Genomic DNA, 72,089 nt, shown 5'->3' on the forward strand with positions numbered 1-72,089 from the left:
TTTGCTAGAGAACTTGGAAATCAACACTATCAGAAATTATTATCAGAGAATTCCATGTTCCCTAAATTGCTTCTTTGTTAAACAAAATTTTTGGTATAGTCTGTAGCTAGTACTCTTGCTGATATGCTTCAATGTCATATCAGTAGTTATTTCTTTGTAATATCCATTAAGGACATAAATGAACAAGTAATTTATGCCATCTTTCAATATGGCAGGTACTGCTCTATAGTACATGCATATACAAATGCATGTACTACAGTGGATATGCATATACAAAATATAGACAGTCCCTGCCTTTAAGGAACTTTCAAGTAATATGAAAGGGGAAGAAAACAGAATAGTGAAATGGTGGCTGGGAAATGTTATTTTGCTTTAGGAACTGACAAAGATGGTGAGTGGATTCATTAGATAGCAAATTAGTATTTTAAGATGTAAAATGCCAAGCAAGCTTGAATCAGTTTCAATTTTTGAGAAGTTGTTATTATTTCTTATCACTTATAAAATAGAATTTAAAGTCAGTCTAGCATTGAAGATTCTCCAACATTTTGTCCTTTCTGTATGTGTAAAGTATACTCTTCTATAAAGCTCTTTTGATATAGTGCTTTTTAGTGCTCAAAATGGGAGAAAAAAATCATTTTATATAAGGGAAAATATTTATTTTAATAAATAATGGATAATAATTCCACTGTTACAAATGAACATTTGATACATAAAAGGAATATGAAAAAAACATTTTAATAATAGAAAAAACAAATTCCAGAATGAATTTTAGCCATTTTAAATGGAAACTTAACTATGATATATATACATATATATATATATATATATATATATATAACACTCAAATAACTTTGTGAATAATGTATAATAGCTATTGATTGTGAAAGCTTTGATATAAAAGGAGAAAGAACTTTTATTTAGTAAATATTGCATAAATGAGCATAATTAAATTGTTTTATGAACCCAAAGAAAGTGTACATCATGCTAAAGATTATATAGCTGCAGGGCATTATAGTACCTTGGATTATTTGCAAACAACAGTTTAATCACTTAAGAAAGTAAAAATAATCAAAAAAATGAAAAAACACAAAAGTATTTGGAGAATGAGACATGATTTAAAAAACTATCTGATATAGAGATTTGGGGAAATTGTGACTTTTTAAATGAAAATTGAGTCACTGAGACTCAAGTGTCTCATTTGAGCCAATAAAATAGAAATTTAGGTATGGAAATTTGAGAGAAGAATCTGAATTGAAAGGTTCCTATGTCAAGTTTCTCTGTCAAGAATTGAAAACTCAACAGAGCAGCTAAGCTGCTCTGTTGAGGGTGTGACCATTGAAAACATCTAGTTTCAGCTAAGACTGTGAAGGAGAATGGCTTTCATTGGTCAAGAGCTTCTGTAAAAGCTATTTCTTTAGATCACTACCTAGTAATGAAGAGAGATGAAATTTCTCATATGAGCATTTTATTCTCTGTTGCCACCTCTGACTTGAGAAGGAAAAGAAGAGGGTTTTTCAGGAATTACTTTGGAGTTCTGGTAAGCTAAGTAGATTCATTGCTGTTGTTCAGTAATTTCAGTCATGTCTAATTCTTTGTGTACTTATTTGGGGCTTTCTTGGCAAAGCTACTGGAATGGTTTGTCATTCATTTCCTTCTCCATCTCAATTTATAGATGAGAAATCTGAGACAAACAGTTAAGTAACTTGCTCAAGGTCACACAGCTAGAAAGAGTCTAAGGTCAGATTTGAACTCAGTTCTTCCTGACTCCAGGCCCAGTGCTTTATCTACAGAGTCACCTAGCTACCAAGATTTGTTTCCCTAGTTTAAAATGTCAAATTGAGATAAGAGAGCTCCATTCTGACTGAGCAATGCAACTTACAGGTGAATAAAGAAAGGAAAGAAAGAAAGAAGAAAGTAATGAATAAGCACCTATAAGTACCTATTAGTGCTTTACAAATATTAATCTATTTTATCTTTACAATAGTGAAAGCAAGGAAATAAGATTATATTATTTTACAATTGAGAAAACTGAGTCAGAGAAGTTATGTGACTTGTCCAGGGTCATACAACTAGTATCTGAGAATGAATTTAAATTAAGGTTTTTCCCTACTCTAGGCCCAGTGTTCTATCTATGTTCCACCTAACTACCTCTAAAATTTCAGGGGGCAATCTAAGATTGAGAGCTTAGATATTTCTCTGGTTCACAGTATCACATGACTTGAGAAAGCAATGATCTAAGGGACAGAAAATTGATCCTTAGATCAAAAGTCTAGTCCTGGTCCTTGACATTGATCATATAGCCTTCCTTTATCAGCTCATGCTAATACACTGGAAAGGGGATAAAACCTAAACTATAATGTTGAATGTTGTCAAGATATTAGATATGGGGGGCAGCTAAGTGGCACAGTGGATAGAGCACCGGCCCTGGAGTCAGGAGTACCTGAGTCCAAATCTGGCCTCAGACACTTAATAATTACCTAGCCATGTGGCCTTGGGCAAGCCACTTAACCCCACTGCCTTGAAAAATCTAAAAAAAGAAAAGATATTAGATATGTTTTCCTGAGTTAAGACCCAGCAAGCAGTTTGTCCTCTGAGCTTGTCATAGCAACAATCCTTTGTGCTCATCCTCTGGCAAATGCTGACATGACATTTGATTTTCATATTTAACAATATGAAATGTGTAACAATATAGATTTGTTGGAACCTCCCTTTTTCCCAGGAGACACTGACCCAAGAGCTGGAACTGCAATCAACATGCTGCAACAAAAAGTAATAAATCACATCTTCTAACATACTAATAATCCTGCACTTGTAACCACTCAGTTAATAGATATTCCTATCATGCTAATTCTGGTTATGTACTCTGCTAAATGATCACAAGGCTCAACTATCCTTAGGACCTAAAACAATGACAAGACTCAATTCTAATAACCTGGACACTGTACCCAAGAATGTTTATATTTTCCAAAAAATGCCCACATGCATAGACCTGCTACAGGAATTCCATACTCAAGACATAAAAATAACTATATTGTCATCCAGCCTCTTGAGGTTTTCATGCTTTAAAAACCCTACCCCGGCCTACCTTTTTCTCAGGAAGACTTTGATTGTAAGTCTGTTTTTCTCAATCTGAAATTAAACTATTTGATTTCTGATTCACCTGCCTCTGGTCTGCTTTGTTTGGTTCTGGCCATTCACACATTGAAACCAGTCCAGTCCAGACTACATTTAAAATTCTTTTGTCAGTATATGAGAAAACAAAAATACATACACAAACACACAAATATGTGACATCAACAATTATTTTTAAATATATAATCCTATAACCATAATAAGATAATATTTGTAAAATATTTAGCCAACCTTAAGTAACTGGAAAATGCTAGTGTTTTTTTTTAATGATGACATTTTCAGCCCAGAAATGTTCCCATGGACTCAAATATTTCCCCAATTATGTTTTTTCTTGTATGAAGTTCATTTAAAAAAATAGCAATATTTTCACCTACCTGGGAATCTACAAAACTCTTTCTAGGGGCTTATTTAATTTTAAACTTGATCATGCCTTTAATGCTAAGTTTCCAGGTTCTATAAGAAGGTACTTCTGTCTTTCAGGAGATTAAGGGTACTGTATCACAAGCATTCCCAGTCCCTGCCAGCCTGGGGTTGAAGTAGCTTATTAAAAATTCCTAAGAGACTTGTATTAGTATAAATTAGTGGGTAGAGGACATAATCCAGCACAAAGTGCAAATTTTTATTCAAATAATTCTATTAGCATAATTATCTTTTTGAGGAAATTAAATGTACATTATTACACTTGATGTGCCACAAATTATAAAAGCAAAATTTTCACTTGTAAGGTTCCACAGTTCTCAAGTAATTAGCCATGTTGCACCCTGCAAACCAAAATTAAACACATAAATTAAACCAGTGGGAAAGATAATAACAATATAGGGACTCAACTTTAGTATTGTATGTAGATCTTTATGTCTCAGATTTCAAAGTCATGACAAGTCAAACAAATGTTTAATGGGGTGTCCCTGTCTGTCTTGCTCTATGACTAGGAATACTTATATTAATAATTATTTACTGCAAATTTTTAATTTTTATGATCTACAACTTGCTCAGGCATCCCTTTCATCTCTCATTCCACTTACAGATCAACAGCAAAAGCACTTGTAAATTTACCTCATCTCATTGAAGAAGAATTTTTTTGGGTGATTTTTTAAATCTTCTATCAGGTCCACTTAGTACTATAATTCTTGCACAATTTATAAGCCTAAATGCCTATATATTGGAGCATCTAGATGGTAGAATGGTTGGAGCACTGGCCCTGGAATCAGGAGGGTTCAACTCTAACACCAGACACTTACTAGCTAAGTGATTAAAGGTAAGTCACTTGACCCAGATTACATCAGAAAAAAGAGGAAGATGGGGAGAGAGACTGAAATGTTTGGTTTTTTAATGTCTTAGTTTTAGAAAATAAAGGGACAATAAAAGTTGGATTTTGAACCTCTTTATAATAATTTCATTTTCTACATGTAATCACTTTTAGTTATATGAAATTTGAGTGACAAAATAACCCCTATGTTTTAAGCATTAGTTATTTTATGAATATTTTCAGTTGCATATCCCTGAGAAGGGAGATACTTAGATAAGAGCCATTTATTCCTATCTCACCTTGACCATGCAGTCATTAAATTTCTGAAGGTACGAATTTTATTTTTTTTGTCTAAATATATGACTTCAATTGTGTAATTACTCTCTTGTATAGGACTCCCTCTCTCTGCATATTATCAACTTTTCTGAAAATCCTAATTTCACTTACTTGAATTACTGAGAGTTTAGGAAACTTGTCCAGTTCCACAGTTCATATGTGTCAGGAAAAGTATTTGAACCTAAATGTTCATGATTCTTCATACTATGTGTAAAGAGTATACTATGTATACTCTTCTGAACTTTGAGAAATACAATTCTTGTACTCAATGATCCTTAGGGTTTCATGTTAATAGCTGTTCAAATTTTCCTAGAGATGAATGCAAGTGTAAAGGAAGAAAAATCAATAGTTGCATCAGTAACAGACAAACTGAAACAGCAGCACTGGATTAGAAACCATATCCTATTAACACTAACGTTAAAGAACAGAGATGTCTCAGAGTTCTGATACGTCTGTTGCTCTAGTGACTCATGTCCGCTATTCAAATATTGCCCCTAAAATAAATCCTTCCAGAGCATCTCTGAAAAAAATAATTTCTACAACTTTTACAATCCTTAGAATGAAAGTAAATTCTTCAGTCTCTGAAGTTGAAGCCACAACATAACCCTATATTAAGGGCTTTTCAAAAGAGATTCATCATAATGGTAGATTCAGATCTTTTGGATTCTCAGGGTATCAAGATTTGGGGGGGATTATTTTGGAGTTTTTAAATCATAAGATCATATTAAAACTACCACAGAACATATAATCTGATGCCTCATCATGTAATGGAAATAAGTCATCAAGAAAATAGAGTGAAAATTACTATTCCTTTTTAAAAGAGGAGAAAATTGAGACAATGAGTAGTAATGTGACTTGCACAAGATAACATAGAGAAGTTCAACCTTAGGTCTTCTGGCTCTAGAATTAGAATAGAACAACATCCTATCACCTGCTCCAGAATTCTTCTAAATGATAATATCTCCTTGAATGTAGCTGAGGAAATGCAAATTATTATGTAGAAAATAAGGTATAGATACTCATGTCATTCTCCCTTTAGCTTAACTTGATATGTGTCTAGGATAAGGTGAAACAAGATTTATAAAAGTACTTTTTAAATTTTCAAGGGCTTTACAAATGTTGTTGTTTTTCCAGTTTTATTAGTTTCAGAGTTTTTGGTTAGTTAGCAAGCCTCTTTTTTTTTATAAGGTCCGCATACACTCACCTTTCCAAGTCAAAACTGTACTTTCAGAAGCTATCTGAAACCAGTTAATTATTTGATCATGCCTACCTACCCCTTGCCTATAACAGTATGTATTACAAATTTCTTTGTACAATCTCTTCTTTCACTGTCTAAATTTCATCGTTTTTCCATTTGCCCAATTCTATTTAAAGAGTTGCCTTCTTTGTCTCTTTGTCCAATTCTATTTTTGAAGGAGTTGTTTTCTTCAATCAATTTTCCTGTTACCTTTCCTAAGCTTTTGACTCTCTTTCTTGCATACCTTTCATTTCTTTCTCCAATTTTTCTCCTTGAATTTTCAAGTCAATTTTTATCTCTTCCAAAAATGAATTTTTCAGTTTCATACAGATTTATATTCTTTTCTATGGATTCATAAAAGGCATTTTCCCTATGTTTTCCTCTAAGATGGTGTTTTGATCTTCCTTATCACCATAGTAGCTTTCTATAGTTAATGCTTTCCTCTGTTTCTTAATCATGTTTACCCTAATTTGTGTTTTCTAAAGTGGAATTCTGCTCCTGGGCCACAAGAGGAACTTCCCAAGCATCTTGTACTGGAGATCAGAGACTTGTTCACTAACCTGAGGTTGGAGACTCAGATGTTAATGGCTTCCACACTGTGCTGTGTGGTTTCTAGGGCTAGTCCTACCATCTGTGCTGGGGTTCTGGGGCTTGCAATTTGTTTTCAACACTGAACCTGGAGGTCTCTCAGTTGTACTGCTGTGCTACTGGCAAAATGAACTGGGACCTAATGGCCTTGGTTGGCAAACTGGGCTGTGATTGAGAGTCTGCCACTGCATCCCCTACCCCCACTCATGCTGGGTCATACTTCCCCTTCTTTCTTTATATTTTATCAGATCAACTAAAGGTTTGTCTTTTTTATTGGCTTTTTCATAAAATCAACTCTCAGTTTTAGATCAATATTTTTTCTTTCAGTTTTATTAATTTCTTCCTTGATTTTCAGAATTTCTAATTTGGTATTTAATTTGTTCTTTTTCTAGTTTTTTCAGTTGCATACCCAATTCATTGATCTTTTCTTTCTCTATTTTATGCATATAGGCATTTAAAGATATGAAGTCACCCCTCAAAACTACTTTAGTTGCATTCCATAAAATTTGGTATGATGTCTCCTTATTATCATTGTCTTGAATATAATTATTATTTCTACATTTGTTTGATCCATCCATGATTTAAGATCAATTAATCTAATTTTCAATTAGTTCTTGGTTTATCTTTCCCTGACCTTTTATTGCATGTAATTTTTATTGCATCATGGTCTGAGAAGAATTTATTTATTATTCTGCTTTTCTGCATTTTATTATAAAGTTTTTGTGCCCTAGTGCATGCTCAATTTTGGTGAAGGTGCCATGTACTGTAGAGAAAAAAGGCATATTCTTTTTTATATCCATTAAGTTTTTTCCAGAAGTCTATCAATCTAAGTTTTCCAATATTTAATTAATCTTCCACCTTGTTTATTTTGTTGTTAGATTTATCTAGTTCTGAGAAAGGGAGATTGAGGTCTCCCATTATTAAAGTTTCACTGTCTATGTCTCCTTGTAATTCAATCAGCTTTTCATCTAGGATTCTGCATGCTATGTCTCTAGGTGGATGCATGTTTAGTAATGATATAGCTTTGTTACCAATGGTGCCTTTTAAGAAGTAATTTCCTTCCTTATCCCTTTTAATGAGATTGATTTTTTTTTGCTTTTACTTTGTCTAAAAATAGGATCACTATGCCAGATGTTTTTTTTTGCTTAAACTGAGGCATAATATAATTTGCTCCAACCTTTTACCTTTACCCTATATGTATCTCTCTGCTTCAAATGTGTTTCTTCTAAACAACATACTGTAGGATTCTGGTTTTTTTATCTATTCTGCTATCTGCTTCCATTTTATGGGATGGTTCTTCCCATTCACATTTACAGTTAAGATTACTAATTCTGTATTTCCCTCCATGCTATCTTTCTCCATTTATTTTTATCTCTTTCATTTTCTCTTATTCCTCCTCACCCAAAATTTTACTACCTTTCCCCCCTTTGACTTTTCTTTTAAAAATTTAACTTTTAGTTTATTTTCATGTATACCTTCCATTCCTTTTATCAGTTCCTTCTTCCTTTATCTTTATCTTTCTTTTTCCTACCCCCCACCCCCTTCTCTGTAGATTAAGTTAGATTTTTAAACCCAAGTGGGAATGTATCTTATTCCCTCACTGGGCTAAATCTATTTTTTATTTTTATTTCTGCTTTTTTGCAAAGCACTGGGGTTAAGTGAATTGCCCAAGGTCACACAACTAGGCAATTATTAAGTGTCTGAGGTTGCATTTGAAGTCAGGTTCTCCTGACTCCAGGGTCAATATTCTGTCCATTGCACTACCTAGCTGCCCCAGGCTATATTATTGAATAGAATTTATTCAACATTCACATTCTCCCTTCTTTCCCTCTAAAATTATGAATCTTTGCACCTCTTCCCTTGGTGTTATTTATAGCTCTAATATAGGTATCATCAATCATAGTTTGATCATTTGATTGCTTGATAAGCTCCTATTGTTATCAAGATATCACCATAGATTGCTTACTTGATTGTTTGATAAGCAGCATTGACTTAAATTGTATCAAATTAGAATTATGATCATTTTTTACCATATCCCATGTTTCAAGTATCTTTCAAGTATACATAATCCTCCTCATGAGCCAAAGTATCATCCAAAGCCATATAATTTCTTGAACTATTTGTGCCCCTCCCCCAGACCTATTTTCTTTTACACTTTACATCCCCCCTCCCCACTCAGGGTACTTAACACCTTGTTAAGTGAAACAAGTCCTATTTTCTCTCCCACTTTATCTTCCCCTCCCACTTTACTCCCCTCTCACTTTACCTCTCCCTCACACTTTACCCCTTGTTAAGTGAAGCAAATCTTAATTAATTGTAAACATCTTAAAGATCTCTAAGTACTTTTAGGTTTTTGGAGGTCTCACCTGAGAGTTTTACACATGAGTGTAAATTACAGAGACACTGAGTCAGGTCCTCCCAGTTTATGATGCCCTCATTAGACAAGGTGCTAAGCACAATGTGATTAAAGTGAGTCAAAAGATAATGAGATACTTAAGTTTAAAGTTAACATCCCCTGTTTTCTTCAGGGCTTTTTGTCTCAAACATAGTGATGTGATCTTGGACTTATACCATGAAGAGATAATATCCAATTATACCCATTTTATTTAGGTTAATTATATTCAACCCTCTAATTATCCTTAGAGAAGTAAACTTTTAAAGAATTAGAAATGTTATAACTTCCCTTTTAGGGTTGTATGCAATTTGATAGCCTTGACCAACAGTTGCTTTGTTTTGTTTTTTCCTTCCCCTTTGCATTTATCTTTTTTTTTTTTATGGAACTCTTGAGTTGTATACTTGGTGATTGAATTCGCTATTTAGTTCTGGTCTTTGTGTCAGGAAATTCTGGAAGTCCTCTATTTTGTTGAACATCCATCCTTTTCCCTGACAAATATGCTGAATTTTGCAGGGTACTGAATTCTGGGTTATAATCTCAGGTCTTTTGCTCTCCTGAATAGGTCATGTGTGAGTCTGATTCTGTTTCCTTTATATTTGAATTGTTTTCTTTTTGCTTCTTGCAATATTCTGTTTCGGCTATTATAGCCCTCAGAGTTTTTATCCTGGGGTCTCTTTCAGGAGGGGTCCTACAGATTTTTTCAATGATTATATTATCTTATTCTAGTAGATTTGGAGAGTTTTCCCTTCTAATTTCCTGCATGAAGCTTCTCAGGTTCTTTTCTTGATCCAGGCTTTCTAGTAGTCCGATGATTCATAGATTGTCTCTCCTGGATGTATTTTCCAGATCATTCATTTTCCCTAAAAGGAACTTTACATTTTCTTCAATTTTTTTCAGCCTTTTTGTTTGGTTTGATGAAATCTTATACTCCTGTAGATTCATTGGCCTTTATTTGTTCAATTCTTATTTTTAGAGTTTTATTTTCTTCAACTTGCTTCTTGTTTTCTTTGCCAGTTGGTTATTTTTACTTTTAACAGTATTCATCCCTTTAGTCAATTTTTCAAAATTTTCCTACATTAATTTCATTTGTTTTTTTTCCATTTTTCTTTATCCTCTCGTCTTTGTTTTTAAATTCTTTTTAAGTTTTTCAATAAACTTTACTATTTGAGTCAAATTTACAGACTGTTTTGATACTTCACCATGAGTGATTTTCCACTTTTTTCTGGCATTGCTCTTACCTTTGCCTATAAAGTAGTTTTCTATGGTGAGCTCTCTTTTAGCTTTTTTGTTCATATTTACTTTTTGCATTCTGCTCCTAGAGAATAGTGTGTATAGATCCAAGTGTTTTTTGTATGTTTGTTTTTGGTTTTTGGCTTTTGGCTTTTTTACTGAGGCTGGCTTGCCATTATCCAAGATATTATCTATACAGTCCAGGCCTTGCCTTTGCATAGTTTATTTTTTCCCCCTTTATGTCCAGGTTCTGACTTAACAATGGTTTGTTCCCAACTCAGTCCTGTCTCTCTCAGTCCTGTTCTCAGAGCTCAGACTTTGTTTGGGGCTGGAGTCCTCCTTGCTGGCTTACTATATAGCTCCTAGGACCTCTGCTCTTGTTAAGTTGTCGGGACCTGGATTGCATTTGACTAAAAGCCCTCTGTTGGCTTTCCCACACTCCTGCCTCCTGAATTTTACTTTTACTTTTCCCCCAAAGAGACAGACTTTCACTGAAGATCCTCCATGATATCTACAGTTGAAAATATCTTTGAATCTTCTCTTTTTCTTGGTGGGATCTGTAGTTTGAGTGTCAGAGTAGAAGCTTCATTTATCTTTCATAGGGTAAAGCTCTGGGATATTAGCTTCCCACTGCCATCTCAGCTCTGCCCTGGATGTGTGTGTGTGTGGGGGGGGGGGGTGGGTCATGCTTCCCCAACACCTAAGTGGGACAGACATTTCCTGAAGTCTTTTCAAGTACTTTTAAGTTGGAATGTGCTCCACTTTCTCTTTTTGTCAATTCTGCCACTCCAAAATCTATTTAGAGGCTTGATTACTGGTTTTTCTGAGGGAAGCTGGGGAGACATCATGGAAGTTCCTGGCTTCTCTCTGTCTTCTTGGTTCTGCTCCCTAAAGATAATCAGGGTTTTTTTTAAACCGCCCTGACTCCTTCATCTTGGCTTAATTGAATCAGTGTTCCATCCATTCCCTCTATCTTTAACAGATTCTTTATCAGACAATAATCTCTTCCACTAGGCTCATCTTGCTTATCTTTTCATTGTCTTAAGTCTGTCATTCACCTTTTACCTCATCATAATATTGTATCCCTCATTCCATATTCCCATATAAATATCTTCAACAACTTTTTACATACAACAAAGATGGATAATATTTTAGATGTCCTTAAAGGTATCAAAGTCTCTTCATTATATAAGAAGCCAACGTGGAAACCTGTATAAGAAGTAGTGAAGGGAGTATTTGGCTTGGAAGTAGAAAGATCAATCCTGCCTCTGATACTAATAATGCTTGTCCTTCATTTTTGAAGAAGACCAGGGCATCAATAATGAGATGCCATGACAAGCATGTGAATTTAGATTTGAATGAAGGGATGTTTTCCTAAGTCACCAGCCTCACTTTCTTCTCTGGAACCATCTGGGTCCAATGAGCAGACAGGAGTCTGGAAGACTGGAGATGGCCCTGGATGCAAGGAAGGGTTAAAGGCATGGTTAAATTAATGAATTTGCCCAAGGTCATACAACTAGTAAGAGTCAAATGTCTGAGGTCAGATTTGAACTCTTGTCCTCCTGACTCCAAGATCAATGCTGTATGTAGCCACTGCGCCATCTAGCTGCCCAGCCTCTGATACTAGTTACATTACCCTCTACACCTTAGACTATTATCTATGACTAATATAGTAAATCATAGATGACTGTGGCCTGACATCTTCATTTTGAAGAGATAGAAACAATTTTCCCCAGTAGAGAGTTCCATCACTTGAAAAAGAAAACATGTCTTCCCTTCTCGTATATTTTTATTACTATACAGAATCTAGATTTTTAACAGAAAGGGAACTTAGGAGTCATCTACTCTAACATTTAAAAATTATTAATAAAGAAGCTCAATACCAAAGAAATCACTTTCTCAAGATCACACAATATTAAATGGTAGCACTGGTATTTGAATCTAGATAGCCTAACAAGAAATCTATTGCTTTTCCACCATAAGGTAAAATATTAGAACCCAAGAAAAAGATGTCATGTTTTTTAGCCTTCCCAAAGTACACTGGGATTCTTTATTTCAATCTTCATTTACCTAAACAATAAGCCAATTTGTATAACTGTATGTTCATAGTTCATTTGTCCCATTCTTTTTGCAGTTCTCATCTCTACAAATACTTCTTTTTTTTACCTTATGGGTTCATATGAAAACCTGAACCATATTGATTTATGTTATATACTTATTAACTCTAGTGGTATAAGGCATCATTAAAACAGTAACAAAGATGTAAATTCACCATCTTGATTTGGAATGGTTTCTAAAATGCCAGGCTTTGAGGGTTATTCAAATGTTGATCTCCCCTTTGAGTACAGTGGAGCTAAATTATGTGCAATTGTTTTGACTGGGTACTGTGTCACAGAGAAATCAGGAAATTCACCAAAATCATCACTTTAAAATTCAAAGTGTAAAACTTTTGATCATTTCTATATCATATTTGGTTTCAACCAGTGATTCACGCTTGGAAAATTTTTTATCCCATTACTGATTCAGTCATTCCAAAATAGCACCAATTTAATCCTTTTTTTAATCTGTTGTTTATAGCCATGTAAAAAATTATCATAAGAAAGTATTAAAGGCATAATTCATAGTTTAAAATACATCTGGGACTAAGAAGTCATCTTGCAATCAAATTTTCAGTGACAAAATGAGATGATATCAGAGATAATATTTAAAAGATATTTGGAGCAGAACCAAGCTGGTATAGAAAAGTCAAGGATTTGTCTGAACTCTCCCAAATTCTCCTCCAAAAAATGTGAAAATAAGACGTCATAATGAATTATGGAGCAACAAAACAACAAAAGAATGGGTGAAACACTTTTGCAGCCTAACACAACTTAGAAGGTCAACAAGAATGATCTATATTTCTGCTGTGAGAATGGAATGTAGTAAAGCACCAGACTAGGCTGTATAAAAACCAGTAAGTCAACAGCAAGCCTCCAGGGTGACTGAATTAGCAATGGTGGTTTCTGGACATCTGAGACTATAAATGATAAGGCCAGACAACTGATCAGAAGATGTTCCTAAGACTCCTAGAAAGAATACTCTCTGGTATTGCCATAATAGGATTCTGGTTGCATTTCCAGTAAGAGGAGGAATACTAGTAGGAATAAGGACCATGATCATAGTTCCAGGGTATAAAGGAGTTCTTGTAGTTATCCACAGGCAAAACTACAGGTCAGAGGATTAGTGACCACACCTCTTCTTAGGTTCTAACATCTCAGTAACTGAGACCCTCCCTCAGAGCTAGCTCTTTAAAAAATTGCATAAAAACACTGAAACTCAGGACAGTATCCCCTTACCCTTGGGTATGATGTTAACATAAAACTAAAAATCAAGGAATAGGATGGTATAATTAGCAAAAAAATAGCCAAACAAAAAAATCTGATCATATAAAATTACGATCATGCCAAGAAAGATCAAAGAACAAACTCAGTAAAAAAAAGCAACCAAATCAAAGTAGTTACATGCAAAGTCTCAAAGAAAAATGTGATTTGGTTTCAGTCCCTGGAAGAGCTCAAAAAAGATTTAATCATTCAAATGAGAGAGGTAGAAGAAATATTGGGTAAAGAAATGAGAGTGATGCAAGAAATTAATTTTGGAAAGAGTCAATAGTTTAATAAAGGAGATTTTAAAAATTACTGAAGAAAATAACACATTAAAAAACAAAATAGGCCAAATGGCAGAAAATATACAAAAATCTATTGAGACTCCTTAAAAAGAAAAATTGGACAAATGGAAAAGAAAATACAAAAGTTCCTTGAAGAAAATAATTCTTTAAAACTTAGAATCAGGGACAGTTAGGTAGCACACACCAGCCCTGGAGTCAGGAGGATCTGAGTTCAACCTCAGACACTTAATAATTACTTAGGATGTGTGACCTTGGGCAAGTCACTTAACCCCATTGTCTTGCAAAAAAAATAAACACAAAAAACAAAAAACTTAGAATCAGGCATTTTCTTCTAATGATACCATGAAACCTCAAAAAAATAATATAAGAAGAGAAAATACAAGAAAATGTGAAATACGTCATTGAACAAGCAACTTACCTGGAAAACAAATAAAGGAATAATACTTAAGAATTATTGGACAGGGGTGGTTAGGTGGCACAGTGGATAGAGCACCAGCCCTGGAGTCAGAAGTACCTAAATTCAAATCCAGCCTCAGACAATTAATAATTAACTAGTTTTGTGGCCTTGGTCAAGCCACTTAACCCCATTTGCCTTGAAAAAACCTAAAAGAAAAAAAAAGAATTACTGGACTACCTGAAAGCCATGATTAACCAAAAAAAAGAGCCTAGGCATTATCTGTTAAGAAATAATTTAAAAATTTCTTGATAATCTAGATAAAGAGCATAAAATAGAACCTAAAATAATCCATCTAGTATTTCTTGAAAGAGATCTCAAAATGAAAACTAATAAAAAATACCATAATAAAGATCTAAATCTCAAGTCAAGTAGAAAATATTGCAAAAATCTGGAAGAAAAAATCAAATTTGTAGACACAGTTGGGTATAACATAAGATTTAGTAGTCTCCGCTTTAAAGAATCAGAGGGTTGGGAATATGGTATTCTAGCAGGTAAAGGAGCTAAGATTACAGCCAGGAATCACACCTACCCAGCAAAACTTAGCATAATACTTCAAGGGCAAATGTACACTTAGTGAAATGAGATTCTTTCATACATTTCTGATTAAAAGATCAGAACACAATAGAATTTTTCACTTTCAGATATAACACTCAAGAAAAGCCTAAAGAAGCAAGCATAAAAAAGGAAGAATTAGATACTTTTTATGATTAAACTGTTTATATTCCTACATGGAAAGATGATACTTATGACTTCTGAGAACTTTATTATTACTGGGTCAGTTAGAAGGATTATACATAGGAAAAGGGACACAGGTGTGAGTTAATCATGATTAGATGATGTCCCAAAATTAACTAATTAATTAATGAGAAAGAGAGATGCACAGGAAGTGAGGCCAAAGGAGGGGGTGTGGGGTGAATTATCTCACATAATTTAGGGGCAAAAGTGTTTTTACAATAGAAGGGAATATAGAGGTTGGCAAATGATGCTTAAAATTACTCATAAAAAAGTGGGTAGAGAGTAACATTCTTACTCAACTATATATAAAAATCTAGCATACCCTATGGGGAAAAAGAAGGGGACAGGGTAAGAGAAGGAGTTAATGATAGAAAGGAAAATGGGTTAGGGAAACTGTGGTCAAAATGAGAATTCTTTTGAGAAGGGACACATGAGAGGATAGACAGAGACAGAGAAAGTCAGAGAGACACAGAGAGAGAGAGAGAGAGAGAGAGAGAGAGAGTCAGAGAGAGAGAGAGAGAGAGAAACAGACAAAAACAGAGACAGAGAGAAAGGGAAGGATGGAAATAAGACAGAGAGGCAGAGGGAAGGATAGAGAGAAGGCTAAATGAAGGGAGCAAAATGTAGAGAAATACACAGTTAATAACCATAAATGTGAATGTGAATGGGATGAATTCATCACCAATGAAGAAAAAATTAAAGTGACTATTATAATTTGTTTTGAGCAACTATATGCCAATAAATCTAACAATCTAAATTAAATGGATGAATATTTGTTAAAAAAAAAAAAAACATAAATTGCCCAGATTAACAGAAGACTAAAAACAATACTTGAAAAATCCATCTTAGAAAAATAAATTGAACTGACTATCAATGTGTTCCCTAAGAAGAAATCACCAGGACAAAATGTGTTCATAAAGGAATTTTGCTACATATATAAAAAATAGTTCTAAAACTACATAAATTAGTAGGAAAATAGACAAAATTGTCATTTTCGAGACAATTATAAAACTGATACTAAGCCAAAAGAGCAAAAACAAAGAAAATAATAGACCAATTTACCTCATGAATATTGATAACAATTAAACAAAATATTAGTAAAGAGTATATAGCAATTTGTCACAAAGATCATACACTATGATGTCATGGGATTTACAGTGGGAATGCATGACTAGTTTAGTACTAGGAAAACTAGTAACATAAGTGACCATTTCATTAATAAAACCAATAGTAATCACACTGTTATCTCAATAGATACAGAAAAAGGTTTTTGACAGAATACAGTAATATTCATAACAAAAAAGCTGAAAAGCATATGGATAAATACAGTTTTCCTTAAAATGAAAAATAGTATCTATCTGAAACTATCAGCAAGCATTTTATGAATTGTAGATAATCTAAAAGCTTATCTAATAACAGCAAAACTAAAACAAGGATGCCTATTATCACAATTATTATTCAACATTGTACTATAACAATAAGATAAGAATAAGAAATTGAAGGAATTTGAATAGGCTATGAAAAAACTATTACTCATTTGAGTTGATTTGATGAAATACTAGGAAAATCTTAAAAAATCTACTAAAATAGGGGCAGCTAGGAGGCACAGTGGATAAAGCAGCCGGCCCTGGAGTCAGGAGTACCTGGGTTCAAATCCGATCTCAGACACTTAATAATTACCTAGCTGTGTGGCCTTGGGCAAGCCACTTAACCCCATTTGCCTTGCAAAAACATAAAAAAAAAAAGAATCTACTAAAATAGTTCAAATAATTAACCATCAATTAAATAAATTCACATTAAATAATCAGTATTTCTAGGACCAACTGGGTTTCCTTAGTTTTTCTCCATAATACAATGATATATAAAACTAATATAAAATGATTTAAAAATGTTATCTACCTCCAGAGAAAGAAATGATGGAGTTGAAATGCAAATTGAAGAATATGTTTTTTTTATTTTTTCATTTTTTCTTGGGGTTTTTACTTTGTTCTATGTTTTTTTTCACATTCTGACTAATATAGAAATCTATTTTGCATGACTGCATATATATAATCTAGATCAAATTGTTTGCTTTCTCAATGAAGGAAGAAGGAAGGAAGAGGATACAATTTAAAATTTAAAAAATTTAAGGAATGCTGAAAAACATGAAATTTGGAAAAACTAAAATATTTTGGAAAAAAAATATATATACCTCATATTGAAGCAAATTTTAAGCAAAAAATAGCATCAAGTATTTGGATAGGAATTAGAAGTTATTATCTAGTCTATTGTGTTTTCTCAGTAAAACATTAGAACAAATAATCCTTGCTGAAGAAAAAAAGCACCAAATTTTATATAAGAACATTTGGATTCAGATCCTATCTCTAGCATTAACTTTATTTCTTTAAACTGATCATTTCACCTCTTTAAGTCTGTTCATTAAAAAAAAAAGGAGTCTAGACCCATTGGCATTTAAAGACTTTGATCTTTAAATCTATGGCCCTAAGCCTTGTTTCATTCTGTTCTCTTGAATACTTTAATAGAAGAATGATATGATGTCAACTTTGATCAATAATTCAAATTCAAATCCTTGTCATATAATCTTTGAAATTAAAATGAAACAACTACCAACAAGATAGTTATATAAGCTCAGGCTTAAACATTTTGCTAGAATAGAAAAGAAACATCATTTTACCTAGGAATTTCTTCACATCTCTAATTCCTGAAAGAGGTCTAAATGACTTCAGTAAATTATTTAAAATTTATAATGGATAATAAAATGCCATCCTAAACAAATAAGTGCTCCACTTCATAGCTAATATGTCAATACTTACTTAGCACTCTTAAACTCTTACTTGGTTTAAACCTGTAGTGTCAATGTACTCTAGAAAATAGATCAGCACCCATCACTCACAGGGAGAAATGGTTTCACCAAAAGGATTCCATGCAAAAAGTCCAGAGAAAGAAAATTCTCTCCAGCTCTTCTACTTCCCTTTCTCTAGCTACCTTATGATGCTGTTACTATCAAAATCTTCATTCTTAGATGTTTTGAATCTTCATTATGTCTTCTGTTTGCTCCAAGTCACCACTCAGGAATATTTCTCACCAATGCTTCTCCAATTCTTTAAAATTTCTTTTTCATTTCTCCATTAAATCAAAACTTTTATTCCCATAATCAGAATATATATATATAGTTGAAGTAACTCACATTAAAGTGAAATGGAATTCCTCTATCCAAAAGCATTAGAACTCTGTATTTGTTTTCATTTTCTAAACTTTAATGGTGTCTTTATTTTTTTCAACTATCATATCTCAGTGTATTCCACCCTCAAACTTTATGAATATATTGTGGTGATGAAAAAAGATAAATGATAAAAAAAATGAAAAACAAAATAATTGCATCTGAAAAGCAAGTAATATGCTATTTTGTAGTTCCTTCATTTCTCTATTTAGAGGAGAAAAATATTTTGCAAACTGTATTATTATGAATGTTAGTATATTTGGGACTTTTTTATTTTTTACTGCTTTGTGACAGATCAATGTAGCTTTAAAGGAGCTAGTCAACCAATCTGATTAGTACAATATTGGGAGAATTCTTTTTAAAAAATTAACAATTAACAATTAACAAAATTACTTTGCTAATTTTGATACCTACATAAATATTAGTTATGATTACTAATACTATAACTGAAAACCTTATTACCTACCTCAAGATGACACCCATCAGCCTTGTTCTGAAAAGGTAGGGATAGCCATGAGCATCTTACTTGTAAATGTAACATATATCATTTATACTGTTCACATTTTTTCATTTGAGAAAACTTGAATACTTGAAAATTTGAATAAGACAGCTCATAACAAATCAGTCTCTGAATCACAATGAATTTAAATGCTCATGACACTCAGATATTCCACTGGGGCATATTATTTCCCATAACAATGAGACTACCAATTAATTAGAGTAACAGTCTTAGGAAAGCACCCAAACCATTTAAATGAACAGTAAATATATTTGGCAAGTAAAAGGAAAAAAAATTAAAGAGAATAATATTGACTAAAATTATTTACTTTTTAGTATTCTTGAAATACTTCTGACATTAAAATAAATTTATAATTACTATTTTATATGTATACATATATATCTTAATGTTTGTATTTCATACACTATACACACATACAGACACATACAATACATAGACATACACACACAGACACATTAGGGCTTCTAACATTATACTATGCCTTATCACATCATATTAGCAACCTTGGATTATTTAAAACTATACTAGCAGATTCTCTGTTCATGCATGTTCAAGCATAATGGGAAGGTTTGGAGTAGAAGTCTAGTTACAAGGTCAGCTAGGTTGCGCAATGGTTAGAGCACCAATCCTGGAGTCAGGAAGACCTGAGTTCAAATGTGACCTCAGACACTTAATAATTGCCTAATTGTGTGATCTTGGGTATGTCACTTAACCCCATTGCCTTGCCAAAAAACAAGTCTAGGTAAAAATTATGATTTTTGTCAAAGTAACAGGATATTATGTGGCAAGGCTTATAGAGGAATGAGGACTACATGATGAAAAAAAAGAAAAATTGGCAACTGCAGCATCTAAAAATAATTTTTTAAATGACAGTCCTGTATTCAGACCTATCTTTCTTTAGCCTCCCTAGTAATTTTTAGCAGAATGATGAGAAAAGAGACATAGTTGCTAAAAACACAGATTTTTGACCATCTGCAAACCCCAACTATTGTTATTCTATGCAATCATTTTTCTATTAACAGCTACTGAAGGAATTGAAACACCATTACATTCAAGCAATAAATAAAGCTAAAAATAAAGAAAGAAGTAATCATTAATTGAAATTTGTTGCCATAATTCTCACAGTAAAATTAAAAACATTGAATGATGGATTATGTGGTCATTTCTTCTTATAGTGCTCAAGAAGAGCTTTAAGTTAAGAGATTAAGTAAATATATTCTAAGAAAGATATAAAGGATAAAGAAGAAGATGAGACAAATTCAAACTCCCAGAAATCTCTTGGAGGAGAAATTGATGAGTTGTGAACTGCCAATACAAGAAGAGATTTAGACAGTTTGAAATATAACCATAAAGAAAAACCACAATCAAAGGGGAAAGAGGCAGAAAGCAAGCAATAGAGAAAATTGCATGTGGGGTAGTGAGTAAAATTACCAAAGCTTTAAAGAAGAAAAAGTATTTAAGAGTAAGCAAATAAATCAATAAGGAAGTTTTTAATACCAGAAAGGAATACAGACTGCAAATCAACTAAAATAGTCAAGACGTCCATCCATAAATATTCCAAATCATGAGAAAATGAATCATCCACTGATGAGACAGAGGAATCTGTGGCTTCCTAAGAGTATGGAGACATAACACAATGTACCTGAATGATTTAAAAGAGAAATAAGAAAGAAGAATTTATGGCCTGGACAATAAAAATGATTGACAAAATATAAAAACTTGAATTCATGCTGGCAAGTATCTCAACAAGAAATAAAAGAGAATATCTGGTTGAAATAAAATACATAAAAATGAAGGATAATGTCAAATAGAAGCAAAAAGAGAGGAAGGGGAAGAAAATAAGAATTCATATTACCTATTATGTTCCAGGTATTTTGCTGAATAATTTAATATAGATTATCTTTTTATCCTTACCACAATCCTGAAAGAAAGATGTTATTATTACCCCCATTTTATAATTGAGGAAACTGAGGCAAATGTTAGGTGACTTGCCCAGAGTCCTACAATGTCTGAGACCAAATCTAAACCTAGTCTTCCTTAATCTAAATTCAGAGTTCTATCCATTGAACTAACAAACTAGCTCTAAAAACAGTAAAGAAAATAAATCAATAAAGCAAGGAAGGACAGCAATAGCTCCAGCAAAATAAAAACAAAAAATTAATAGTTTTCTTTCTAAAATTATATGATAAAATGGTGAAAGATGAAAGCTAAGAGAGGTGATTTTAGACAAACAGGACTGGTCTTCATGCAATAACATTGTAACATCCACAAATTTTACAGACAACTACAAAGGATGATGGAACATAAAAGAGTAAAGGACAGGAAGAAAACAGAGAAAAATTATGATCAAACCTTAATCAAACCAAAAGATTCCCTTTTTTATTCCAGTCCCAGAAAATCAAATATAACTAATTACAAAAAGATGACCAGAGGAGGGAAAACTTCATAGTCATGACGGAAAAAGAACCATCAGTACCAATAATACATATCATATTGAATATATTAAAATGAAAGCAATCTTCAAGATTTATTTTTATGTAATTAATGAATTCTTAATATCTCAGCCATTAAAGGATAAAACACCTAACATAAACTGATATGATTAACATCAGTTTAAATGTTTTTCTTTTAAATCTTGTGAAATAGATTTTTGAAAATCATTCACCAAACCATTCACCATGACCAAGTTGGATTTATACTAGGTGCTCAAAGTTGACTCAACATTAGAAAAAAATAAGCATAATTAATCTTAATAAAAACAAAAAACCCTAAACCACAAAATTGTTTCAAAACAAAAAAAATTTGACAAAGTTTAGCATGCATTTATGCAAAGCAATAATAAAATATAGACTAAAGAAATAATCTTTCATGTCATAAAAATGTATCCATTTAAACCAAAATCAAGCACTATATTAAATACTAATATACTACTTTCCCAATAAATACAGAAGTAAACAAGGGAGACCCACTGTCCCCACTATTATTTGGTATAATTCTGAAAATGGTAGCCATAGCAATAAGACAAGAAAAATAAATGAACATTGCATTGACAGGTAAGGAAGAGAAAAGTTATTCCTCTTTGATAGGTGATGTGATAGTTTACTAAGGAATTTGCAAGGATACTAGAAATAATAACCTGAGGAAAACTGCAGTTTATAAAATAGTCTTAAAAACCCATAACATTCCTATTTAATCATAGAATCCAAAAGATCTTCATGAAAAGGGAAAGTCCATCTCAAAAAATAACGAAAGGCATATAATGTTTATCAAAATACCATTGCATAAGAAAATGAGTAAATGAACAAAAGAATTGCACATTAAATGAAAAAATATTCAAAAAGCTGGCTAAAGGACTCATTCAGTAATCACTGCTGGGCAATATAATAAAGATAACAACATAACTAAAGTCAATTTATTGTTTGAATGTTATTCCCATCAAATTATTGAAGGTTAACTTTACAGAAGTCTCTGAAATATCAAAATCTATTTAGAAAAAATAAACTATTTAAAATTTTAAAAGAAATATTGAAAAGAAGGATTAGTGAAAGGAGATAAAATTTTCCAGGGCTCAAAAACTATTTTTGAATTAGTTTATAAAATAGCAGTAGTTCAATGAAATATGTGAGACAAAAAAGAATCAAAAATAGTGAAATGTCAAAACCCAGTTTTCAATAAACCAAAAACTAGTAATTACTTAGGAATTCTGCACTCAATAAAACTCTCTGGGAGAGCTGGAATACACTATAGAAAAACTAGTAATTACTGTATAACACATTATGCAATGCAATCTAAATGGATAATGCTGTTAAAAAAAATTAAAAAGAAAATCAGATCATAGACATCTCACAACTATTGATAGTAGATTATTCTTAAACAAAGGTTAAAAGCAATTGTAAATGATGAACTAGAAAAGTAATTGTGAGCAATTGAAAAACTTCTGTGCAAATAAACAGGTTCAAATAAATAGGAAATGAATCTTTGAATTCAATTTCAGATAAAGGCTTGCTATCTGAAATATAAAATTTAATTTTGTGTGTATATATATATATATATATATATATGCATGTCTATATGACAAAAAAATTCCTCAGTAAAAAAAAATACTTAGATATGTATTGTTTCCAAAGGAAGATTTTCAAGCTGTAAACATATATTGAAAAAAAGACTGTAGGGGTGGCTAGGTTGCACAGTGGATTAAGCACCAGCCCTGGAGTCAAGAGTACCTGAGTTCAACTCTGCTCTCAGACACTTAATAATTACCTAGCTGTGTGGCCTTGGGCAAGTCACTTAACCCCATTTGCCTTGCAAAAACCTAAAAGAAAAAGACTGTAAATTTCTAATAATAAGAAAATCAAAGCAAAAAAATTTTGATGTTTTATGTCTCTTTACAAATTGACAATAGATAGGAATAATAAATACTAGAGGGATAATAGAAAGATAAATATAATAGTACATTGCTGGTGAAGTCATGAATCATAATAAGTATTTTGTAAAGCAATTTGGAATTAAGAAAATAAAGTGACTAAAATATCTCTATCCTATGACCCAAAGATTATATTGCTAGCCTGAAATCCCATTCTAGTCACTGATAAGAAGAATATCATTATATATACCAAAATATTTAAATCAGAACTTTTTTGCAAATGGAAACATTAGAACATAGTAGGTAATCACTGATTTGTAGAAACATCTAAATAAAATATGATACATGAGTGCATTGAAGCATTGTACTGTAAGGAATGATAAATGTGATATATATAGGGAGAGAGAAATAGAAAGATATCCATGAACTGATGCTGAGGAAAGTAAACAGAGCCAAGAAATTAATACACACAATCACTACAATAATGTAAATAGAAAGAACAGATTCTCAAATTCAATGCAAATATTGCAAAACTTAAAAAAAAAGAAAGCTGATGTTGAAAGCAGGTACTTGAGAAGACATCCCTATGTTATTTTTTGGCAGAAGTGGGAGGTCCATAAATTTTGCATTTTGCATATATTTTCAAACTTTTTAAATATACAGACTAATTATGCTCATCTTTCCCATTTTATTTCTCTCCTTTGTCTTTAGAGTGATAGGCGATGACTCTGAGAAGGAGGGGAAAAATACTGGGAAATTATGACAATATAAAAAAGTTATTAATAACAAACATCTTCTAAACTTCAACACTAAGCAAATCAATAAATAGTTGACACAAGGTAGACAAGAATCTACCCAAAGTACTCAGTAATTTTATGAAAAATAACTTGCATCAAGGACAGAGAAATATTATTCTTTCTTTTTATTTAAGGCAATGAGGTTAAGTAACTTACCTAAGGCCACACAACTAGGCAATTATTAAGTGTCTGAGGCAGGAATTGAACCCAGATCCCCTGACTCCAGGGCCAGTGCTCTATCCACTGCACCATCTTGATGCCCCTATATTATTTTCTTTTAATGGAAAAGTTCTGCATTATTCTCAATGTACCAATCCCTATAACTTTTCAGAGTTTTTTTCTTTAAGGCATGAGGTCATTCAAAAGAAAAAAACAAATTTGATCACAAATGACTAAAAAAAGAAAGTTTTTAAAGAATGTAAGTTACCTAGAACATGATATTGAAAGAAAATTACATTGAGTTAGTCTATCAGTAAATGTATCTCAGACAAACATTTAACTTACCTATTATTGAATAAGGGGAGGTGATCAGGCTAAATCACATATTAGCAGAGTGTTTGATTTATTTCAAATTATGACAAAAATCCTTCTCTCCAATGCCATAATTCTCCCATGGTTGCTTTATGGATGTGGATCATGGAACACCATCATCTTAGAGAAAATTCAAATATCAGAGCAATGAAAATGTCCACGAGTAGTATAGGTGGTAACAAACTTCCAAGGCTGACTTGTACACAAGTAGAATGAAAGATCATCTGGGATGTGCATGACAAAATATAGTAAAAGGAGGGATAACAGATGGACATTTCTAGTGCTTCATGAAAGATTAAAAGAATATAATAATTGTCTCCAGAATAGGTGGTAGAACCTCCATGAATGATTTGCCCAGAGAAATGAGTAAGAATCATACATAATGAGAGGACCTAAATGCTGTTGCAATCTGCACTGGTGGAGACAGTACTTTCAAAACCTGAAGCTAAATAGAAAAGAGAGGAAGGGAAGGGGAGAGGCTATTATTACATAGCCATTCAGTTTTATTTGTTTTCCATATTCCACATAATAATGTTCCTGGAGAGCTGAAAACAATGCTTTCTTCTTCTTTTTTATAGTCCCACAGTGTGTTGGACAGGTTTGTACATGAAGTATGAACCAATAAATATTGTCTCTAATTCTTGATGGAGAGATGAATAACAACAAATTTCCTATTAATCTGGTACTATGACCATATGGCAGCCCTTAGAGGGCACTGTACCTTAGAATGTCTAGCTAGTCAGATAAATGCCTGATTTCATGCAGGGCATATTGGCTTCTTCCAGGAAGCAAAAAAATTTCTTACCAGTATTTTGCTTAGTGTATTTCTTTGGCATCCCTTTCACTGATATTTACATTCATAAAGTAGTTTAATATCTAAAAGTCTAAGTATTCTGTACTGTTGTCAATCAGTTCAACATTCGAATTCTGTCTTAATTTAAGCTAGCTATGTGAATAGAAAAGTCATTTAATTTCTCTCTTCATCAAGTCCATTATCTGTAAAATGGGAATAACAATTTCTTATAGAGTTGTTGTTCCTCTCCTACTGTTCTGATTTTCAAAGATTTCATCACAAAAATTCCAATGTCTTTTCACTGTGGAATTTCCTTCAGTCATTTGGGACTTCTCACTCTAGAGCTTTCCTTTAATATGGTAATCCTGCTTTTCCATTTTTGAGTCCTCATGTGGCCTCCATTTGGAGGATAGATTAAAGATACTTATGCTTCATACCCCTTCTAGGCTTCCAACTTTCCTAGATTTTTCTGTCATGCCCAATATGATTACATTTTCACTAGCTCTATTGCCACTAGTATGTTAAGTTTATATGTTTATATATATATATATATATGTATGTATGTATATATATACATACATATATGTGTATGTGTGTGTGTGTGTGTGTGTGCAGTAGTTTTCATTATTAGAATGTAAGCTTGTAAGCTCATGGGGAAACTATGTGGCACAGTGGACAGAGCACCAGCCCTAGAGTCAGGAATACCTGAGTTCAAATCTGCTCTCAGACACTTAATAATTACTTAGTTGTGTGTCCTTGGGCAAACCATTTAACCCCATTGCTTTGCAAAAACAAAAAAGAAAAGAAAAGAAAAAGAAAATAATGTTTTTTTAAGCTCATTAAAGACAAAGACTATCTTTTTTTTTTTGCTAGTGTTTGTATGCCCAACAATTATTAAAGTATCTTGGTACATAACAAACATTTACTAAAAGTATGACTTTCTATATGCCTAAATAAGATAGTACACATAAAACATTTTGCCATAAACCATTAACATGAAAGACATAATCTCCTCATGATCTTTTAAGACTAGAATGTCAATATATCATATTCTAAAATATTGAGTCTGCTCCATACTGGATCCTATCAGATTTCAAATCAGCAACAATACAAAGGTAAATTTCAAATGCCTCTATAAGTTTTTATCACAAAGTTTAGTAATTGAGATACATTGATTCAATTTCATTTGCATTGTTTCTGTGTTTTGAGTAAAAGAAGCAGGACAAAGGAGAACCATGCACACAGAATATTTCATTCTCTATTTTATTGAAAAATTTAAAACATTGAAAAAGAAAATTAGCAGAGTTGTGGAAAATGAGCAAAAGCAAAATAATTAACATAAGAAGTAAGGACAAGACATAAACTCAGGAGACAAAAATATCCAATGGCTGCTTCATGGGAATAAAAAAGTGAATTGGACACAAGCCCAACAAGAATTCCTAAATTAGTTTAAATAGGATATTTAAAAAATCAAATTAAAGAGGTGGAAGAAAAATGGAAAAAAGAAAATTGTGAAAAGAAGCTCAACATTCTGATAAAAGAGACAGAAAAATTATTAGAGAAAATAATGTCTTAACAACCAAATTTGGCCTAAAGATGAAAAAGGCATGAAGATTAAGGATAACTCCTTTAAAAAAAAAGCAAAATTGGTCAAATCTGTACCAATTGTACCAAAGAGTTACAAGATTAGAACTGGAAAAATAAAAGTATTGACTCTGCGAGACATCAAGATATAAAAAAAGTCCAAAAAAAGAAAAAAATAGAAGAAAATATGAAATATCTCATTGGAAATAAAAACTGACCAGGAAAATAGATTTAGCAGTGATAATTTAAGAATTATTGAATTTTCTGAAAGTCATGATAAAAAATAATAAAGCCTAGATACCATATTTCAAGAAATTATCAAGTAAAACTGCCTCCATATCCTAGGATTATAGTTTAAAATAGAAGTTGAAGGAATCAATTGTCTATCACCTGAAGGAGATCTCAAAATAAAAATTCTCAGGAGTCTTATAGCCAAATTTCCCCATGTCCACATCAAGGAGAAAATATTGTAACAATTCAAGTACCATGAAGCACAGTCAGGATCATACAAGGTTTATAAACTTTCACTTTGAAAGAAGGAAGGTCTTAGAATATGATATACCAAAAGGATTATAACAAAAAGTAAGCTGCCCATCAAAATGAAATGTGATCATTCAAGAAGAAATATATATTTTAAAGAAAATGAAAACAAGGATTCCTGTTTAAAAGACCAAAGATAAATAAAAATTTGACATTTAAATACAAGAATCAAGAGAAGCATAAAAAGAGAAACATGAAAGGAAAATCATAATGAATCTAAATTATTAAGTAGTTTTCACTCCAAAATGAGAGAATAATACTTGTAACTTCTTAGAACTTTGTCATTATGAAGGCAGTTAGGGAAAAGTATACAAAGACAGGAGAGGAGTTGACTAAGATGAGCTGATCTCAAAATATAATTAAGGGATGAATAAGAGTAATGCACTGAGAAAAGGAGGGGAATAGAAGAAATAACTTCAATGAAATTCATTCAGAGGGAATATAAAATACATAGTTAGTTGTGTATCTTACTCATGCAGAAAAGGATAAGAAAGGGATATGGGGAGTTAAAGAACAAAAGGTAAGCTAATGGTGTAGTGGTAAGGGGCAGCTAGGTGGCATAGTGGATAAAGCACTGGCCTTGGAGTCAGGAATACCTGGGTTCAAATCCGTCTCAGATACTCAATAATTACCTAGCTGTGTGGCCTTGGGCAAGCCACTTAACCCCATTTGCCTTGCAAAAACCTAAAAAAAAAAGTACTTTAAAGGAGAAACTGACCAAAAGCAAAAGACTTTTGAGAAAGGGAAAAAATAGAAAACAAGTAAAAATACACAGTTAAAAAAAATAAGATAGACAGAAATACATATAAGTATGAATAGGATGAACTTACACAAAAACAAAAGAGGGAAGCAGACTAGAATAGCAACTAGAATCCAATGATATGTTGCATAAATAAAATACATTTGAAAAAATACAAGCAATAATACTAAAGGGAAAGAGCAAAATATATTTTTAAAAAAGACAGGGGTTGCAATCATGAGCTTAGAAAATGGAAAACAAAAATAAATTAATCAAAAGAGACAAGCAGGAATGCTATATTATGATAAAATTTATGATAGTCTATGAAGTATTAGAAATATTTCATATGTGCATGAAGTTGCATAGCACCCAGATTCTTAATGGAAAAGTTAACTTAGTTACAAGAGAAAATAGATTTGTGCAGAAACAGATTATGCTTGTGTAGGACATCAACTTTCCCCTCTCAGTACTAGAAAAATCCAGTATAAAATAAATAAGAAAAAGTTAAGGAGAGAAATAGAATTTTGAAAAAGAGAGATTTGACAGACTCCTAAGGAATATTGAATAGAAATGAAAGAAAAGTAACTTTTTCTTAACTGTACATGGCACATCCAGAAAGAAAATCACATGTATTAGGGTATAAAAATCTCACAAACAAATGCAGAAAAGAAGAAACATGAAATGCATCCTTTTCAAACATTAATGCAATTAAAATTAAATTCAGTAAAAGGTCATGGAAACCTACATTCAAAATTAAACATAAACAAAGTAAACTAATTTTAAAGAATGATTAGGTAAAAAAAATTATAGGAGCAATCAATAATTTAATAATTAGAATAGGAAAAATAAGGAAACAAACTGAAATTTGTGGGTTATAAATGATACTGAGGGGAAATTTTATATCCCTAAATGCATACTTCAATAAAAAATATAATGAGAACAATGAAGTAGGCATGTAATTAAAAAAAGATAAAACAGAAGAAAATAAATATTCTACTAATTCATTAAATTGGAAATTCTGAAAATCAGAAGAAAGATCAATAAAAATTAAATTAAATTAAAATCAAATTAAATTAAAATTTTAAAAAACTTTGACATACTAAAACTAGGAGTTCATTTCATGAAAAATAATATAAAAAAACATTGGTTAAATGGTTAAAAAAAAGAAAGAAGAAAATTAAATTGCCTGTATCAAAACTCGAAAAGGTAAATAAACCTCACAATCTAAATAAAATAAATGAGTATTCTCAAAAATATAAACTACTCAAATTATTAGAAGAAATTTCTGTTACTGTTATTCAGTTCTTCCAATTCCTCATAAACCTAATTGTAGTTTTCTTGACAAAGATATTGCAATAGTGGCATTTCCTTCTTCAGTTCATTTTTCTGATGAGAGAATTGAGGCAAAGAGGGTTAAGTGATTTGCCCAAGATCACACATTACTAGACTAGTGTCTGGCACTGGGTTTGTCCTAAAGTTTTCCTTATTATGGGCCCAGTGCTCCACCCACTATGCTACCTGCCTACCTCAAAAATAATCCTATCTTAATAAACTGAATGTTATCAATGTTCTTCCTAAGGAAAAATAACCACGAGCAGATAGATTCACAAGTTTACAATTCTATCAAATATTCAAACAACAATTAATTCTAATACTACATAAACATTTTGGAAAAATAGACAGAGACCTACTATTGTTTTTTTATTTCACAAATATAGTTTTTTAATGCCTAGATCAGAAAGATCAAAAACAGAGAAATAAAAATAAAAAATAAATTTCTTCAATGAATATTGATGCCAAAATTTTAAATTAAAAAGGTAGCATAAACAAATTTGTCATTAAGTCAATATATTACAATGACTAAACACTATGATGAATTGGGATTTATAATAGGAAGGCAGGATTGGATCAATATTAGGAAAACTAAGTATAAGTGACTATCAATAACAAAAATGGAAGTTATATGGTAATATCAATTGATGTAGGAAAAGTTAGCAACAAAATATAATACTCATTTCTATTAAGAGCAGTAGAAAGCAAAAGAATACATGAATCTCCTTATTTAAATGATAAGTATTATCTATCCAAAAATCATCAGAAAGTCTTATCTGTAATGGAGACTTCCTAATAAGATAAAGAGAAATGCAAGTATCTCCATTATCATCACCACTATTGTTCAATAATGTACTAGAAATGCTAGTTATAGCAGTAAGACAAGAAAAAGAAACTGAATGCATTGGAGTAGGCAATGAGGAAATAAAACTGACATTCTCTGCTGAATATGATGCTATAGTTAGTGAATTATTCAACTAAAAAAACTATTGAAATAATGAATAATTTTAGAAACATTGCAGGATATAAAATAAATGCACTTTAATTATGAAAATTTCCTTATATTATCATTAAAATTCACGAGGAAGAGATAGAAAGATAAATTCCCATTCAAAAAACTATAGTGGTAAAGGACTGGTAAAATTGGAATCTTTCTCTCATCTGGGTTGAAGAATTTAAAAGTCCTCTGAACTTCTTTTTTACAAATTTTTGAAAGGCAATGGGATTAACTGACTTGGCCAAGGTCACACAGCTAAGTAAGTATTCAGTGTATGATTCAGAATTTGAACTCAGTTCCTCCTACTCAAAGATCAATGGTCTATCTTCTGTACTGCCTAGCTGCCTCCATTCCTCTGAACTTCTAAAGAAATTGAGGGATAGGATAAGTGGAGGGAGTTTTAGGAGTTATAGATTAGGAGGATGAAATGAATAGATAATGGGGAGATCTTTAGAGGAGTGGGTAAAATAAGAACCCAGATGATAAGGAGAGAAAATAAAGTAACAGGGATATGGTGAAAATACAATCTAAGAAGGAAAATAATGTGTAAAAGAAGAGAGAGAGAAATTCACAAATAGTCAATATAACTTTGAATGTGAATGCAATCAACTCACCCATAAAATAGAAATGGATAGCAGAATTGAATCGAAATAGAATCCAATAATATATTTTTTAAGAAACACTTTTAAAAATGAGAAATACACACAGACTTAAAAAGAAGGGTTGGAGTAGAATTTATTATGCTTCAATTGATGTAAAAAAGTCAGGAATTGCAATCATGATCTCAATCAAAGTTATAGCTAAAATTGATTTAATTAAAAAGAGATAATCAGAGTAAACATATTTTGAAAAAAGGTACCATAAACAAAGAAGCAATTTCAATGTTTAACATATATGCAACAAATATGATACCATCTAAATTTTTAAAAGAAAAATTAAATTAATTATAAGAGGAGATAAATAATAGTACTATAATAGGGCACTTTAATCTTCCCATCTCAGAACTAGATAAGCCTAAACTAATATAATTTTAGCTAAACTATATATGATAAATATCAGGAGAGATTTGAGCAAATATATAAAGAAGTATTTTTCAGTGATACATGGTACCTTTACAAAGAATGAACAAATATTAGTAAAAAATTATATAGTTCAAAACAGAAAAATTAAAATTTATCTTTTTCAGATTATAATTCAACCTACTTATCAGTTCTTTCTCTGGATTCAGATAAACTTCTTATTCATATGTTCTATATAGTTAATTTGGGTATTTATAATAGACAAAATATCTCACATTCTTTCTTAAAATAATATTGCTGCTATTGTACGCAATGTTCTTCTGGTTCTACTTACCTTGCTCTTCATTATTTTCTCCAAATTGATCCATATCTTTCTAAAATCATTTAACTAATCATTTCTTGCAGCACAGCAGCATCCATCACAATCACATGCTACAATATGTTCAGCCATTCCCCAACTGATGGGCATTCCTGCATTCTCCAGTCTTTACCACCACAAAGAGAACTGCTACAAGCATTCTACAACATATAAGTTAATTTTGTTTTTTTCTCATCTTCTCTGTAAATAAACCAAGTAGTGGTATTGTTGGATCAAAGGGCATATAGGTAGTTTAATAACTTTCCTTAATCAATGTATGGGCATTGTCTCAGTCAAATTGAAAACTGCTAAAGACTAAGTTTTAAAAGGCCAAGGGCTCCCACTGCATCCAAGACCATTTCCAGTTGTCCTCCATATCTATTCACCTGGACCCAGATGACTCTGAAGGAGGAAGTGAGATTGATGTCATTGCATAGTCCTACCTCTCTTAATTCCAATTCACTTACATCTCATAGCATCACCTTGCTAATGCTATAGTCCTCTTCAAGAATGAAGGACAAACAATAACCAATGTGGGTGAACTGCCCCACTGCTGGTCAATTAACCCACATATCTCCTCTCCTCTTTTCTCTTCTCTTTTTCTACCACATAGGGTATCACATTTTTTCCCTCCTAAAGGAATGTAAATTTTGATCATCCAAAGCTGACAAGTTATCTTCAGGTTTATAGACCTCAAATCACTCTAGCATTAATCATTTGACCCACAATAATTCTCTGGCAAAGCCCAATTTGGTCATTATTTGAGTTCTGATTGACTAAGAATGAATATGTGGTGCATATTAATAAATGAGCATGTTGATCTAATATTTGACAATCAAAGATCTAAGATTTTAGAACAAGAACTAACTATTTGACAAAAATTGATGATAAAACCAAAAAGCAATTTTGTAGATACTAGGTATAAATCAACATCTCAAGCCATATATTGAAATAAGTTCAAAATGAGTTCATGCTTTAGACATAAAGGGTGATATCATAAGCAAATTAGGAAAGAAAGGAAAATGTTATCTGGCTGATTTATGGAAGGGGAAAATGTATAGCCAAATAAGAGATATAAAGCATTTAAGTATATAAAATAAATAATTTTATTTCATTAAATTAAAAAAAGGTTTTGTATATGCACACACACACACAAATACATACATGTACATATACACAGAAACACGTACACTCAATGCAGCCAAGATTAGAAGGAAAGCAGGAAAGTGGGGAAATTTTAAAGCAAGCTTCTCTGATAATGGTCTCATTTATCAAATATGTAGAAAACTGAGTCCAATTTATAATAATACAAGTCATTCTTCAATTGATAAATGATCAAATGATGTAAAGAAACAATATTCAGAAGAAAAAACAAATCTATCTATAGGCATATGAAAAAAACTTATGTCACTATTGGAAAAATGTAAATTAGAACAACTCTATGGTACCACCTTATATCTATCAGATTAGCTAATATGACAAAAATAAAATGACAAATATTTAAGGGAATATGAAAGGATAGAGACATAAATGCATTATTGACAGAGTAGTGAACTGATTCTAGAGAGCAGTATGGAATTATTCTCAAAATGCTATCAAACTGCATGTGTTTAGACCCAGCAATACCACTAATAGGTCTATATCACAAAGACAATAAAGAAAAGGGTCAGGAACCTACATGCACAAAATTATTTATAGCAACTCTTTTTTGTGGTTGAAGGACCTCACTATCAACAAGATAGCTTATTTTGCTCTGAGATAGATCTAATTTCTAGGGAATTTTTAGTTGACATCAACCTAAAAGTTTACTGTTTTGTAACCATATATCATTCCTAGGGGGGTTTTTTGATTTACAGAGGGATAAATAGGATAGAACAGTCTTTGCTTTGTGCAACAGTACTATTTATCAAAGGTCCTATTTATAGATGAAGTTCTCATGGCCAAGGAGTTCATTTATAGGCCTCTGGTCCTGCAATGGACATTGAAGACAAGTGTTTGATACCTGAAATATGAGCCCTTGCTGGATTCAAACCAATAACTGATGAATTTCCCAGTGCCACCTCAGTGGTAATGGAGAATTGTTCTGTTCCTACAGTGAGTAGGAAGCAGAGAAGCAACAAACTCCGGGGCAGTAAGCTTTGAAGAGACTGTGGGGAATCAAGAAAACAATTCAAGGCCCTGGAGTGCACCACCAATCTCCCCTGCTCTTTTCTCTATACTTAGCTAGTATGACCTTTATATACAAGATCATGGTTTATATAACCAGATCATGGTTAAAGCAATTGTCTATTGATAGGACCAACCACAATTTGTTCTTTATTAGATTAGCTTTCCTTATTCAGCAACCTGGTCAAAGAGTTCAGGATGCATTACTTGCTGAGGTTCCCTCTAGATTTTCAGGATGTCCAGTATGACTGTCATTCCATCCTCAATCACCCTCTTAGCTACTTCTCCAAATGTCATTTAATGAAAAGAAAGATAATTCCAGAACCTAAGGAACTCTGGGTACTCTTTGGTAGTCGACAGTCATATACTTTGACCACTAAGTTTCCATGGTAACAGTTCTGGGAGCAGAGTAAACTTGGATTATATACAAAATAATTGATGCCTAGAGATGTATCTTGCCAACACATATAGTAACAATCAGAATTTGAAAACAAATCTTCTAACCCCAAATATAATGCTTATTGGAGAAAAACTTTTTTTTCCAATGGGATTTAAGATATCTGAAACTTTATAAATTTTAATTTGAGATGCTTTTACTATCCAGTTAAAGATACAGTGATATTTTTTACTTATTTATCATTTTTCTGTTTTAGATGACACATTAGTAGAAATCAGATAGAACAATAATAGCTAATATTTGTATAGCTATTTATATTTATATTAAAATAACACTTGATATTCCCAATAACTCTGTGAGACATATGTCTATCATCCTCCTTTTAGACATGAAGAAACAGAGGTTTGAAAGTGGTTAAATGATTTAACCTATAGAAAGTCTGACATAGAATTCAAACTCAGATTTTCATGTCTCTATGTTTAATATTTTATCCGTTCTATCTAGATGCAAGAATAAATGAAGATGGTTGAAAGAGTGCCCCTAATATGATTTCCTCAGTTTGGAGAACTGAGCAGCTTGAATAAGTTCACACTGCTTTTGTGAGAGGCAGGATTTGAATATAGAATTTTCTTATTATGTCTAATACCTACGGTATTATAATCTTTTATTTTATCTATTTAGATACTTTTAAAAGAACTACATAAAAACATTTGAAAAAAAAGTTTACATCAAGGGGAAGCTAGATAGCTAGATGGCATAGTGGGTAGAGCACTGGCCCTGGAGTCAGGAGGACCTGAGTTCAAATCCAGTCTCAGACACATAATTGCCTAGTTGTGTGATCCTGGGTAAGTCACTTAACCCCACTACCTTGCAAAAACTAAAAAAGAAAAGTTTATATCAAAAAGGGGTGTGTGTGTGTGTGTGTGTGTGTGTGTGTGTGTGTGTGTGCGTGTGTGTGTGTGTGTGTGTTTTAGTTCATCTGTAATGTTTTATTAATCTCTGATTACCATCAAAGTCAGGTCCCAACTGATTTCCCTAACTTAACTTGAGCATCATAATCTAGAGGAGAGAGGAGTCAGAATAAGAGAATACAACAATAAACATGCAGTATCATGTTCAAATTAGTCAGAAGACTTACTTGGGTTGTAAATGGTTTCTGGTATATTCATCAGTGTTTAGACAGAAGACAGAGTGTGAAATCCCACTGTCTTACCATCTGTATTTTTTTTTAAATCATGTCGTAGTGGGAGTGGGAGTAGTGTTGCTTTTGACGTTGCCATCCCATTGTATTTTCATGGTTTCTACTTTTGACAAAGCTTAAATTTGTTAGGATGAAAAATCCTTACACTGGAGACAATTGGTTACAACAAAGTACAATAGTAAAGTACAGAATGAAGATATCAGTTAAGCAGGGAGGCTTTGTTCTTCCATAAGAATCGATAGTGTAACTCAGCACCTTGGATCAAAGGGTTAAAAATCTATTCCTTGAAACATAAAAAAAAAAGACAGGATCTACTGATGCTGTACATTGCTCTCAGGTGTTGGCTAAGTTAATAATTTGATTGCTGTGATTGAAGTTTATTAATAGCCCAAGAAAGGCAAACCTACATAAAGGGAGGGTGAGAATGGTACTAATGGATGATAGGCAATGCTTAAAAAAAAAAAACCCTCACTCTGTACACTCAACATCCTGTGCCAACTTTCTCTTATCCAAATAGGGTGTTGAACACTGGGAGGCAGATTCAACTCATCATACACTCCAAAAGAGAGGGCTCCAAAAGTTGTGAAACTGTGTGGGAGCAACAGGAGCTGGGAAACAAGGGAATGGGCTTGCAATCAAGCTAACATGAAGCATCACCAGCTGGAATGAGACAATTCCAGAAAGAAGTATTAATAGATGAGACTTGGCATTAAAATTTCTCCTCTATCCATACTGATTCAAATACTGAACATTCTGATTTGGGACTAAAACTAGATGACTTGGCAGAGACACAATTTTGGCAGTTTCTGTGCTAACTTCCTCCCTCCCCCAACCCTATAATCTACATGATGCGTTCCATCCAGACCATCAAAACTTCTGTAAGGAACCATAACTCATGGGATTTGACAGTTAGCCTAAAATAATGTTAGTTGTTTCTATATTTGACAAGACATTTAATTGACACATGATTCGGATCATTTCTTGTAGACAAAGACCATATACTAACTAAACAAATGTAATTTTATCTCCCCTACCCCCACCCCCACCCCAACCCGGCATAGCCATTTTCTGCTGATGAATAAATCAGTAAAATGTTGTGTGAGAGTGGTTTTACGGGTTGTGCCCTAGAGAGGAATTCAGGAATCTGCTTAGTCGACAGCACAGCATTCCTTATTTTCACTGTGATGGAGTGTGTTCTGTCTGTAAAGTGCTTAGGTGCTAAGATGAAAAGCAATACAGAGCAGCTAAAATGTACCAAATTATATTGGTATATTTGAAGTCAAGAAGAGGAAAGAGCATGGTAGCCATATATTGGCAGTATAATAGGACTTTCCTTTAAATTGACTACCAAATAAATTATCAATAAGCAGAGATAACAATCACTCATTAATAATCAATGCATAAACCAAAACATCTAGAGATTATGAGGACAAGAAAAGGCTCTCAAAAAGGAGTTAATTTGCAAAGATCCAATCGACTCCTGGATCTTAAATTGCCTTTCATTGTTACATACACTTAACCTTAATTTTTATCCTTTATGGTCAAATAATTTTATTAAGAAGGCTTTTACAAAAGAAAGGAAGCTTTAGTCCTCACTGTAGTTGTTCTTGTCCTTGTCACAATGTAAATGGTATATGAAAGGTGGTATAAAGATAAAATCAACCTATCACCTATAGAAATGCTTTCGGAACCAATAAAATTTGTTTATTTTCTCTCTTTATCTTCTTTATTTTGTGCTCTAGTTTATAATTAATTAATAAATCAATAAACATTTATTAATTGTGTAATATGTGCCAAAATACTGGGGATCCAAAAAAAAGATACTAAAAAAAATATCCCTGAGTACCTGGGTTCAAATCTGGTCTCAGACACTCAATAATTACCTAGCTGTGCGGCCTTGGGCAAGCCACTTAACCCCATTTGCCTTGCAAAAAAAACTAAAAAAACATATCCCTGCCATCAAAGATTGTTAAATCTAATGGGAGAAACAACATGTGAACAAATATAAACAAAGCAAATTACATACAGGATATATAGTACTTAATTAAGAGGAAAGAAACATTAAAATTAAGAGGCAAGTCTTCCTCTAAAGAGTGTGATTTTAAATAGAACTTAAACTAGGAAGTTCTATAGACAGAGTGGAAAAGAGAGAGAAATCATTCCAGCCATGAAGACCAGACAGGAAAAAAAGAGAGAGGAAGTGTTTTCTTTGTGGAACTGACAGGGGACTACTATCACTAAATTGAAGAGTATATGCCTGGTAGTAAAGTCTAAGGAGTCTGGAAAAATAGAAGGGGTTTATCTTATGATGAACTTTGAATTCCAAACAAGTCATTTACAATTTGATCACTGGAATATATAGAGTGGGGTGGTCAGGAGGAGTGAATTTACCTTTTAGAAAAATGACTTTAATGACTGAATGGAGGGTAGTGAGATAAGAGAGACCAGAAAAGTAACCAGGAGATCATAGCAAAAGTATATGCATCAGGTAATAAGGGCCTACACCAGAAAGATGGAAATGTCAGAGGATAGAATGCTGAATATTTTCAAGATGTGACTCAGGTAAAATCAACAAGCCTTGAAAACAGTCTGCCTATGGGAATAGAGAGATGATTACTAGGTTGTGAGTCTGAGGAATTTGCAGGATCGAGTTGCCATAGGCAAGTGTTTGTTATCATTTTCAAAAGAACAACTAATATTATAGCTGTGTCTTATGAAGATATTGCAAAAGATCAAGAGGCAAAAACAATTCTACAGAATCAATAAAACTTTCCAAACTAAATCAACATAGCTATGAAACTCAGTAATGTTAATATAAAAATTTATGTAGCTAATGATGGTGAAATAATATGTGATAACTGTGGAGCAGGCATAACAAATAAGAGATTCCAAAAACTTAGAAAACACTCAAAGGCCTTTTGTCAATATATCTTCAGTATTTTCACTGATACAATAATTGAAATGATCAGGATATGGAAAGCATTAAATAACATCAAATACATAAAAATTGGCACTGAGAAATCTTCCTTATTTTTTTTCCTAGCATCTCTTCATGATTTTTTTTTTAATTTTGAAGTCCAGTTGATAAAATGGTAATTAAAGGTAAACTTCAGAACTTGGAGGTAGAGAGAATTTGGGAGAGGTGACAAAGAACTGTATATTTGAGAACTAATGACTTTTTTTATAAAATGTAAATAGTTTATTTATTTTATCAACTACATGCAACAATAGTTTTCACCAATCAATTTTTTCCAAGATTTTGAATTTTACATTTTTCTCCCTCTCTCCTTCCCTCTCCCCTCCTCCTGACAGAAAACAATCTACTATATGTATATATATATATATATATATATATATATATATATATATATATATATATACTATATAACATATAACTATGTTAAACATATTCATATTATTCATGTTGTGAAAAAAAGAATCAAATCCAATTGTAAGAAAAAAATTAGAGAGAAAAAAAGATATAATATATGAGACAACTTTTAAAAATTGAAGGTAGTAAGCTTTGGTATTTATATAAATTCCATAGTTCCTGCTATGGTTGTGAATGAAAATCTAGAAATTATCTTTGATTATTGTACTGCTGAAATAAACAAGTACATCACAGCTGATCATCACCTAATGTGGTTATTAGTGTATATAATGTTCTTCAAGTGTGACTCATTTCGTTCAGTATCAATTAATGTAACTCTTTCCAGGCTTTTCTGAAGTCCTGTCCTTCATGATTTCTTAAAGAATAATATTGTTCCATTATATTCATATGCCACAATTTATTCAGACATTCCCCAATTAATGGACATCCCCTTAAATTCTAATTCTTTGCGACTATAAAAAGTTATTATGATTATTTTTGTACATATGGAATTTTTATCCTTTTTTGCAACATTTTCAGGATACAGGCCAATAGTGGGATTTCTGGATCAAACAGTATGTACACTTTTTTTTTTATTCTATGAGCATGACTCCAAATTGCTCTGCAGAAAGGTTGGGATCAGTTCATAACTCCAACAATAATGTATTAGTGTCCCAATTATCCCACATTCCCTCCAATGTTGATCATTTTCCTTTTTTTGACTTTTTTGGACAATCTGATAGGTGAAATGTGCTACCTCATAGTTATTTTATTTTCCATTACTCAATAATGGCAGAGCAAATTTTCATATGACTATAGATGGCCTTAGTTTCTTCATCTGAGAATTGCTTTTCCATATCCTTTGACCTTTTATCATTTGGGGAATGACTTGTTTTATTATAAATTTGACTCAGTTATCCATAAATTTTAGACTTTTTTCTGCATATATACATTTGTCATAACACTTGTAAAAATTGTTTCCCAACTTGCTGCATTTCTTTTCATCTTTTTTTGCATTGATTTTGTTTGTGCAACCCCTTTTTAATTTAATATAATCAAAATTGACTATTTTGTCTTTTATAATGTTCTCTATTGTCACTTTAACCATAATCTGTTCCCCCTTCATTAGATCTGACAGATAGATAAACTATTCCTTATTCTAATTGGCTTTTGATATTACATTTTAAGTCTAAATCTTGTACCCAATTTGACTTTATTTTGGTATAGGGTATGAGATGTTGGTCTATGCCTAGTTTCTGTCATACTATCTTCCAATTCTCCTAGCAGTTCTTATTGGAGTAGGAATCCTATGCCAGATACTGGAATCTTTGGGTTTACAGAACAGCAGGTTATTACTACTACAGTCATTTACTACTGTTTCTTTTGCACCTAATCTATTCCACTGATCTACCACTCTATTTTTTATCCAGTACCAAACAGTTTTGATGATAGATACCTTATAATAAAATTTTAAATCAGATTTGGCTAAGCTACTGTTTACATTAATTTCCTTTTTATTCTTGATTTTTTTCTTTATCCATTGGAATTTAGTTACTAATTTTTTTAGCTCAATAAAGTAATTTTCTGGAAGATTGATTGGTATGGAACTGTAATTTAGTTTAGGTAGAATTGTTCATTTTAAAACTTAAGCTCAGCTTGTCCATAACCAATGGACCTTTGCCCAGTTATTAAGATCTGATTTCATTTGTGTGAAAAGTATTGTATAGTTTTTTTAAATAGCTTCTAGTATGCCTTGGAAGGTAGACTCCCAAGTGTTTTATATTGTCTACAATTATTCTAAATGGAATTTCTCTTTCTGTCTCTTGCTGCTGTGGTTTCTTAGTATTATATTTAATGATTTCTGTGGGTTTATTTCACATCCTTGCAACTGTGATAAAGTTCCTAATTGTTTCAAGTAATTTTTTTAGATTGGGGGGGGTGTTCATTAAATATATCATCATATCATCTGCAAAGAGTGAGAATTTTGCTTCTTCATTACTTAATCTAATTCCTTCAATTTCTTTTTCTTCTTTTACTAATAAAACTTACATTTTTAATTCAATATTGAATAATAGATGATTGAATCCTTTTTTTTTTTACTCTTAATCTTCCCTTAAACTAGGGAACACCCCAGCTTACATAATGATGATCTTGTATAGATACTGCCTATTGTTTTAAGGAACACTCCATTTGTTATCTAGTGCTTTTAATAAGCTTTTTTTCAATATCTATTGAGATAATCATATGATTTGTTCTGTAAGTTATTGATATGGTCTGATAAGTTCCTAATACTGAATCAATCCTATTTTCCTAGTATGAATCTTACTTGACCAGAATCTTACTCTCTGTATTGACAACTTGTTTTAATCACTCACAAATATTTTATTTAAAATTTCTGCATCCGTATTCATTAATGAAATTGGTATAATATGTTCTTTCTCTGTTTTGACTTTTCCTGGTTTAGGTATCAGCAGTACATTGGTGCCATAGAAAGTATTTGGCAGAAGCCCACCTATTTTTTCCAAATAGTTTATATAGAATTGAAACTAACTGGTCCTTGAATGTTTTGGAGAATTCATTTGTAAATCCATCTGGCCCTGGAGATTTTTTTTTCTTAGGGAACTCATTGATGGCTTGTTCAATTTCTTTTTCTGAGATGGGATTATTTAAATATTTAATTTACTTTTATTCTAACCCATGAAATTTATGTTTTTGCTAATATTGTTCCATTTCATTTAGATTGTCTAATTTTTTGATATACAGTTGGGCAAAATATCTGTGAATTATTATTTTAATTTCTTCTTCATTGATAGTGAATTCACATTTTTCCTTTTTTGATACTGATAATTTTGTTTACTTCTTTTTAATCAAATTAATCAAAGATTTTTCTATTTTATTTTTTCAGAAAACCAGTTCAGTTTTATTTATTAATTCCATAGCTTTCTTGCTTTTAATTCTATTTATTTCTCCTTTTATTTCCAGAATTTCTAATTTGATACATAATTTAAAAATTTTTTAATTTGTCCTTCTCTAGCTTTTTAGTTGCATGGCCATTTAGTTGAACTTCTCTTTCTCTATTTTATTCCTTCACACATTTAGAGATAAAATATTTCCCTCAATAACTACTTTGACTGTATTACACAAGTTTTGCAATATTGTCTCCTTATTTTCATTGTCTTGGATGAAATTATCAACTATTTCTGTGTTTTTCCATTTTATCATCTCATTCTTTAAAATTAAGTTATTTAGTTTCCAGTTAATTTTAGATCTATCTCTCCTTGGTCCTTTAATGCACATGTTTTTAAAAGCATCATGATCTGAAAAGAATGCATTTACTATTTCTGCCTTTCTGAATTTGATGATGAGGCTTTTAATCCCTAATACATGTGCAATTTTGGTGTAGATGACATGTACCACAGAAAAAAAAGATATATATTCCTTTATGTCTCTATGGAATTTTCTCCAGACATCTATCATATTTAACTTTTCCAATATTCCATAAACTCCCTTAACTTACTTTTTGTTTATTTTTATTGTTAGATTTATCTAATTCTGAGAGAGGGAGGTTGAGGTCCCCTACCAGTATAGGGGGGTTTTTGCTCTATGTCTTTCTGTAACTCATTTAACTTTTCCACGAAGAATTTGGATATTATATCACTTGTTGCAAAAATGTTTAATATTGAAAGTATATGACTGTCTTGGTACTGTTTAGGAGGTTGTAGCTTTCTTCCTTATCTCTTTCAATGATATCTATTTTTGCAATTGCTTTTTCTGAGATAAAGATTGTTACTCCTATCTTTTTCACTTCAGCTGAAGCATATTATATTTTGCTCCAGTTATTTAGCATTATTCTGTGTGTATCTTTGCATCAAATGTATTTCTTGTAGGCAGCATATTGTAGGATTCTGGGTTTTAATTCACTCTGCTACCCTCTTCCATTTTAAGAGAGCATTTATCCCATTCACATTCACAGTTATAATTATTAATTCTTTATTATCCTCCATACACTCTCCCCTCTGTTTGTAACATTTTTCCTCCCTTCTCCCTATCCCTCCTCACCAGTATTTTACTTCTGATTTCCTCCTCCCTCAATCTGTCCCCCTTTCCAGCAACCACCCTCCCTTTTCTTCCCTCTTTCCTTTTTCCCCTTCTTTCTTCGCTCCTTCTATCAGGTCATCCTTCCCTTCCCTTCCCCACCTTTTCCCCTCCTAATGCTTGAAGGGCAAGATGAATTTCTAAATCCAACTGAGTATATGTGTTATTCCCTCTTTAAGCCAATGAGAGAAAGATTCAAGCAGTTCTCCCTTCGTTCCTTCTTTCCCTCTGCTGCAATATGTCCTTTGCACCTCTTCATGTGATGTATTCTACCCCATTCTACCTCCCCATTCCTCCCATCCCATTATACTCCAATTCCCTTTTTAATATCTTAATTTTTAAAAATCATTTGTCCATACCTGCCACCTAAGTACATACCCTCTAAACAGAGTTATGATTTGCAAGAAATATGAGAATCTTCCTCCCAGGAAGGGATGCAATCAGTTTAATTTTATTGAATTGCAGTATATGTATGTATATCTTGAACCTCCTGCTTGATGATTAGGAATGTTTGGCAATCACTTATTTCATTAAATGTGCATCTTTTCCCCTAAAAGAGGATGCTCATTTTTGCTGGATGGATGATTTCTGATTATAATCCAAGCACCCTTGTCCAGAATATTATATTCCAGGCCCTTAGGTCCTTTAATGTTGATGTAGCCAGGTATTGTACAATCCTGACTGCATTTGAATTGGTTCTTTCTGGACGCTTGCAAGATTTTCAAATTGATCTGATAATTCTGGAGTTTGGCTAAAATATGCCTTGGCATTTTCATTTAGCATCCTTTTCAGGAGGTGACAGTGAGTGATAATAATACCCATCTTGTGAATATCAAATATTATTATTATAATATAAATATAAATATTAGCTATTGCTGTTCTCCCTGATCTCTGCTTCTAATATGGCATCTCAGACAGAAAAAATGATGAATAATTTAAATATAATGCTATAAAAGCTATAACATAGAAAGATAGGTTGTATCAGACCAACAGCATCATGGAAAGGTTTTTACAATGGTAACAAACTATGTCTGTTTTCTAAGGACTAAATCCACTAAATTTGGAGAAGTTTATTATGATTAAGTTGCCCTTAGACAGTAATTGTGTGACTGCAAACAAGTCATTTAACCATATTTTATTCTGTTTCTTCATTGGTAAAAATGAACTAAAGGGGGCGGCTAGGTGGTGCAGTGGATAAAAGCACCGGCCCTGGAGTCAGGAGTACCTGGGTTCAAATCCAGTCTCAGACACTTAATAATTACCTAGCTGTGTGGCCTTGGGCAAGCCACTTAACCCCGTTTGCCTTGCAAAAAAAAAAAAAACTAAAAAAATGAAGAAAGAAATGACAAATAACTTCAGTATCTTTTTAAAGAAAATCATCAAATAGAATCATGAAAAGGCAGACATGATTGAAAAATAACTGAACAACTCTAGTAGTTAGTAACTGTGAAATATGGGGAAAGGATAGAAGAAATTGATAGTTACAATAATCTTTTGAAGAAATTTAATTGAGGGGTACCTAGATGATGAAGTGGATAGAGCACAGGTCCTGGAGTCAGGAGTACCTAAGTTCAAACCTGACCTCAGACACTTAATAATTACCTAGTTGTGTGGCCTTGGGCAAGCCAATTAACCCCATTTGCCTTGCGATAACCTAAAAAAAAAAAAAGAAATTTAATTAATACAAATTAATGGTTATGTAAAAAAAAACCCTAGAAAGTAACATAATCAGCAAACATTTGACTTATTTGACAAGTAAAAGTATTATGCAGCAAAAGGTAAAACTAATTTGAACATAGATTCATTTGAAAAATTTTATCTGGATGATGCAACAAAAGATGAAACAAATTTAAAGCACAATGTAAATATGCAAACTATTTAAAAAGAATTCTTTAAAATTATTTTATTTTTTCCAATTACATGAAAATATATTTCAATATTCATTTTCAAATCCTTGAATTTCAAATTCTCTTCCTTGTTCCCACCCCAATCCTCCTCAATGAGAAAGAAAGTTATTTGATATGGGTTAAAAATGTGTAGTAGGGGCAACCTAGGTGGTGCAGTGGATAGAACACTGGCCCTGGAGTCAGGAGTACCTAAGCTCAAATCTGACCTCAGACACTTAATTGCCTAGCTATGTGACCTTGGGCAGGTTATTAACCCCATTGCCTTAAATTTTAAAAAAGAAATTTTAAATAAAATTTAAAGAAATGTGTAGTAATGAAAAACATTACAATAGTCATATTATAAAAGTAAAGATAACCCCTACAGAAAAACTCAAGAAAAATAATATAAAAAGGATATTTTAATCTGTGTTCAAACACCTCATCTCTGTTTTCCAGATGAATAGCATTCATTATCAAAATTCCGTCAAAATTCTCTTGAGTCACAGTATTGCTGAGTACAGGTAAGTCATTCTCAACTGATCATCCTACAACATTGTTGTTTCTTTGTATATAATACACTTTCCAATGCTTATGCTCACACAAGAGTTTTACTGAGAGCATCCTGTTCATCATTTCTTATAACAGAATAGCATTTCATCTTACAAACCACAATTTGTTCAACCATTCCCCAACTGATGGGCATACCTCAATTTTCAATTCTTTGCCACCAGGAAATAGCTGCTATGAATATCCTTTTTTCCCCCCTTGATTTTCATGTCTTCCATATTAAAGAACTGGTTGGTGATATTGCTAGGTCAAAGGGTTTTATTGCAATTTGGGCATAGTTCCAAAATGCTCTTCAGAATTGTTGAATCCTCTCATAGCTCCTTCCACAGTGCATTAATGTCTCATTTTTCCTATATCTCCAATATTTGTCATTTTACCTTTCTGTGCTATTAGTCAATCCAGTGGTTATAAAGATACTATTTCAGAATTTTTCCAATCTGTATTTTTCCTATCAATAGTGACTCAGGAAATTTTTAATGATTTTATTTTTTTTAATTTTATTTATTTAAGGCAATGACTCCAAGGTCACACAGCTATACAATTTCTTAAATATCTGAGACTGGATTTAAACGGTCCTCTTGACTCCAGAGCTGATGCTCTATCAACTGTGTCACCTAGCTGTCCTCTTAAATGATTTTAAAAGATATTATCAATTATGGAATGGCTCTCTTTTTTTAAATAAATTTGATTCAGTTTCTCCACATTCTCTTTATTACAGGAACTTGTTTCAATACTTTTTCCCTCAGTGGCCATTACTAACATTGCTAATTCTATCCTATTCTCCCTATGATATTTATTCTATTCCCTCTCTCCATTCACTTATTTTCTTCAGTGGGATTTTGTATCTCCTTTTCTATTTGGTCAGTTCTTCTTTTTAAAACATTCTTCTCCTCAATATTTTTGTACCTATTTTTCCATTTGGTCCAATCTGGTTTTTCAGATGTTATTTTCTTCAGTATTTTTTTGTATCTCCCTTCACCAACTTACTGACTCCATTTTTATGATTTAAAAGGCACCATTGGCAATGAAGCTATATCATTCCTAAGCATGTATGCACCTAGCTAAATAGCATCTAAATTCCTAGAGGAAAAGTTAAGTGAAATACAAGGACACATAGACAGAAAAATTTCAATAATGGGGGACCTCAACCTCCCTCTCTCAACACTGGATAAATCTAAGCACAATATAATCAAGAAGGAAGTTAGGAAAGTGAATGGAAATCTTAGAAACCTTAGATATGATAGACCTATGGAAAAAAGAAAAGAATATACTTTTTTCTCGGTAGTACATGGCCATCTATATCAAAATTGGCCATGGGCACAAAAACCTTATAATCAAATTCAGAAAGGCAGAAATAATAAATACACAATTCCCAGACCATGATGCAATAAAAATTACATGTAATAAAGGGTCATGAAAAGATAAACCAAAAACTAATTGGAAACTAAAAAACTTAATCTAAATGATAGGTGTATCAAACAACAAATAATTGAAATAATAAATAATTATATACAGAAAACAATATTAATGAGACATTATACCAAAAATCTATGGGATGCAGATAAGGCAATTTTGAAGGGAAACTTTATATCTCTAAATAACGATATGAATAAAATAGAGAAAAGGGAAGTCAATGAATTGGACATGCAACTAAAAAACCTATAATTAAATTAAAGACCCCCAATTAAATATCAAATTAGAAGGGCAACTAGGTATCACAGTGTATAGAGCACCAACCCCAGAATCAGGAGTATCTGAGTTCAAATTCAGCCTCAGACACTTAATAATTACCTAGCTGTGTGACCTTGGGCAAGTCACTTAACCCCCACTGCCTTGCAAAAACCATAAAAAAGAAAACAAACAAAAAGTTACATAGGAAACTTAGTAAAAAAAAATATCAAATTAGAAATTCTGAAAATCAAAGGAGAGATTAATAAAATTGAAAGCAAGAAAACCATTGATCTCATTAATAAAATAGTTGGTTTATTGAAATAAAATTTAACTTTCATTAATGTTATTTAAAAAAAGAAAGATAACAAAATTATCAGTATCAAAAATGAAAAGGGTAAACTAACAACCAATGAAGAGGAAATTAAGGAGATAATTTGGAGCTATTTGCCCAAACTGTATGCCAATAAATTAGGTAACCTGAATGTAATGGATGAATATTTACAAAAATACAAACTGCCCAAATATACAGAAGAGGAAATAAAATACTTAACCCTATTAACAGAAAAATGAATTGAAGAAACAATCAATAAACTCCCTAAGAAAAAATCTCCAGGTCCAAGTAAATTTAACCTAATTTTTAAGGAACAATTAATTCCTATCCTACATAAACTATTTAAAAAAATAGAAGAAAGAGTTCCGCTAAATTCCTTTTATGACACCTTTTATGACACCAACATGATACCTAAACCAGGAAGAATCAAAACAAAGAAAATTATATACCAATCTCTCTAATGAATAATGTTGCAAAAATCTCAAATGAAATTTTAACAATGAAACTAAAGCAAGTTATTACTAGGATAATACACCATGATCAGGTAGGATTTAAAACAGGTAAGCAGGGATGGTTCACATATTAGGAAAACATTCAACAGAATTGAACATATCAGTAGCAAAACCAACAGAAATTATATGATTATCTCAATAGATTCTGAAAAAGCCTTTGATAAAATACAACTTTGATTCTTATTAAAAACACCAGAAAGTTTAGGTTTAAATGAGTTTTCCTTAAAATAATAAATAGTATCTATCTAAAACCATCAAAAAATGTTCTATGTAATGGGAATAAGCTCAGAGCATTTCCAATAAAATCAGTGGTGAAACAAGGATGCCTATTATCACCATTACTATTCAATATAATATTAGAAATGTAAGCTTTAGCAATAAGAGAAGAAATCATCTAAAAAACTCCTTGAAACAAGTAACAAATTCAACAAAGTAGCAGGATATAAAATAAACTCACGTAAGTCATCAGGATTTATATATACATACATATATATATATATATATATATATATATATATATATATATGTATGTCAAAACCAAAGCCCTAAAGACAGAAAGAGAAATTCCATTTAAAAAACTATAGCTAATATTCAGTACTTTGGAATCTACCTGCCAAGGAAAAACTGAGAAACTGTAAGAACAAAATTATAAAGTATATCTCACTCAAAGTCAGATCTATATAATAGGAAATGTAAATTATTCATGGTTAGATCAAACTAACATAACTAAAAATTACAATTCTACCCAAATTAAATTACTTTTTCAGTGTCATATCAATCTACTAAAAAACTATTTTACTGAGCTAGGAAAAAATAGTAACAAAATTCATCTGGAACAACATAAGGTCAATAACAGGGGAACTGATGAAAAATTAATGTAAAGTGAGGTGGCCTTGCTCTACCAGATATAAAACTATACTATAAAGTAGTAGTCATCACAACTGCCTGGTATGGTTAAGAAATAGAGTTATGGAACAATACATTAGGAAAGTTTCAAAAGAAACTCCAGTATATGACACAGCAATCTACTGTTTGACAAACTCAATGATATCAATTCTGGGATAAGAACTCACTTTTTGACAAAAAAAAATTGTTGGGAAAACAGAATAGTATGGCAAAAACTAGGTATATACCCACATCTCACACCCTATATGAAAATAAGGTCAAAATGGGTACAGGCTTTTAACAAAAAGGGTGACACCGTAGATAAATTAATAGGCAAAGAATTACTCTATAAGATCTATGGAAATGAAAAAAAATTACGACCAAACAAGAAATATGACCAAACTGCAAATTGAATGATTTTGATCATATTAAATTAAAGAAGTTTTTGCACTAATAAAATCAATGCTGCTAAAATTAAAAGGAAAGCGGAAAGCTGGCAAACAATCTTCACAACTCAGTTCTGATAAAGGTCTCATTTCTAAAATCTATAGAGAATTGCATCAAATTTATAAGTTCACAAGTCACTCCCCAATTGATAAATGGTCAAAGAATATGAATAGACAGTTTTCAAATGAAAAAATTAAAGCTATATAGAAACATATGAAAAAAATGATCCAAATCATTATTGATTAGAGAAATGCAAATTAAAACAACTCTGAGGTATCACCTCATAGCTATCAGATTGACTAAGATAACAAAAAAGGTAAAATGATCAATATTGGATGGGTTATGGGAGGATTGGGACATTGACACATTGCTGGTAGAGTTGTGAATGGATCCAACCATTCTGGAGACTATTATGGAACTATAACCAAAGAGCAATTAAACTGTTCATTCTATTTGACCCAGCAATTCCAATTCTAGGCATATATATACAGAAAAAATCATTAAAAAATGGGAAAAGGCCCACATGTTCCAAAATATTCACAGCAGCTCTTTTTGTAATGACAAAGAATTGGAAATTGAAGGTATGCTCACCAGTTGGGGAATGGCTAAACAAGTTATGGTACATGAATGCTATGAAATATTATTGTTCTATAAGAAACCATGAATGGCCAGATTCTAGAGAAGCATGGAATTGATTACAGAATCTGATGCTGAATGAAGAGAGTAGAACCAAGAGAAAATGTACACATTAATACAAACATTGTGAGATGATCAACCTAGATGGAAGCACATCCTAGTTCAGAGAGCTAGGAAAATTGTATTAGTCTGGCTGTAGACAATGCTACCCCCATCCAGAGGAAGAAGAAAAAAAACAAAAAAAAACACCCTTCATAATCTGCCAAACAATTTATAAGAATTATCTTTTTGTATCTTTTCCCCTTAATCCTAATTCCTCATACCAAAAATGATTAATCTGTGAAGATGTTTATCAAAAATATGTATGCACAATGTTAACCTGACTGTTCCCTGCTGAGAGGAGGGGGATGAGAAGAGAGGGTGAAAGGAAATTTTGTAATTTAAAAGTAAACATGTGCATATGAATAAATGTTGAAAAAAATAAAATTAAGAGAATAACAACAATGGAAAAAAGACGTAGAGACCTTTGTCATCAATATGTCAAGATAGATTGTTATATATTCAGTCATGTTTGACTCTCTGTGATTGTATTTGGGTTTTTCTTAACAAAGATATTGGATTGGTTTGCCATTTCCTTCTGCTGCTTATTTTACAGATTAGAGACTGAGACAAAGAGGATTAAATGACTTGCCAGGGTCACAGGACTAGTAAGTGCCTGAGACCTTATCTAAATTCAAAGATGAGTCACCTTGACTTGAGACCTAATACTTCATTGCCTAAATGAACAGTTCAGGATCATAATTCTGATTTACTTTAATGCCAAAATAGACACAGACTATCAGACATGGCAGGGAGGAAAAGAGTCAGAAACAGCAGTGTCAATGATAACTTTCTACTGAATACATGTGTCTCATGACCTCATTACCAATATCATTTTTCATTTGCCTAAATACAATAAAACTTTGTAGCTGTACCCTCTCAACAAACATTGATCTTTAATACACTATATTACTGTAAAAAGAAGAGACAGATAAGATGTGAGAATGATGAAGGTGAGGTGTGATACATAATGCTAAACCAATCATAGACTAAACTTTTCCAAGCTAAACATTTTCATTCAACCAAAGTGGCAGCCCCACAGCAAAATATTACCCAAAAGACTTGATGTGTTACAGAATAGAGTGCTTCTCTGTGTTGGAACACTTTGTTGCTGATTTGAAGGGATAGATTGACCCAATATATGGCAGGTAACAATGGAGCAGAAAAGGAGAGAGAAGCTTTCAGAGATTCAGTATACAATATATTTTGTCATATGGATCATCAAAATTACTTTAATGAAAATGATGAAGTAATTCAGAAGCTACTCAATGAAAAACATGAAACCCACAAAGTATATCAGCAGGATAGTTCATCAGTCTCTAAGAAGGTAAAGTTTTTTTTAACTCTATCAAAAATGAAACATCAGCAAAATGTAGAGAGATAAAGGATTCTTGGTTCAGTTAAAAGGCAGATGAAATTTAGTTTTATATTAATAGTAGCAATCCAAAATGCTTTTGTGATTCCCTGAAGGCTATGTGTGGGTCAAAAGCCTGTGGTGCAACTCAACTATGCATATGTTTATGAAACTATATTGATTAGTGATAGGGGCACAATCCTGTAGAGATGGACTGAGTACAAAATAGTTGATCTTAACAGATCTTCAGCAAATCAAAGTTAAAGTGCAATGGCAAGAATAGATTAGCCCCCAGGAGTTCAAAGATGTTTCCACTGATCATCTCTATAATGAAAAAGGAAATAGCTTATCTACTAAGAATCACAGGATGCTCTCTCTCACAATCATTGTTGGAAACAATATTGCCAAAGTCCTTCTTAATAGGCTATACCTTCACCTAAAAGATTGTCATCTACCAGTGTGAATTCAGAAAGGGCCAAGGAACAGTCAGTCAATTGTGGTGTCTGCTGGCTGACAACTACAAGAGAAATGTCAGGAGTAGAACAGAGCTCTTTTCACATCTGTCAATCTGACCAAAGCCTTTGAAACTCTTATTTGTGAGAAATCATGGAAAATAACAACAAAATTTGATTGTCTATAGAAGTCCATCTGCATTGTATGTCAGTTCCCTGATAGCATCCTTACGTTGGTTCTGGATGATGCTTTCCCATTTTCCCAGTCACCAGAAAAGTCAACCAAGGGAATAAATCATAATCTTGTGCTTGCTCCCATGCTTTTTAGCCTGTTTCATGCAATGTTCCATGAAGACAAAAATAACATCTAGGTAAGCTGAAGATGATGTTTGTCCTTCATTCCTAAAGAAGACCATGATAAGTATGAGACATCCCTCAGATGAGTGAGGGCCTGCCGTGTTAAGTCACAAGTCTCATTTTCTACTACTGAGCCATCAAGTTTCAGTGAACATATATGAATCAGGCTGTATTTGAACTCCCACTCTCCTAACTACAAAGTCACTGCTCTATTTATTGTTCCATCCAGCTACTACACTGAAAGTGGATTATTTAACTTGAAAAAGCTAAAGGCTAAGGTTAAAGTGAAAAGAGAATTGATATACAATTTTTGTTTGCAGGTGATTGTGCACTCAATCCAACCTCTGAGGCTGGGATGCAACAAAGAATAAATTGATCCTTTGCTACTTTTGTGAATTTTGACCTAATAACATCAAGAAAACAAAAGTTATATACCAGTCTGTTCCACAATCTCCATACATGGAATTATCAGTTACAGTAAATGGAGAAATTTTGAATACTGTGGTTAAATTCACTTTGGCATTATATTTTTGAGCATCTACATACACATGATGAAGTTGATGTACACATTTCCAAAGTTAATTTGGAGTTTGTGAGATTACAAAGGAGCATTCACATGGAGATCAGAAGAAGTAATTCAATGATGTTCTCAGGATCTTCTGAATAATTATGGATCAGTTGTGAAATATGGGAGGCATGGAATAGAATTACATAGCATAATATGCCCTCATCAAAGAAGTTTCTGTGATCTATAAGCAAAGTGGAATTGTTGTAGCTCAAAAGCACCTCCAAATGTTCATATGGACTATTTATGTATGAAATGCGGTTCTGAAATCATAACAATCTGATGAGTCATTTCTGAAACATTGTGCCTGGACCCTAACATTGTAATGTCATTTTGGTCCTCTTATGAATAATAATTCTTAATATGCATGCTTGTGTAAAAAATAATTTGATTCATTTTCAGTCTCTGCAAGATATGTATACACATACATATCTGCATTTTTATATTTACTTACATACTTAGAATCTATTATATATATATATATATATATATGTTCATATCTTGGAGAGACTGAAATATATCATGTTTATAGATGTGTATATATTCAAAGTCCAACATATGTATTTCTATGTATTGTTCAACTAGGAGTTAAAGTACTAGAATTATAGTAATCTTATTTGAGTGGAAATGTTACATGAAGTCATACCATTGATTTTTTTCCTTTTCCTAGAGGAATTCATCTGAAAAATTAAGTGAACAAAACTTCCTAATGCATCTATAAAATAAGTACCTGTCATGTGTCATCATTCTCATTTTACTGATGGAGGCAGTGAATCACTAGAAACTATTATGATTAGGATCACAAAAAAAATTGCAAGGCAAAGAATATAAACAAACCAAATTTATGGATTTTCAATCTGGTGATCTAACAACTGGAAAAAGATATGTTACATTATACATCCCTGAGAGGTTCTCAATAGGACAAGAAGAAATTTACTGATAATTTGTTCATTAGCAAGGATTTATTAATCACATCATAAAGGTTAAGGAGATTTATACAAGAATGTTCTAAATTGGGGCAGCTAGGTGGCGTAGTGGATAAAGCACCAGCTCTGGAGTCAGGAGTACCTGGGTTCAAATCTGGTCTCAGACATTTAATAATTACCTAGCTGTGTGGCCTTGGGCAAGCCACTTAACCACATTTGCCTTGCAAAAACCTTAAAAGAAAAAAGAATGTTCTAAACAAGTCCAGGACTTCACCAAAAATAAAAAACTATTTGAAGAAGTTTAGGTCATGAAAGAGATGCAGAGCATAGATTGATACAGAGGAGAGGAAAGGATATTTTCTTTGAGGAAGGTAAATAAACAAAGAGGTAAATATCTGCAAATTGAGAGTAGAAGGCAGTGAGTAGATTGGTTTGGATGAAAGAAGGTCATGATATAATGTGAAAGTAGTTTGAAAACCTGGGACTTTTGGATTCCTCAGCTAAAGAGTCAGTATTATTCACCAGAGAACCTATTGATAGGGAATAAAGATCTGAAATGTGTTTCTATTGCAACCCTAATATGTCACACAAACTTCTATGTTGTAACAAAATGCAAAAATATCATTATAAACCTACTGTTTTTTAAACTGCACATTTTCCTTTTGTACATCGTTAATTCAAAGCAAAAAGACGGAGGGAAGAGGACACAGAATTACTGAAATTAGTGATTTTTTTATTCCTATTTGTTATCACCAAAAAAATATTTGATGAAGACTAACAAAATGTTGCCTCAAAGTGACCATTAAGAGTGTGCTTTAATGGAATCAACCTAAGAATGATTTATTGTATGATAATAAACATCTATTTCTTTGAGTAGTTTAAATAGCCCTGCTGTAATTCTATTTATACTATTCATTTTATCAGTAGGTTAGTTTTAACTGGATAGTACAGAAGTAAAATACTTCTACATTGTTCCTGGATTTTTTTTTATCAGTTTTGAATTATTACTGCCTGTTTTAATGAAGACTTATCTACAACTTCATTGTTTTTTTATAAATGAAAACAAATGCAAATATACTCAAATATAAAAGAAAGCACTTTTTATTCAAAAGACACTAATTTAAATTGACTAAGCTGAATGCTACCTTTGGTTATCTATTTTTTTTGTAAATAGCACATAATTATCATAAGGAAAATATTAAAATCCCCATCAGTCTTTAGTTCTTTCAATATTTTAAATGTAGTTTTGACTAATTTATTAATTATAGATAATTTATATGTTCATTGAATCTATTAATCACTACCAACTAATATTCATTTTCTGCTACTCCATATATTAGAAAATACTAAGATTTCATTTAAAAATACTTAATAATTCAAAGTTTTCCATTATAAATTCAGAATTAATTTTTATAATTCATGCTTTTTAATCTTATTAAACTCAAATATGATGTGAATATTAAAAGATACCAATATCTGTTTCCAAGATAGAAAGAAACAGGTGTTTTTGAATTATTACTGAAATGTACAATAGCTCCCCCTCACCCCAGTCCCCCACCATTTACTTATTTCTCAGGAAACTAAGTGGCATAATAGATTGAGCACAGAGTTTGGAATCCAGAAATCTCATCTTCTTCATGAAATGAAATCTGACCTCAAACATTTAACAGCTATGTGACCACTTACCCATGTTTGCCATAGTTACTCATATGTAAAATGAGCTAGAGAAGGAAATGACAAATCATTCTAGTATCATTGTCAAGAAAACCAAAATGAGATCATGAAGAGTTGGATATGACTGAACAACAAAATAATAAGTTTTTCTTCCTATATTCTTATTTCTCTGTACAAACATTATTATTAAGGCTAACTATCCTTCTAAGTACTCATGGTTACAACCTTAACCCCACATTCAATCAGATACAAAGTCCAGTCAGTTCTATCCCAAGCTAGTCTTATGTATATATATTCTCTTTTCCACACTCACATAGCCACTGCTTTAGTTGGGACCTTCCTTACCCCTTACATCAACTGTTGAAGTAACTTCCATATTGTTCTCCCTTTTTCTACTTTATTCATTCTCAAAACTATCTTCCAAACAGCTACCAAATGAATATTCCAAAATGTAGGTATGATTATATAATTAGTTTGCTCAAGGAACTTTGCATATCTCATGTATAAAATATTTAGTATTAAAATCTTTCACAATCTCTCTACAACTTTTGTTTCCAACAATTTCATGACTTATTCCTCATTTATTCTACATGCTAGTTAAACTAGACTTCTAGCCACTTATGTATAATATTCCCTTTCTTTCCTCTATAAATTACCAAAGATTATTCCTCATGGCTGAAATTCTGTTCCTTCTCATATCCATCTCTATGAATCTCTAGTTCCCTTCACTTCTCAATTTACACTTAGAGAAGAAAGAAGAGAAGGAGAGTGGAAAGAAGGGAGCAGGGAGGAAAGGAGAGAGGAAGGAAAAAAGAAAAGAGAAATAGGGAAAAGGATGGAAAGTGTGAATAGAGAAAGGAAAAGAAGGAAAGGGGAGGGAAAGAAGGAAAAAACATATGAAGAAAAGACTAAGGAAAAAAGACAGAAGAAGAATAGAAGAAGGGAAGAAGGAAAGAGGGAGAAAAGGAAGAGAGGGAGGGAAAAAAGGATGGAAAGAAGGAGGAATAAAGGCAAAGGAGGGAGAGAATAAAGGAGATGAGATAAAAGAATGGAGAAGAAAAAGAGAAAGGGAGAGAAATGACAGGGAGGAATGGAAGAAAAGAAGGAAGGGATGGAGAGAGGAAAGAACAGAAAGAGGAAGAAAGGAAGAAGAGAGGAAGGGAAAGAAAAATAAAGAGAAGGAGATAAGAAGAGAGGGAGTTAAGAAGAGAGGAAAAGAGAAAACAAATGGAATAAAAGGATTCAAACATTTAAGTTAAATACAATAACTAGTCCAGTATGAAAATTTGAAATGTCTTCCATTAATATAGATTTCAGAACTTAGAGTCTTAGGGGTCTTAGAACCTTGAAGATTAAATGACTTGTTCATAGTCACTCAACTAGTAAGTTTTAAAGGCAGAACATAAACTTAAGTCTTTTGGACTCCAGGTAGAATCCCCTATATCATGCTGCACCTCCATTGTAGAGGATTATTTATGGAAGATAAATAGGAATGTATGTACAAGAGTTACATAGGATAAGAAGGGGTGAATGGATTGTGATCAGCAGAGGTTGAAGGAGCATTTGCATCTCAATTGGAGTTAAACTTAAAAAAGTATTATTATAAAATCTATTCCTTAATTAAACTTTTATAAAATTAAAACAAATCCTTTAGTGACTGTAGTCAAGTCACAGTGAGAGGTTTCCACTTGACTTTGACTACAAGAAATTTAGGGGCACCAATCAAATGGTTGGAGATATCAAATGCTTTGAAATATTGGCATTTTTGGATGATGTTGGGATGCATGGAAAATGAAGTGCTGAACTCGATTTCAAATTCAACTTCAAATTACTAACTTATTGACTCTGTGATACTATACAAGTCAATTAACAGTTTTCTACCATATTATTCCCCATCAATAAAATGTGGCTAATAACAGCATCTTCCATTCAGAATTGATAAAAATATGAGATAATAAAAATAATAATAAAATGAGATAGTATATGTAAAGTTCTTGCAAACCTTCAAGTGCCAGATAAAGGTCAGCAGTGATGATCATCATAGTTTTTGAGAAGATCTAGGAAGAACATGCAGAAAGATTAAAGGTATGGGATAAAGGGATTATTCACTCAGTTAGCAGTTGGTTTCAAGTTGTCAATTCCTGGCCAATTGTACCAATTTCTCTCAAATATATGAGTCACAAAATGGCTAAATAGGAAATATATACAGATTTAGAGAAGATAAGAGTGTTTGCCATCTGGCTTTATCCAACCAATCTCTGTAAACAAGGCCTTTCTGTAGATTTTGGTGACAATTATCTAAAATTTATGAAGATTATACTATCACCACTAAACTACTCAATAAGCTCCCCTCTGAGTCTTTAGTTGGAATGTAATGGAAATAGAAAGGGAAGAAAGGGCAATCTTGCCTGACTCCTTCCACATAATTCGGATGTTGTTAGGACAAGATGCATGGAAAGTATTTGAAAGACTTGGTCAACTGCTGTCATGTGCAAATTAAAAGCAAACAATAAATACCTTAGGGTACTCACTGATATCAACCTGGAAGATTTAATTAGAAAATCTCATGCAAAAAGAGAGATAATGCCAGTTACTTACTGAAAGTCAATTTGGGACATCCTTAAATTCAGCAACTAAACTTACTTATGAAGCTTCAAGATAAATAAGAGAAATGGTCACACAGATATCTAAGCAATGCCTAATGCTGGGATTCATGTAATATCCTCTTATGCTTTATAATCGACCTATGAGTCTGGTTTGCAATGTGATTTTATTGTTATACTTCTTCGCATATATACATATATATAAAACTATATTCAATTAATGCAGTGCTTTCTTCAATATATATGCTGTATATGTTTCTGAATGTTATCTCTGTGTTTGCTTGCTCTGTACAATGTACAGTGGAATAATAAGTGCCATATTTGTATGAGATTTATATTTGGTTATGTATCTATTTCATATATATATGCAGATATAAAATAGCATATGAAGCTGCTAGTATAAATCATCTGAGTTGAAGGAGAAATTATTAGTGTGATTGGCATGTTTGAAGCACCAGCAATTTGCTCTATAATTGGGGTGATTCCCTGAGTATAATATACAAAGATATGATGCTCATTAATGTTTACAGATGTTCAAACATATCTCGATATTTTCAGGATTCATATATATATATACATATTAGTTTTTGCAAGGCAATGGGTTTAAGTGGCTTACCCAAGGTCATACAGCCAAGTAAGTATTAAGTGTATGAGGCTGGATTTGCATTCAGGTCCTACTGATTCCAGGATTGGTGCTCTGTCTGCTATGCCACCTAGTTGCCCAGATATTTTCAGGATTAAAAATGCAACAGTAGCAGGAACATATGACACATTTCTTATTCTAGGGTTCTTCCCTCTCGGCAGAGGGCAAAATGATGAGTGCATCAAGGAGTCATGACATAAAACAACTACAGGAGAGAGGCTAAATATTTTGCAGAAAGAGAAACCCATAAGCATTGGAGAGTCTTCTCTGGCTCTGCAAGATTATCTCCATTGTAAGACTTTAACATCTTTGGGCCAGATTCAGTTCACAAGATGAACAGTATGGTCTATGAGACTAGAAATGTGACCCAAGCAAAATAACTGGCAGGAAGAAAGACAAGCAGGGGAGTTTCTTTCTATGCCCTGGGGTTTCGCTAGTGTTAAAAAAAAAATTGATTCTGACTCACAATTTCCCTCTACTTATAACAACACTAGAGGCCATATGCACATCAGCATTTGGAAATGATATCTTATTGTATGAATTCCTTTTATCTACTCCTGGAGCAAGATAGTGAAATAATGATCTGTTGAGTCTATGTACTTTGAAATAGTCCTAAAAGCTCCTGCATTTGGAATATAGCTATACTCTAGTTGTAAGTGGTCTGGGTCTAAGAAAAGCAGCCAAAGAGAAGCTATTTAACTGAGTTACCTATTTGATTCCTTTATATTGATTCTATGTCTATGAATAAAACTATGCCATATGATTAAAACTTTATATATTTCATATCTGTTTATGTGGCACATCCATCATGGCTTGTTCACATAAAATACAAGATATTAAGGAAGGAAATAGGAATTCTGGTGAGTAAGGGCTTAGAATTATTTTTACCAAATACATCTATACTAAACACATGCCTTAGACTACTGATCCAAGGGCAACCACCCCCAGGCAAAAGAAGTAGAGCTGGGAAATAAAAGGTTGCCTACTCTCTAAAAAATATAAAGAACTTGGCACTTCCTCAAAGCTCCCAATGCTGTTGAGAAGACTGTGTAACTACCAAAGTGAACAAAAGACTTCTCAGAACCTGCCTCTTTGGGCAAATAGAATCAAGTTAGTGCCTAGAAGCCCCACTGGGTGGTTAAACCTAACCCCCACCCAATATATACCAGTTTTGTACATTACAATTCAAAAAAGCATTTATCTAGCACTTAATTTGTCCAAATCATGGATCTGGGTGATTTGTTAAGTCAAAAACAAAATAATCATAACTCAAGGAATTTAGATTATTGGAGGGAGAGGGGGAAAAATACAAATAATATTGATTGTATCTATAAGATTAAATTCTAACTAGTATAGCTTATAAAGTAAGCTATACTAAGCACATACCTAAGGTGATTTTCAGTTCCTCCTTCCAAAGAAGAATCTTTAAACTAGAGAGCAGGAGGAGGGATAAAAAAGAAAAACAAAGAGATCATAATTCGGGGGTGGCTAGGTGGCGTAGTGGATAAAGCATGGGTCTTGGAGTCAGGAGTACCTGGGTTCAAATCCGGTCTCAGACACTTAATTACCTCACTGTGTGGCCTTGGGCAAGCGACTTAACCCCATACGCCTTGCCAAAAAAAAAAAAACCTAAAAAAAAAAAGAGATCTTAATTCAATATGTCAAGATCTTCTATAGTACTTAAGTTTGCAAAATAGTAAATTCATTACAAATTTGCAGTTATGTTTTGCATCAATGAACATAATCCTGTTTCCTTCATTATATTTCTGATAATACTTTGCATCCTATTAATAGTATCAATAACAGTTTCTCCTGTCTATTTTCCTACTTCATTCTAACACATTTGCCATCTAATGCAGCATCCAAAATATTGGCTTGGATTTAATAGACCAATAAGCAAAGTATCAAAAACCAAACTGAATTCAGTCAAGGTATCCAATAGCTAGAAGTTAGTGTACACAGCAATAGAAGAAAAATACGGATTTAAAAAAGGGGTGGAGAAAATGTTTTTTCCATCTTGGGAAATCTATTCCAACCTGCTACATTCTTCTCTCTCTTAAACAATTATCAATCTGTAAAAAGTTCACAGTTTAAAGTGATCACAAAGGATTCAGTTTTTTTAATGACCCAGATATATAAACTTTAAGGGACTATTTAACTATTCCACACAAAAATGAATTTTAGATGCTTTTTAGATTTTATATTACATATTTATATATGTATTTTTATTTTATTCATATTTCTTTATTAATATTCCTGGAAAATGTGATATTTGAAAAGAAAGACCTTGAAAAATAAATTCACAGCCCACATAGTTCAGTAATGCAGTGGAGGCTTGAAGGAACATAAAGAAAATCCTCCAGAATAATGGACTGGAGTTCTGATTTCATTAATGTAGGAAAATTTTAACATGAAAACTTTTTCTTTTATTTAGATTGCCCTGAGAGGTTAAAGGACTTGAACATAATTGACAGAGGGTAGACTCCACCAATTTTGACTTCCTCTCCATTCATAGATACCTCTTTATGAAAGATTCATAGAGATGGATTAACAAGAATTGCAAAGGAAAAGAAAGTGTGAAGGCTTATGATTTACAAACCATTGGAAGGAATACTTACATCCCAGATCCACTGAAATACTGAAGTATAATTAGATACTTATAGTATCTAATTAAACTTTTAAAAATAAGAACAAATCCCAACTTGGCATCCAAGAAGTATAAATAAAACTCTATACAATAAAAACTGAGTTAGCATAGGTCACCTATGCATTATTTATGAAGAAAGTAGTTGCCAAACAATTTGAATAATGTAAACAGGGAATACAGATTTTTAGGATATTTATTCTACTTAAGAGAACAAATTATTTCAAATGTGTTAGTACAACATTTGCATGCAATAAATATAATTGAAAATAATTCTTTTCATTAAAGCAAGCCCAGAAGGACCTCTTCTTAGCAACACTTTGTTGATAGGTAGATGGCATTTAACCACGTTCTTTCATTATTTATTGAGATCCTATACACATGCTCTGCACTAATGCTAAGGGGAATGTTAAAGAAATATGTTATGATTCCTATCTTTTGGAGTCAATTCAGTTTGGTAGATGACACAAGAGTAAAACAGTCAAATAAAAACATGAAGCAATGTGTTACTAGAAACAACACAGGGGCCAAAATGAATGCTGCTAATATCATGTGGTAATGAAGTTCAGAGAAAGGGAGATAAAATTGACTGGAAGATTTGAGAACCTCTTCATGACAGAAATCTCTGTCTGTCTGTCTGTCTGTCTGTCTCCATCTCTCACTCTATCTCTCTTTTTCTCTATGTCTCTTCTCTCTTTCTCTCTCTCTCTCTCTCTCTCTCTCTCTCTCTCTCTCTCTCTCTCTCTCTCTCTTAAACTCACTTACATATATACACACACACACAGAAAAAAAATTAAAATTCAGTCACTTCCCACATTCCATGTTCACACTATAGGCAAGTAGGTGATGCAGGAGATAGAATACCAGACCCAGGCATCAGGAAACCCTGAGTTCAAATCCAAGTTCAGACACTTATGTTCTCTGTGACCCTGAGCAACTCACTCAACTTCTATTTGCAACCATTTCCTCATCTTTAAAAGAATTGTATAGGATTAATAATTACACCCATCTCCCAGGATTATTGTGAAGATCAAATGCAATAAACATTGCAAAACACTTAGGATAGCGCCTGTCACATAGTAAACACTAAATAGATGTTAATTGTTAGTATTATTTAGTGTTCATTTGTGTCCTTTGGTTTGGGTTCTCTCCTTCCTTTGAAATTACCAGGAGCATAGAAAAGTATCAACCAGATGTGAGTAGGGCTACTCATCATTTCCCAGATGAACCCTCTGGGAACCACTAGGACCCATGATTTGCATCTGATCATAACTGACTGACCAGCACTTAGTAAGTGACAGGCAGGAATGTCCAGACCATACTACTTCTTATGATCCTTGCTTTGTTAATGCTCCCACAGGACCAAACCTCAAGCTGCAGAGTTTTCTAAATCATTAGGTTCACAACCAGTCACACTCCTATCTAGTCAAAATAATTCATGTCCATATTTTCATGCATCTCTGCTTTTCCAGGGATCTATACTATACACTGCATTGGCTCCCAGTACTACTCTGGGTGTCCCCTCATAACTCCCCTTCCCCATCCTTGATAAGATAAAAGAAATTAGAGTTTTTAAGAAATCAAGCAACCTTAATTCTCTAATGTAGCTTTATTCTCCAGAAACCTAGACTAATACTGCTTTTGGTAGTCACATCTCCAGAGGTAAAGGGGAAACTTCATTGATATTTGCACATTCTATATAACTCTTATAATGGTTCTTTGTCAACACAACTCTATGACTCACTCTACTATTGAATTTTCAGAGATTCAGGTTCTATTCAATGTCTAAAAGGCATCTTTCCTTCTTCTTGAAGTTTGCATTCTATAGACACCTTCACAGTGGAGAGCATCTTTTTTAAGTACCACTTTCTGTTTTATGTCTCATCTGATAGAATTATCTGAGGTTTATTGAATACAATTAACTTTGTAGTGGCATCTATAAAGAAAGAGGGACAGGTCTGGAATCAGGAAGACTCACCTTCCTGATTTGAAATCCGACCTTAGACACTTACTAGTTGTGTGACCCTGAGCAATTCACTTAACCCTTTGTCTCAGTTTCCTCATCTCTGAAATGAGCTGGAGAAAAAAATGGCAAACCACTCTAATTATCTTTTCCAAGAAAAGTCCAAATGGGTACTGGAAGTTAGCTCTGAGTGAAAGGACTAAATTACAACAAAAATCTCTCCAATAGGTGTGGGAAAGTTCCTTTAACAATCTGAGATGATTATAGGTCTTTATTAGTAAAGATAGCTAAGGAAATTCCTAGTGATTAGTTAAGAAATTCAATCATGCCTTTGGGCCTATAAGGCAAAAAAATCTATTCAAAAACAGAAAAAGTTTAGAAGTTTAGAGAAATGAAATAATAGAGAGGAGACACACACACACACACACACACACACACACACACACACACATACACACACAGATGAAAACAGAAACAGAGACAGAGATAAGAAAGGAGACAGACTTACACAGAGACAGAATAATCCAAAAGATGGAAAAGAACATAGTTCCTCCTATATTATGTTGAGAGGACTTTTTTCCTCCTCTACTAGCATTGACTATGATGAAGTCAATCATTGACAATGTTGCTCCTCAAGCAGAAATAAAAAGTCTATCCACCATTGAGAGTTGGTTTGGGAGCATTTAAGATCCAGTTAAAAAACAGAAACATATACCATGGACAGACACAAGTAACCAGAAAAAGTCAACCAATGAAGGTATTTCCTAGTTTCCCTGACCACAGAGAAGAGAGCTGGGGCAAATGGGAAGAACACTGATAGAGGTTCATGAGCTAGATTTTTATAAGTAATTACTCACAACATACCCTAGATCCTGAGATAGCAGTCACCCTCTGAGAATTCAGTTCATGAGTGTGAATACAAGTTGGGGTAAGACTATAAAAGGATGTGGGTGCTGCATTCATAGTTGCATTGAAGATGTCTTATTTAAAGAAAACCCTTGAGCTTATTTTTTTTTGCACTATTGAGTTAAAGGATGAAGTACAGAACTATAGCCCTAAGCTTCAGATAGGTAAATTTTTCACTAGATATAAGGACAGTATATAAAACCATCAGATATAAGTATCAGAGTTGTTTTCAAGTAGAATGAGTTGTCTCTCTTTCACAAGAACTTTTCAAAGAGTGCCTAAATGTTTATCCATTTGCCAGAAATGTTATAGGATATTTTGCCAGTATGGATTGAACTAGATGCCTTCTAAAGATTCTTCCAACTTGGAGCAGCTAGGTGGTACAGTGGATAAAGCACTGGCCCTGGAGTCAGCAGTACCTGGGTTCAAATCCAGTCTCAGACACGTAATAATTACCTAGTTGTGTGGCCTTGGGCAAGCCACTTAACCCCATTTGCTTTGCAAAATCCTAAAAAAAAAAATACTTCCAACTCAAAAATATTGCTAGTCTATGGGAAAATTTCTTGCAATAAACAAAAATGGGCTTAGTTATATCAGTTATAAAAAAATTGTCCATTAAAACCTGCCCATTTCATTCTTCTATCTTCACCAAAGATGTACAACTGCATAGACAATTGTAATGAAGATTGTACAGAAAGTAAGAAGCAGATATAATAGAATATACTACTAGAAGTATAGCAAAATATACTATTCATATATATTCAACATTATTGGTATCTATTCATTCACCATTTAGAGAGTAATACTATTCCCATGATCTATTCCATTGTTCTGTTTTCTCCTATGTTATCTTCAAAATCAATAAAAACCATTTAAAATTATATTGCTTACAAAATGTGTCTTTCTATAGGCTCTTGTTCCTATCAACCACTCTTCTTGATTTCATTAAATGAATATTATACACATATTAAGACTTTTTTCTATTTTTCCCAAATATTACTATCATTAAATCCTCTTTTCTGTTAATAACTTTTCATTCTAGGCTGTCAGAATGTTAAAATTACTCAAATGCATAATGTCATCTGTCATGTCAGTTCCCTCTGTGATATAAAAAGTCAAGAAGTATATTAGAAAGGCAAAGTAGAAAGAGCACTAGATATGAAGAACTTAGATTCTAATCCTGGGTTTGGTGGGTATTACCTGTCATCACTTATATAAATGAAATTTCCTTTGGTCTTTGTTTCCTTAACAAAAATATGAAAATGTTAATTTGGGTTATCTCTAAGACCTCCTCCAATGTTAAATATTGTCTACAGAAAATAGATCATGCTACCTAAAGACTGGTACTAGATCTCCTACTTAACTCCTTCAGTCACATCCCAATCCTTTTCATTTCTTTTTTATCAATATTTTGGTACAAATCATATAGTGCAGCAAATGACTTATTCAAGAGACTTAGTTACACATAAAGGCAAATTTTTTTGGAAGGACAAAAAGGAAAGGTATCAATTAGACCTTCATCAGTATCTTCCTAGACCCTAGACTTTTTACTATGGACACAGCAAGTATATAGCTAATTCATCATGGCATTCAGAACTCCTCAAAGACTGAATAACTCACTATCTCACATGGAGAGAAGTTATACCCCATAAAAGGACAAGATGAAAAAGATGGAAAATATTGGCAACACACATAACGTTTCCCATTATAATCTTGTGGCAAGAATTTTAAGGGGAAGCAGGAGGCTAAAAGAAACTTGGGAATCCAGAATGTGCTTGATCTTATCTCTGAGAGGAGGTTATCGGATTGAGAAAAATCAATTTCTCAACAAATAAAGCAGAAATACAGATTTTAAGGCATGACTGAAAATCTGATTGTCTTACAAGTAGTTAGCAGAGTAAGTCCAGTAGCACAATCTCCTTCCATTCCAGTTAGACTAGAGTAACACTTCTGCTTCCTCTTCTTGCCTTCCAGAGTATTAAATACTTCAGGGCAGCTAGATGACACAGTGGATAAAACACTAGTCTTGGAATCAGGAGGACAGAGTTAACATTTGGCCTAAGATACCTGACACTTCCTATCTAAGTGACCTTGAGAAAGACACTTAAGCCTGGTTGCCTCAAAATCCAGGTCCATCTCCAGTCCATATCCTGATTCATAGCTGGTCATTGGACCAAAATGACTCTGGAGTAGAAAGTGAGGCTGGTGACTTAGCACAGCACCCCCTTGCTCAAATCCAATCCATGTGCTTGTCATGGCATCATCTCCCCTGATGACATGGTCTTCTTTGAGAATAAAGGACAAACATCATCATCAACATCATTACCACACTGTGCATTGAGCTAGAATTTTTGAATCCTAGACAACTCATCACTCAGAGGCTAATACTGTATCATCAGACTTTTTGATGAACTCCAGGAACAGAAAAGAGACATCCTTGGGAAGACTCTTACCTGAGTACCTCTGGGCACTTTTGAAGCTTCAAAATTATTCATTGATGGTATCTTTATCCTAGGCCACAATTTGTCCTCCTGCTCTTCAGAGAAAAAGAATTAAACCTGGTAGGGAATTTGAAGACCAGCTTATCCAAGACATTAATTTTATAGATGTAGAAACTCTTATATCAGTAATGAAAAAATAAAAGGAAAGAAATTGTCTTGAGAAAAAAAATTTCCTTTGTATTAAACACTTCCCAGTTCTTAAATTAATTTTAGTAAAATGTGAGGGTCTAGGGGCGGCTAGGTGGCATAGTGGATAAAGCACTGGCCTTGGAGTCAGGTGTACCTGGGTTCAAATCCGGTCTCAAACACTTAATGATTACCTAGCTGTGTGGCCTTGGGCAAGCCACTTGACCCCATTTGCCTTGTAAAAACCTAAAAATAATGTGAGAGCCTTTTCAAAAATGTTTTAAGTGTTCTCTGTAGGAGGAAACCAAAGTTATTGAACTCTGGGGTTTTTTGTGTTTAAATTAGGTCTAATTGCATATTGAATGTTGAAGAAAGTATATTAATTCCATGCAATATTATCTTTTGCATTATATTTATATGTTTAAAGGTTTTATCTCTAATAGACCAAGAGCAGATGTTTTTTTTTTAATTTTTAATTTTCCCTAGTGCCTCTCATAGCAAATAGAGCAGAGTAGGTACTGCATTGTCAAGAGAACATTAAACTTTGACTTAGTAGACCTTGGATCAAGACTAGGATTCAAGAAAGTATTTGCTCTACCACTTCCTTGCTGTCCAGTTTTGAACAAGTCATTTTAATTGGGTCTTAATTTTTGTCAAATAGTGAGTTCTTATCCCAGAAGCTGATGTCTTTGAGTTTGCCAAACAGTAGATTGCTAAGGACATTTTTTGAGGTTTCGTTTGGACCTATCCAGTCCTCTGATCCCTCACTCTATTTCGTAACCAGTACCTGGCAGTTTTGATAAATATCACTTTATAGTTTAGGTTTAGATCTGGTAGAGCTAGGCCACCCTCCTTTACTTTTTTTTAAATCAGTTCCCTTTCATTTCTTGACCTTATTTTGCTACAGATGAATTTTGTTACTAATTTTTCTACCTCAGTAAATAGTTATTTGGTAATTTGATTGCTATGGCACTGAATAAGAAATTGAATTTGGGTAGAATTGTCATTTTTTATTATATTAGCTTAACTTAACCATAAGCAGTTGACATGTTTCCATTTATTTAGATCTGACTTATTTGAGTGAGAAGTGCTTTGTAAGTGTGTTCAAACAGCTTCTGGGTTTGTTTTGGGAGGTAGATTCCCAATTATTTAATGATGTCTATAGTTACTTTAAATGAAATTTATCTTTCTATCTCTCTTCCTCTTGGGCTTTGTGGTATATATATAAATGCTGATGATTTATGTAAATTTATTTTATATCCTTCTACTTTGCTGAATTTGTTAGTTGTTTCAAGGAGCTTTCTAGATGATTGTCTAAGTTCTCTAAGAATATTACCATATCATCTGCAAAGAGTGAAAGCTTTGCTTCCTCACTGCCAATTCTGATTATTTCAATTTCTTTTTCTTGTCTAATTGCTAAAGCTACTATTTCTCATGCTATATTTAAGAGTAATGGTGATAATGGGCATCCTTCTTTCACCCCTGATTTTATCGGAAATGTTCCTGGTTTATCCTCATTACATATAATATTTATTGATGGTTTTGGATAAATACCATTTATTGTTTTAAAGAACACTCCATTTATTCCTAAACTGTCTAGTGTTTTTAATAGGAATAGATGTTATATTTTATCACACACTTTTTCAGTATCCATTGAGATAATCATATGATTTCTGTTGATTTTGCTATTGATATGTTCAATTATGTTGAATGTTTTTCTAATATTGAACTATCCCTGACCACCTGGTATAAATCCTACCTGATCATGTTGTACTATCCTAGTAATAACCTGCTGTGGTCTCATTGTTAAAACTTTATTTAAAATTTTTGCATCAATATACATTAGGAAGAGTGGTCTATAATTTTCATTGTCTGTTTGGTTCTTCCTGGTTAAGGTATCAATACCATGTTGGTGTCATAAAAGGAATTTGGCAGAAAACTCCTTGTATATTTCTAGATAGTTTATGTAGAATAGTAAGATAGTTTATCTAGAATAACTATTCCTTAAATGTTTGGTAGCATTCACTTGTAAATCCATCTGGACCTGGGGACTTTTTCTTATAGAATTTATTGATGGTTCTTCAGTTTCTTTTTCTGGGATGAGTTATTTAAATATTTTGTTTCCTCTTCTGTTAATCTGGGCAGTTTGTATTTTTGTAAATATTTATACATTTCAATTAGGTTTTCCAATTTATTGGCATATAGTTGAACAAAGTATCTCCATATTATCTCTTTAATTTCCTCCTCATTGGTATTTAGTTCACTCTTTTCATTGTTGATACTGGTAACTTGGTTATCTTTAGCCAAAGGTTGGCTATTTAATTGGTTTTTTTTTCCATAAAACCAGTTCTTAGTTATTTTTGAGATCAATTGTCTTCTTGCTTTCAATTTTATTAATCTCTCTTTTGATTTTCAGAAGTTCCAATTACATATTTCATTCGAGATATTTAATTTGTTCTTTTCTAAGGTTTTGTTGTTGTTGTTGCATATCCAATTCATTGATATCCTTTTTTCTCTATTTTATTCATTTTATTCATATGGGCATTTAGAGATATAAAGTTTCCCCTCAAAACTGCCTTGACTGCCTCCCATAAATTTTAGTATGATGACTCATAAGTATCATTTATCATTTTCTTGGACATAATTATTGATTATTTCTACTATTTGTAGAAATTATTTAAGATTAAGCAATTTAGTTTCCAATCAGTTTTTGGTTTATCTTTTGCTGATCTTTTATTACATGTAATTTTTATTGCATCATGCTCTGAGAAGTATGTATTTATTATTTCTGCCTTTCTGAATTTGATTAAAAGGTTTTTGTGCCCAAGTACATGGTCAGTTTTTGTATAGATGCCATGTACTGCTGAGAAAAAGGTATATTCTTTTCTATCCCCATTAAGTTTTTTTCCCCAGAGGTCTATCATAACTTAGGTTTCTAAGATTTCATTCACCTTCTTAACTTCATTCTTGTTTCTTTTGTGGTTAGATTCGTCTGGTTCTGAGAGAAGGAAGTTGACGTCTCCCATTATTAAAGTTTTACTGTCTATGTCTCCTTATAATTCATTCAGCATTTCCTCTAGAAATATGGATGCTATACCATTAGGTGCGTACATGTTTAGTAATGATATAGCTTCACTACCGATGGTGCTTTTTAAGAAGATGTAGTTTTCTTCTTTATCCTTTTAATTAAGATTTACTTTTCTTTTCACTTTATCTAAGATCAGGATCACTACTCCTGATTTTTTTTTACTTCAGTTGAGGCATAATATATTTTACTCCATCCTTTTACCTTTACCCTCTATATATCTCTCTTCTTCAAATGAGTTTCTTGTAAACAATATATTGTAGGATTCTGGTTTTTAATCCATTCTACTACTTACTTCCATTTTGGGGGACAGTTCATCCCATTCACATTTATATTTAAGATTACTGATTCTGTATTTCCCACCATGCTATCTTTCTCCATTCATATTTTTCTCTTTCCTTTCCTCTTATTGCTCCTCACCAAAACTTTACTCCCTTTCCTCTTTGACTGTTCTTTTAAGATTTAACTTTCAGTTTATTTTCACTTATATTTCACCTTCCCTTTTATCAGTCCCTTCTTCCCTTATCTTTAAATTTATCCATCTCTCATTCCCTCTAAATTAAGTTATATTTTTAAACCCAAGTGGGAATTTCTTATACCCTCTCTAAGTCAAATCTATTGAATAGAATTTACTCAGTGTTCACACTCTCCTTTATTTCCCTATAAAATTATAAATCTTTGTGCCTTTTTACCTGGTGTTATTTATCTCTCAAGTACTACTGATTGGGATCATCAATCACAGTTTGATTATTTGATTGCTTGATGAGCTCATATTGTTATCAAATCATCACAGATTGATTGCTTGATTGCCTGATAAGCAGTATTGTCTCAAATTACATCAAATTATAATTATAATCATTTTTACCTTATCCCCTATTCATACAATCTTCCTCATAAACCAAATTATCATCAAATGCCAAATCATTTTGGAACTATTTGTGACCCTCCTCCCAGGTCTATTTTCTCTCACACTTTATCCTCACCTCCCCACCTAGGGCATTAACCCCTTTTTTAACCCCCTTCACTTAAATGAAGCAAGGATTAACTCAAACCCTGATATAATTAACAACAAGAACCTTAAAAAGCTATAAATTCTGAGAGGCTCTGGATATCTCATTTGAGAACTTTACAAATGATTGTATATTATGGGAGACACTGACTCAGGACTGCCCAGCTTATGATGCACTCATCAGAGTGAGTGCTAAGCCTTGTCAGGACAGCAAAGTTGAAGTGGGTCAAAGGATAATCAGACATTTAAGCTTTAAGTTAACACCCCTGCTTTTCATCAGGGTTTTTTGTTTCAAACATGGTGAAGTCATCTTGAACCTCTTCAGTGGAGAGACATGACCCAACTATACCCATGTCCTCTAAGTCCAATCTCTTCAATTATATTTGATACTTTAATTATCCTAAGAGAGGAAAAGTTCTCTAGAAGTAGAAGTGTTATATCTTCCCTTTTAGGGTTGTATACAATTTAATGATCTTGACCAACATTTGTTTTGTTTTTACCTTCCCTTTTTCATTTACCTTTTTATGCAACAATTGAGTCATGTATTTGACTATAGAATTTCTATTCAGTTCTAGTCTTTGTGTCAAGAAATTCTGAAAGTGGGGCAGAGCCAAGATGGCGACAAGAATGGAACCTGTCTTAGGCACTCTCTCATAAATCTTTGAAACTAAGGACTTTAAATTTTTGAGAGACAGAACCCACAGAGGGACCCAGTGAGGCAGTTCTCCTACTCAAGGTAACCTGGAAAAGAGTAGAAAGGCTATGCTCCTGGGGGTTGGAGGGGTGGCCCACCAGAGGGGTGGCCCACCAGAGTGAAAGAACATCAGCCTACCGGAGGCAGCCCCAGGGCACTGGGAGCCGTGGCCCACAGCAGTGGGGGGGAGTTTCCTGAGCTACACCCCGGGGAGCACCCGGCATAAATTGTGGGAACAGCAGGGGGACCTCTAACAGAGCCAGCACATGAAGTCCAGCCCTCAGGGCACACAGCAAGCAGTGTAGCCACTGCATTCCATAAGCAAGCAGAGCAGATAAGCAGGAGCCCCCAGGGCATGAGCCCATTGACCTGAGAGAGGAGAGTGAAGAACAGGACTTTGGGGCTCTGACCACATTCAGATCCTGATCGCAGTCTAGAACCCCCAGTAGAATAGCAGGGGCCCCCTCCACCTCAGCCCCATAGCAGAGGCGGGGCGCATATGGTCACTAAC

Source organism: Macrotis lagotis, chromosome 1, assembly GCF_037893015.1.
Source record: "Macrotis lagotis isolate mMagLag1 chromosome 1, bilby.v1.9.chrom.fasta, whole genome shotgun sequence".
In the NCBI taxonomy this organism is placed as follows: domain Eukaryota; kingdom Metazoa; phylum Chordata; class Mammalia; order Peramelemorphia; family Peramelidae; genus Macrotis; species Macrotis lagotis.